The 72,089-nt window shown below is 33.5% G+C and overlaps 3 protein-coding genes across 3 annotated transcripts in view; 1 reads left to right on the top strand and 2 right to left on the bottom strand.

Annotated features, from left to right (window-relative positions):
• The window catches only part of MS3_00003419 (uncharacterized protein), a 9,119-nt gene extending 8,063 nt beyond the window's left edge, over positions 1 to 1,056 (bottom strand). Inside the window, exon 1 of the mRNA XM_051211212.1 lies at positions 987 to 1,056. The gene's annotated coding sequence lies outside the window, so the exon portion shown is untranslated. The remainder of the gene's footprint in view (positions 1 to 986) is intronic.
• Positions 1,057 to 26,849: 25,793 nt separating this feature from the next.
• Positions 26,850 to 42,536, top strand: MS3_00003418 (uncharacterized protein). The gene is made up of 10 exons (XM_051211211.1): positions 26,850 to 27,176; positions 30,681 to 30,794; positions 30,834 to 30,955; positions 32,651 to 32,979; positions 35,032 to 35,072; positions 35,113 to 35,173; positions 36,538 to 36,709; positions 37,887 to 37,967; positions 39,858 to 40,101; positions 42,274 to 42,536. The coding sequence occupies exons 1-10, from the start codon at positions 26,928 to 26,930 to the stop codon at positions 42,358 to 42,360; spliced, it is 1,500 nt and encodes a 499-aa protein (XP_051071249.1). The 5' UTR covers positions 26,850 to 26,927; the 3' UTR covers positions 42,361 to 42,536.
• Positions 42,537 to 53,758: 11,222 nt separating this feature from the next.
• Positions 53,759 to 71,442, bottom strand: MS3_00003416 (uncharacterized protein). Its single transcript, XM_051211210.1, has 2 exons — positions 71,393 to 71,442; positions 53,759 to 54,156 (listed from the first exon to the last, which is right to left on the bottom strand). Exons 1-2 carry the CDS (start codon positions 71,395 to 71,397, stop codon positions 53,856 to 53,858), a joined length of 306 nt encoding a protein of 101 aa, XP_051071248.1. The 5' UTR covers positions 71,398 to 71,442; the 3' UTR covers positions 53,759 to 53,855.
• Between the last annotated feature and the right edge of the window lie 647 nt (positions 71,443 to 72,089).

Raw genomic sequence — 72,089 nt, 5'->3', positions numbered from 1 at the left:
CGCATGTTTCATATGCTTGTTTCACAAAAAAATACTAAAATAGTGAGACTTTGTCTCATTTGAACAATATAGAACGTTACGATTTAATTGAAGCAAACATTTGTTTCATGGTCACTAGCATAAAATATTAGTAACTCATTTTAAAGCATGAGTGTTTAGGTTTTGTATCGACTGGCTCGTTTGTTTGTATCTGAACTCAAGGAAATCAGTCTTGTCAAACAAATAACTTCTGTAAAACGGTCGCAAAAAGAACCCTAGAATATCTTAGTAAATAATGTTATGCATTTAAAAAAAACAGTAACAACAGTGTGTATAGTGAGTGCGGCCTATAGTCATCATTATGAACACAACACAGAAATTAACTTATCACATAGTGGTGAACTTCAACATCACTTGTAGCTGATAACTCACTGTACAACACAAACAGATTAAAAAATACTAACTTTTTGAGACTCAAATATTTTTTCAACACTTTACTTTTAGTAGTCTTAGTCTTATGTATTGCGGTAAGTATTTCGTGTCTGGTGATAACAAGTATAACTATGATTTGTTTAAACACAAAAAGCTAACCGTGAAAACATCGAATTTTCAGTGTCATCGTAGAGTTTTTTTAAACGCAATGGCGTTTGAAGCGAATGGTACTGGGTCCGAGTCCCAGAGTGAACATCAATTCTGAGATGCAGGTACGTCCAGCTGACGAGTCCCAAATAAGAGGAAACGCGCGTCCTGGATTCCACTGCTAGTCACTATCCATCATTGCTTACAAAAAGCTTGTGAATTAAGGCAATATCGAGGCATACGCACAGTATGCATACATGCCAATAACAGACTGATCAATTGCAGTCTTAAACCTCAATGAGAAGATACAAGCTAAACAATACCAAGTGAAAAATAGTAGTTATTTGTAAACACAAAAGCATTATATGAGTACAACAAGATAAAATTACTCACACAAAGTTATCAAATACACCAATGTTATTACTAACCTTTAATAGTCTTTAAAAAGTACCAATAAAATGTCAACTAGAAATCGAATCAAATATTTTAATGACTGAAAAGACGCAAGGTTTAAGATTTTTCTAATTACATTTTTTATTATATATTATTTTAATAAGTAAACCTTAACCAATATTATATATTAAAATTGGTCAGGTGGGAAGACATATGATTTGACCAAGGTTTCGCATGATAGTGGGCAAATCACTTGATTACTGGATGAAGATTGAAATATAATCACCATTTTGAATTCATAGATCAAATGAAATCAAGTAAAACCAGTGGTTGATTGGTTGGCAATTTAAAATAACTTTAAGTCTAGCCTTATCAACTCTATTTGTATTTTTTTTTGTGAAACAGAAAGTATGTTAATTCTCAGACTAAATGAATACTTGTAGTAATAAATTTAGACGACCTAACAAAATGATATACTGAAACATGATAAGTCAGAATCTATATTCATTTAATATTAAACAGCTTGCCCCACTAATTGTTGGGTCACATCTATTGAGAGATTCGTGTGTGCTATTTCAATGTCCGGTGAACTCAGCAATGTCTTCAAACTGCTCTATCCACCTGTTATGCTGCGCATGATCCTCAGTAATTGGTTCTCTTCATTTATTCTTAACTACTTAATCTGGTCCACTATGTTTCCCTGCTAGCTTCTTGATTGTACCATATAAATCTTTGATATTTCCTTCTCTTGAAGCTTGTTCTGCTGTAGTTTCCAAGTTTTCTACAAATTCACGATATTCAACTCTAATGTATTTCTTTATTCGCATGTTTGCTCGTACGTAATGTGGCTGCAACTTGTCTTTCTTTTCCCTGATCCGACTTGTCGATTGCTCTCTCCTTGCCTTCCACTTGCTGAATCTTGACCAGATTATCTAAAGTGGTCCATTGTTTATCCTGGTGTTGGTTAGGACCTGGAACCCAGAACCTTCTAGAATCTCGAAGTTAGTGCTCCTTCAATCCCTCTCCGTTGCTCTCCATAGTGGTTTACTCTCAGCCCATATTCCTCCTTGAGGCGTCTATGTCCTATATTGTCCAACCCGACTTTGACGTTTACGTCTTCCATTAGGATGATCAGATGTTACTATATACATATGTCTGTGATGAACTTCAGCCTCTCATGTAACTGTTCCTTATCACCACTTCCATCATTAATGGGTGCGCAGGACTGTATGACATTTGTGGTAAATTTTGCTTGTTTGTTTCGGAGGATCGGTTACTGATGCTGGTTGGGTGGGTTTCTCATCCTATTAGTAGATTTTGTGGTTCTGTGGAGAGGATTAGTGGCATTGCTTGTGTCTGAAGCACCTTTTCCTTGATAATCAGAAAACAAAAACTTCTCTCGTGTGGTTAGTCTTTTCTTGTCAGATTGTGTCTAACGATTTTCACTTGTCCTAAGCATATTTTGATCAGCTTATATTTTCGCATTTGCACAGCTATTCAAATGATACTGCCACATTGCACATACAATCAATATTGCTATGAGTGTTGTTGTTGTGGTTCATGGGAGCGTCATCTGCTTTTGTAGAATCTTACATTGATGATGGGATATAGTACCTACTGCATATCATGACCGTTATCCCTCGAGTACAGAGTTTAATCAGTTTAAATGTTTGTCTCTGGTTATCTATTTCGTAGCTGTTTTCGTTTTACTAGGTGTGATACTCAGTCATATTCTAAGCCTTCTTGTTTTGCTCTGTCTTGAGACCAGAAGAGTCTTCAGAATTATGAATATAAAATCGCTCTCGGAATCAAAAGATGGTGTTGTGCAGGATAAAACAGGTTAAATGTTAGCAGTTTCGAAATAAATTGAAACAGGTCTTTAGTATAGCCGTTATTTTCTTCAATCAGAACACAGTCCGCAAAATGAAGACATTCTTAGATACCCAATTAATCTATGTAGTTCATTTTGTCTTCTTTGTTCAAGTGAGCACTAATTTTATTTGTGCACTACTGCCTATCTTCATCCAAAATACTGTGTCCAGATAAATTTTAATATGGATCTTAATTCTTAAATAACGATTAATAGACCCACAAATGTCAAGAGACTCGCTTACTAGCCAATTGGATATTTCTATTCGTAGTGACATTAATCTTGTCTGATAACTGATGGGGAACACTATGAATAGCGAAATATTTCGGTATAACATAAAAGAATCGTACAGTTGAAATACGTATCAGCATTCTTGGATCGACGTTTCCACCCTTATATCTTAATTAGTGTTACTTTCTTTAAAGATCACCTTCAATGGGTTCTTCATGTTTTATGAATGTTATCTCAGCGACTTCCAGATTATTTGCTAACATTGGAAGAGGGTGAACAAAGCGAGGTATTGCTCAGTTCAGGATGTGGGGCTATGGGAAGATAACTGTATAGGACTGGCATCTGCTAACCAATCGTGACTTACCGGTTGAACCTGTAAAGACAATGCAGCCTGGTGGCCCTAAGCTGTTGCCGTTTTTGGTTCAAGTAGAAGCTGGTGGAGAACCTATTCTATCTTGAAACTAGCAATAATCCTATAGGGGTTTCAGTATGAGTAAAGTTAAAAATGTATTAGCCGAACTAATCGGAAGCACTAATAGATTATCACAGTTTGAAGATGTTTTGCAAGTATTTAGCTATTTAATGATCAAAACGTACAATCCATGATTGATCTCCCAAATTAACAATTCATATAACAAAAGCAATGTTTGGTTTAATTGTAAACTATTCCCTTGTCAAATAACTGTAAATCATTAATTTAAAATGAAAACACGAATTTCCGCTATTCTAACATTTGTACATGTTTTAATTGTTTAAAAATTTTTAAAAGCGTAAAATGTTTAATATAACTTTTCTCATTAGAGTTTAATTAATGGAAAGCACTAATTGAAGTGTAGAATAGAAGAGGTTGGTTATAAAAACGAGTTAACTTCTCAGTCATTTGATTCTCGAAGATTTTCATTAAAACATTATGAAAAACGTTTTGCAGTTTTTGTTTCAATTAGGTTTGGTAATGACATTTTTTTCTTTTTGTTTTTTTCAGCGTACTAGACATTCAAAAAAAATATTCATAATAAAGCATGAATGTTGTAGAAAGAATGAATGTTCCCAAATTTTAATGTTAGTTACATAACAAATACAATTAGTTTAGAAATGAAATCAGACATCAAAATTGATTCGATAATTTTGATGTTTGATTATATTTCCCTGAAAAAGCTTGGACCAGATTGCCAGGCGAAACGTTGGATTTACTTGAAATTCTTTCACTGAGATTTTACTAATACATTCCTCCACTTTAATTTCTCAAATTAACTCAGCGCCCAAACACTGTGAAACTATTCGATCAAATTTGGACGAAAGTTCTTATTTATAATTCAGAAAACTTTATATGAGTAATAAAAGCTTTGAATACATACTGTTTTTCATAACCAATTTTGTACCCGATAGATGACTGAAAATTAAATGTCTTCCCATTCTTGCTCGTATTTTTTTTGGAGAGATTTATTTTACTTAAAATCTTATTAACTTCATTTGTTACCATCTGAAGTTCTTTTTAATGCATCTCAAAGTTTGCATCAAAATATTAAAATTAATTAACAACAAAAAATAATGATTGGTTTATTATTGGAAGTTAGTGTGACATGCTTAACATTTATCATGAAACGTAGGAAGCGTGAATTACACATGTATATTATGTTTACTCAATCCAATACTTATCTTTGAACATATAATATTCATAATATAACTTAATTACATCAACCCCTGACAATTTTTATTGTATATAATTAGCAATGGAATATTTGTTAGTTTTAATTTTATGTATCTGTGCATTTATTATTATTATTATTATTATTATAAATTACTAGTCATATCATATGAACTTCCTGTTCTATACTTACTTTTAATTATAATCCTTATAATGTGCTGATCAGTTATTCAACTTCATTATGCTTTCATTGCACTAATATTAACTAATGCTTGATTCAAGTTACCTTTATTCTTATTAATTACAAGCGTACTTATTTATTTCGTTGTATTACTGTGATCTAAATACTTTTTATTTTTTTCATTTAATGTGAATATATACTAGTACAAATAAGTGCTAAAATAAATATATGCCACACAAATAATGGAATGAAAGTGTAATGAGATAATGAAATGAGGAGGGATTATAGTCAAAAGTAGATGAATCAAAAGAAATAAGTGAACGAAAGTAACATACAACAGGAGGTACATTTCAGTTTAGAACACAACTAGGACGAATTCCTTCATTCAGGTGATTTCATTAAGTTTTTATGAAGAATCCAAAATAGAAATACAGCAGGATTATCATTAGCTTCTATACTGAACTATATCTAATAAGATTTCAAACCAGTGAGAGTTGCATTATACAACAGAACTCAGCCGAGAAGTCATAATGGAGCTACAGATGGATTGACATAAGCACTCTGGTTTTCACGTAACTTTGGTCTCATCACTCGGAACAGCATTACCACTCACACAACAACCCATATACACGAATTTCTTGACTACTCCTATCTCAAAGGTGTACAGTTGACTAAGAATTCTTAAGTAAATTTTGTTAATATTTCTCTTTTTCAAATTTCATCCAGTTTGTATGTCTTTCGTTGCTGCTTGTAAAGTATTTTGTTTGAGTTGCAGTGCTGCTTGATAATCAGTCACAAACGTAAAGTGCTTCTCAAATCGCTTCTGAACGTTTGCCACGTCACAACTAATTATTTTGCTGATCTTTAATTTGATATTCTTTATGTAAACTCGACTTAGATCTCTGAAAAGTAAATGGGAAATTTCCATACTTGGGATTGTATGGTGTTTAGAAGTATTCAAATTATTGTACCAATTAGCAATTCCCGAAATGGTCCAACTTACAGAAAGTAGAACTAGATGAGCACAAACGGACATATTATATTTGGAATTCGAAACCGTCGGGCAACCAAGTACAAAGGAATCATTAGTTCATAAAATACCACAGATTGTCTATTCAGATTTGTAAATTTGTGAATATTTTGAACCCTTTCAATATATATAATTTCTAAGTCAGTACGTAATTATTCGCTTTAACTACTTAGCATCTGTATTGATATTACCACTTAACATTTATACGTGTTACAATATTTGTTTAGTTATTTTTCGTTTGATCCACAACAAAGATTATCAGTTATCAAAGTTAAATACTTCTTTAATAGCTTGTTTGGTATTATGAGGCTTCCATAATTAGATTGCTACAGAAATACTATTTATAAATACCAGGGATATTAAAGTCCATGTACAGTAATTTTGAATTGGACGTTCAGTTTAGAACTGAAAGTATGTATGAGTTTGAGATCTATTTGAATGCATGAATGTATCTGTTTACGAGTGGAGTTTATGTAATCCTAGTGTTAACAATCTTCGTAACCGTGATTATTAAACACCTGAAATCGAAAGATACTGAGATTTTAAACATCGAATTGCTTTGAATAGGGGATCACTGTGATGTACGCTACACCAATAAAATGACACGAGCTGATTGACCAAGAAAATTTATTTCACCTTCAAAAATACATCGACTTTAACCAAAAATAAATACTCCTTGGGTAATTTGAAAGTACACTCTCAGGAATCACAGATGTGAGGAAGAGCTTGACAACAAACATCGTTTTCTCATCGTTTTTTTAATCCGGAATTTCGTATAAAAAAGTTTATTTGTATTCGAATACATCTATTTTCTTGGATTCGTGCCCATTCGTTACAAGAGAAAACTCGTTAGATCCCTTACAAGTAGAGCTAAAAAGATATTGCCAGCTGACACCATAAACAGGTCGCTGGAATTTATATATAAAATGTTAATTGAAATAGGCTGTCTTCAAGGTATTCTGAATATGTATTACCATACGGCGAAAATAAATGCAGGACCACTGATGGTTGGCAGGGTACTTCAATTCCTGAAGCTCCAATTCGACGGAGATTCAGCTAGTAATATACTGCATGAAACTCCGCCTGTAGCTCTCCTAGGGTCATTGGCGGTCCTAAGCCCGGGTAAGGGAGGAGGGTTGGACATTGGGTTAGAAACACTACCCCGTAGAAAACAATTTTCGTAAAAAAACTCTAACCAGAATAAACCATTTAAACTCTACCCTCCAAGTTGAAGGATCTTCTTTCAGAAGGATAATGATACTTCATAATGAAAGCCGAAATTCTTCAAAAGCCATGAGGTCGATTCCACTTTTAACAAGCAGAGCAAAAATTAATATAGAAACATGGAACATACGGATAATGTGGGAGACTAGAGGACCAATCAAATAGCTGCAGAAATGAGGAGATACAACTTGGCGGTTCTCGAAGTCAAGGAAACCCACTGGACCCAAGCTGGACAGCAAATGCTGGATACGGGATATGCTACTGTACTCCGGTCATGGAGAGGAAAATGTTTCGCACACTCAGTGAGTTGCTCTGTTGCTGTCCAAAGAAGCACGTATGGATCTAGGATCATCAAAGCATCTCTCAAAACACAGAAGGAGGGAATCACCGTGAATGTTAACCGATGTTATGCACCCACCATTGACAACGAAGATGACAAAGACCAGTTGTACGAGAGGCTGCAATCAATCATAACTAAGTGCACAGGAAAGTACCTGACAATCCTCATGGGAGATCTAAACGCCAAAGTTGGAATGAACAACAGCGGCTACGAAGGTTTCATGGGAATACAAGTACTGGAAGAAAGGAACGAGAATGGTGACAGATTCGTAAATGTATGTGCACTCAACAGATTGGTTGTAGGTGGCACAATATTTTCACACATAATATTCACACAAAAACGCATACACAATGCTGCATGAGTCTCACCGGATCACACTACACAGAACTAGATAGATTATATTTGCGTCAGTAAACAATTCAAAGGACGATGAAAAATGTAAGCAACAAAAGAGGAGCTGACATAGCTTCAGATCACCACCTGATGCTTGCCAAGATTGAACTGAAGCTAAACAAGCAATGAACAATTGGACAAACAGCATTAAAAAGGTTCCATGCAGCCTTCCTTCGAGGTAGTGACAAACTCAACGAATTCAAGATAACTCTCAACAACGGGTTCCAAGCCTTACAGGATCTAGTGAAAGAGGAAGAAACTATGGTGGAGGATAACTGGAAAGGGATCAAAAAAGTACTATCTTCGGCGTGTCAGGAGGTTCTGGGCCACAACAAGCGTCATGATAAGAAATAAATCTCTATCGGAATATTGGACAAAATTCAAGAAAGGAAGAACAGGGAGACAGGAATTAACAACAGTCGGACAAGAGCAGGAAAAGTCAAGGCACAAGATGAATATGCAGAAGGAAACAAGCAAGTGAAGAGAAGCATTAGAGCTGACGAGCAGAAATAAGCGGAAGACCTAACAAGGACATTGGATAAAGCTGCAAAATAAGGAAATATGAGATAACTATATGATATAACGAAGAAACTGATTGGGAAATATAGTAAACCAGAGAGACCGGTCAGGGACAAAAAAGGTAAGTCAATCAATAGACAGAGGAATAGATGAGTGGAACACTTCGAGGAACTCTTGAGTAAACTAGCTCCATTGAATCCACCGTACATCCAAGCAGTACCTACAGACCTTCCTGTAGATGCCACTGCATCAGTAGGTATCAACATACACAAATGAAGAAGTAAGATCCTAAAATTCAACACAGAGGACATCAACCCAATCACACGTGATCGAAAAACTCTGGAAAATATGGAAAGTCCCACGTATCTGAGCAACGTCATCGGTGAACGTGGAGGAGCTGATGCAGATGTAAAGGCTAGGATTGACAAAGCGGGAACAGCATTCCTACAGTTGAAGAACATATGGAACTCAAAACAACTGTCAAGAAATATCAAAGTGAGAATCTTCAATACGAACGTCAAGATAGTTCTATTGTATGAAGTTGAAACTTGAAGAACTATCAAAACCATTACCAAGAAGGCACAATTACTTATAAACAGTTGTTTGCTCAAGATACTCAATGCTGTTGATCGGATACCATCAGCAACAATCTACTGTAGGAGCGAACAAATTAATTTTCAGCTGAAGAGGAAATTAGGGAAAGACGTTTGAAGTGGATAGGACAAACATTGTGGAAATCATCAAACTGCATCACGAGGCAAGTACTAACTTGGAATCCTGAAGGTAAGCGGAACATAGGAAGACCCAAGAACACTACGTCGGGAATTGTAAGCAGACATGAAAAGGATGAATAGAAACTGGAAACAAATGGAAAAAATGGTCCAGGACAGAGTTGGATAGAGAATGCTGGGGGACGGACTATGCTCCTCGACGAGGGGTAACAGGCGTAAGTAAGTAGTAAGTAATACTGCATAAATAACTGAAGAATCGAAGAGGGCCTTTTATGCATTTAATCAATCTGTTATTCCTGGTCCACTTATAAATGAGTCTTATTTAAAGGATTAATTATCTGGTATAACCACATCCACGAGTATCTACGAATTCAGCTGCTCTTGTGAGATAACTTTATCGGGTGTACAGCTAGTCAATTTAGCAAACGAGATAGTAAGCACCTCTTTTCGTTATTGAGGTAGATTATGACGAAAACAATAATCAGCTTCGTCTTATCATATTTGGTCGTTAGCAGTCATATAATAGATAGAACCAAACCATGTGGTCATTCGTCGTAAACCTTCTACTTTTTCTTATAGTCTTTGATCACGTCACCTACATACTGCAGAAATTATACGGATTCAGGCTAAAAACTCAAGTCTCTGAATTTATTCTAAATTTGTAACACCCCTATTGTTTCATTGGCCGAATAAGGCCTGCCAAAAGACTCTACCTATTATTGTTTTTCATAACAATATTTCCCTTCGTCTCTTTTCCGTATAGATATATATATTTATTGTCTAATTATCTGAACACTTCTTATTTAGCGATTTCAATAGTTTTTGATGAATGTTATTTCAACATCTAATTTTCCAAGCCTTTGATCTATGTCCTATTAGGAAACAATGATTTAAGCCTTTATTATTATCACAACCAGTACAATTGTCATTACACTATCAATTAATACTTACTGCTTGTTATGTTTAGTTATTCAATCTATTTTGTCTTTAACTTGACTCAAAGTGTCTTGATTAGTTCAATCTTTTCATATGTCTATAAATATAACTATATTTTAGAGTAAAGCCTGATGAAGATCTAACTGAAAACAATCTTGTTTGCCTATATATGTTCTAAAAATACATTAATTAATTGATTTTACTCACACTTTGTGATTAATTAACACATCACGTATCAAAGAAATACTCAAAATGTCTACAAAAACCCACAGTGAATGTCATACTGCACAAAGTTCACAATAAATTAACAGAGATTGTAGTGAACGAGAAGACAAATGGGGACAATCAAATGTATTTTGATCACGTTACAGAGCATCTTAGTAAAATCTGAGAATGACAAAGTGAATTTGTCATTTGCAAAATATCAGACAACTGTTTCAAACTTGACTGTTCCTTCTGCAAAATGTCAATCAGTCGTCTCAGACTTGATTGTTCCTTTGTTTCCATACCAATTGTTCTTTGTTCTCGTTCTCTTTTCTTTGATCTTCTTAATCTTCTGCTTTCAGGTATTTCACTTTTGATTGTTTATACTTGCTACTTATATCTGTCGACATCAGTAGCATCAGTAGCGTATTTATAAATTGTTCATGTGTTTGACGGATATAATGATTCAGTTGGTTAGTGGATCATGTCTCGACGCTTGGAGTGATGAACACGAAGTTATAATCTCAAATACGTTCGGTTAATTACTCTTACACAGAACGAAGCACACAGCTGGATCCTATTGTTATTTACTACTTGGTTATAGAATAATCCATCTACAGCATTGAACACAGAGAAAATAGCTTGTATTTTCTTATGGTACAACTGGGTTTTTAATTCAGAGAAAAAAAACAGACTATCAAATGATAAATTAATATTTTAAGCAAATATTACTGAAATGATTCGATGACCATCGATTGAAAAAAATCTTAGGGATCGTTAATGATTAGACAGAAACATAAACTGAGTACGAAATTATAAATGATGAATAAAAATCAAGAATGAATTGAAAAGGATTATACATATACACGTGATTAATTTTAACACTTTCACAATAATTACCATACCAACTATTTGACAATAATTGATTTGTTCGAAAAAAATAAGGATGACTGGCAGGTCATTCAGTTTTTGTTTGGTTTTCTTCTTTTTTAATTTAACATCTGTCACTTATGTACTTTTTTCAGTTCACTTAGCAACAGTACTTTTATTTCAGGGTGTCTATTCATGCTTAGACTGATTCTTAGAAAGTTGATTTTGTTGAAAAATCTTTTACAAATATACAGTTATTTCGAATAAGTATTCACAGATAAACGAATCACAAAAGTTTAGCGTTTGATTGCACTAATCTATATATCACATGTCAATCCGAGTATATTGACTGTTTCTTAAAAAAATTTTCAATGTAAGGCATATCATTTTTAGATTTAGTTCCGATAACGTATTATTCACGTGAATTAATCAAATCGTTTATTATTTCTATAAAGAATCTAAGCTATTTTTTTCTATCAAATTTAGTAACCTTTATTGAGAAAAAAAAATTGACTGTGAAGCTTTCAGCTACCAGTTTGTAGAAAACATTTGTTTTGTATATTCATACTGAAACTAATGGAGAGGATCAATAAATGTTAAAGTTTTTTCTAGCTATGAATTTATTTTACCCTCACTGTGGTTCATAAACATCTCATTGTTAAATTCCAATATGTCAGTTATTTTTAAATAGGACAGAGCAAAATGCCATTTAAGTATTAACTAAAAGTACAATTTGGACGAATATAAAATGTCTTGAAAATAGTGTGTATTTTTTTCTTAAATGAAATATACTAACAAATTCATACATATTCTTTCATTTAAATCTTGTCACTGATAATTTGGCTAAAACATGTAATATGAATGAACTAGAAATGAAGTGTTGAGGCGATTAATAAAAACTGCAAGGTTAATTAAACGTGGTCATTTGAAGTGTACAACTTTGATTTTGTTGTACTATATTCCAAGTTTTGAGTAAGATTGCGTATTTCATTAAAAATTTAATTTAGGTTGCTAGATTTGTAATTAAATTAATTCGTTTAAAATGATTAACCAATATTATTCGTGACAAAAATTATAAACTCATCAACTTATACTATGAAGTCCGTTACATTATTCTCTGATCCCAGTTATATATAAATTGAGGATAACATTTTTTGTATATTAAAAAAATGAATATTCTTAATAAAGTAAAATAACCTGTTAGACAGATAGAAACAACCTGTAGCATGACACCATGTACAGTAGCCTACTTTCCTACACCGTGTACCTGAAACCAATAACATTCTAAAGTGTGAAAAACCGAGAAATGAATACAAGGATAGTAAGTACAGTAACAAACAAACAAGAATAATTACAAAGAGTGAGTGATCAAATGAACCTGATTCGAAGGAAGGTCAGATAATTTAGGAAATAATTAATTAATTAAGTACCTGTTTCAGTTGTCATATAGATTTTATTAAGACACGTGAACATTCATGCACAATCCAACCAATGATGAATAGATTACTGACACTCAGTTTTTTCACCATATTCCAACAAAGAATTAACAACCTCTATGATCACATAGTTGCAATGCATACACGGTTTATAAGTTCAATAAAAAGCTTTAGAACTCTTGAAATTAAACAGTTTGGACCACAGGTAAAATCACACTTCTTTTTTTATTTGGAATAGAGAATAGAGAATGTAGTTATAAACCGATATAAACCTTCCAGTGATTAAAACCGTTAATCATTTTGAATATAAAAACTTCCGTTCATCCACTCAAGTGAACAGGTAATGTTTTAAAAAAGACACCTCACATGTATTTGTTAATTACTTGTCACAAACGGGAGATTAAGTTATTTTCTGAGCTCACCGCTGAGATATACTCTGAGAAATCAGTCAAGTGAATATCTAGTTATGGCTAAGTCAGAAACATGAACGGAAAATTCTATTTTGGGTAACAGAAGTTCACTATTCTCCAGGTTTCCAAAAGTTTGTAGTGCTGAAGACGTCCTGGTAAATTCTTTAGGGAAAATGAGATTGCTAGATGAAGCACAGTGTAAACTTAAGATAAAAAAACAATCAACTCACAAATACTTCATTCTGCTTTAATATTTATTGATAATTCCATGCCAAAACAATCGTATACATATCGACTTTGACATATATTTCGTTTTTTGATGTTACTTGCAGTATCATTAAATTAAGTAACTTTATACGATGTTGCAGGTTGACCCATTTATCTAGAATACATGTTATTTTCGAACAAAATGTTTTCTCTTGTATTCCTACCAAATTAACATGCGGGTTTTTAATATATCATGACGTATTCTAAGTGATTTTGAATGTTTTTTAAAGTTTTGTCATCAAATGACTTCACAAATCATTTCTGACGCCTATCAATACCGGTTGTTCAGGGATTATTTCACAGTTATTTTGGCAATTTTTATGGTGATCTTACTTTGAAATCACCAGATAAATCTCTTTTTTGATGTCGTGTTTGTTGTAGTCTAATTTGTTACATAAATGCTAAAATGTAATCCTGATATGAAAACCGATTCCATATAAATTAAGTTAGAAAGTAATCTAGGGCTCTGTCAAACATTAGCATTAACGAAGAACCATTTAACTCGAAACACGAGAATTAATGGATACCAACAAATTTCGACATTTACGAATAAAGTTTGGGAGAAAAAAAGAAACATGGTAGTTACTGGAAAGTTGAACTTACATATCTGAATGGAAGGATAATAAGGTAAAATAAGTGGTTCTTTGTAACAAAGGTAACATTTAGCATAATGATCAGGCCTTAAATATGGTTGAGTGGCGTGAAACCAGTATTAAAATCAAGGAGGAAAATGAAACGGAAATGGAGTATTAAAGCCAGGAGCAACAGCTGGATTAATGACTAACCGAACAGTTTTAATTCCAAGAATATCGACATTCTTTGTGATGAAGTTTTCAGATTAAGATCAATCGAACGGATTTTGTGGTTCAAAACTCATTAATTTGAGATTGTCACACTATGAATGACGTTTCTGCTCTTTCAAGGTTCAGGCATTTATACAAGTTGTTGCAGGCGACAAATGTTAACATTGTATTTATGAACTGGTCCGAAGATTTGCATCGGTCATAGAAGGAACAGTTATTAAGTGGATACTATTTGTACTGGCGTTAATATTAGTCAAAAACGCAGACGAGAATGTCTGATTTTAGAAGTTGTGTACTTGTTTTCGGAAAATACGAATTAAAGTGCAGTACAAATACACAAAAATCCTTTATCCACGAGTATCTCCTAAGCCAGGTAGCTACGTACCAACTATTGAATCTGCAGTGGCAAAAAGCCAACACAGTTTGTGAACCCACACCGTAAAGCAGCCAACAGCTTAAACCGTTTCTACTGTAAAGGTTAGGATACTGGACGTGGAATAGCTGAAAAAAAGAAGGGAAGGTCAGAATGTCGGCGTGGGAACACCAGTGTGACTGAATACCTCGGTTAGGCAAGAGTGGTCACTTCAACGCTTTCATGTTTACGCCGAGCATACTATCACACTGGTAAACCTGGTTGTCTTCTTTAAAGCTTGATATGAAATGATGCTTCTGACGACCATGGTAGGTTAAGTCATTTTGTCAGTAGTGTGAATTTGACTTAGGTAGTCATATCGTGGTGAGCCAACTTTAGCGCACTAGGTACATCTGTCTAATAGCACTAGGTAGTACACTTATACCTATCTCTGACATAAACACTATGCAAACCATCCCTGAAACATTCATTTTCATCTAAAGTTCCTGATGTTATTCAATTCGAAATTTGCCGAATCAAAACGAGGGAAAATATTAAATTCTTTGTGCCCTCCTCCTAAATAAAGGTTGTTTTTATAGGGTTTCAGTAAGAGGGTTGTGACTGCTACCAAAGGTTTTTGCCTTCATAGTAGCATACAGGAATACTACTTTGCGAAATCCTTTGATGAATAAATACAATCCAGTAGGATGGATAGAGCGTTTTATGTTAATGCGGAAAAAGTACATGCGATAGCCCACCCATATAGTCTCAGTCGTGCTCCTGTGTCGATCTTTACCACCATTATCAGTTCACCGTCTGATGTGCGAAGGTAACACGTCCATGGTGGTATGTATTCAACTTGTAGAACCATATGGTCAGGGTTCAGTATTATTCTGTTGTCACTACAAGGTGACACTATAACCTGGTGCCGCTATTTAAGCGCCCTCAACACATTATCACATAGACCTAATTTGGTTTTAATACTGTACTGAGTGACCACGATAGCTGTGTCACAACGTAAAGGGTTCTGACAAAGAATTACTCGAATTATACATATTTCACGTAAGGATACATATGTTAAAGAGCCTTCACGTTTCGTTTGTTACTTTGTTAAGATATATCTCCTACTGGTACAGTTGAGATATTAAAAACTAGATTCTCTCCGTTGAACAGTAGTACTTGAGCATGTGTTGCAGGTCACTTCTGTTTTCGTGGTGCTTGTGAAAATCGCTAAAATAGGCAGTGGAGTTTAACTACATATTCAGACGTTAGTTTTGCAGCTAAAACCCATCTCGTAACATATTTTTGAATAGATCATAAGATCCAATTTTCAAGTGCTTGAATATTGTCGACTTGAAAATGTTGTTGTTTTACTAAACCAGTGTCTAAGGATGTTTGTACATGATAGCATAGTTAGTAAAGTGTGTCTATTCTGCTGGCCATTTGGGAAAAGTTGATGAGAATCTGAAAATTGCTTGGAAATGAACAAGGAATTTACATCTTTATGTTGATCTTGTCTTCGTGCTGTCCATATACGAAGTGTCCAGCGTCACTCCAGCCTCTCATATCTGGACTAACGAAGGAGAAACAGTTCTGTCTCGGCAATGAATCTCATTTTATGACGATTATTATTTCTGAAGTAAATGTTTTTCCTTAGTGGTTGATTAATATTAAAATGTTTCAGGATGTAAAGGAATACAACTACAAGTGGTTCATATTTAAATTATTTGACAGTTTATAAACCGTAGTTTCCAATCAGAACTTTGTCAAATAGCTCCTATGTTATTTTGCAAATCCTATATGTATATACATTTGGTTTCCTCTCGTAAATTGTTTTAAATGGGTTTTATCCAGTCAAGTCACGTAGCTATAGACTTTCCATCCCACTGACCCCCAAAAAGATTATGACCATCGTCGATTAAGGCTACTAACTAAGTGATATTCCTTCGTTCGTGCTATCACATATTTTTACGTCTACAAAACTACATCTAAAAGGAATCATGAATCTTTGTACTGACATTCCGAATTCTTCTAAGGGTTTACGCAACTATATTGTTTTTAGATATAATTGACTTCTCCAGGCGATAACGAATTAGTAGCCACTGAGATACGAATTTAACAAGATGGATTCCGATATAGGTGGTTGTAAACCTTTAAACAATTCTCCTTTAGCGAGTTGCGTGCTATTGTGCTGATATTCTTTGCAGCTAATTTTTGTTACAATGGATTAAAGTTTGTGACTTTCAAGATTTATTGGGCTTGTGTTCAGACTACATGTGGTTGTTTTCTAAAGAATTCGGAGGGAAGCCATAGTTACTCATATCTTGTATGGCGAAAAACGAAGGAGAAACTGTGGTGGACAAAATAGTATATGAACTCAAAAATAGTAATAAACTTGTTGCGTACAAATAGAACAGTTATAATATATCAGTTATATGTTATAAACACAATAAAAATAAGGGACGTTACTTAATTCAGCTGGCTTGTGCGTGTTCAGATTGCGTTTGGTACTAGAATCCACAATTATAGATGATTAGTTTTTACAGTCTGTACATTTACCACAAAACGACCCATAACTGAAAAAACTCAGAATTGATATCTACATATTAGTGATGGGATTTTATATCAGTAGACCACAATACGCTTACATGTACCTCAAAAAGGTATTATATTTTCAACGATTTTTAAATAAACTTATAAACTAGTGACCGCACTTTTCGAACGGGAAGTTTAGTCCTAACGTGATTTGCATTTATCAAACTTTTGCTGTGTTCTTACGCAACTAAAGTACCATTTCTGTCCAAAAGAATCTATCCTGAGCTATACGTTCGGTATATTACTTTTTTGTGTTTCACCCCATTTAATAGTTAACCGTGGTTTTGCCTCAGCTTACTATTCGGTTTTTTTCACTTTTTCACGTAAAGACTAGTTCAGTTTATCTCATCCGTTTTATCTATTTTTTTCCGTTTTCAGTGTGTTTTTTAGCGCATTTTTTACGGTCTTAGGCTTTTGCTAGCATCTACAACACAGTTTACGTCAATACAGTCATGAAAAATTCATGCAAACGACCTGGATGCCGTTTTGCTGTTACATCTGGCATGCAGTGCGACAACTGCAAGGGTTGGTTCCACGAAGCGTGCACAGATCCCACAGCAACTGCTTCCAATAGACTCAGCAAGCCGGATCATAAGTGGGAATGTGTTACGTGCACCACGGATGCTGCAGTCTTGCTGAGTAATATCATTGTCCTACTGACAGGTCTGAAGAGCGAGTTGCCGGCAAACTTGGGAAAAAACAGTCAAAAAATGGGTAGACAAACTAGAAAGCGCATTGAAAACGAGAACAGGGATGTCGACAGGTCTACCAACGACGGAGCATGCAACAGCATTAATGATGACACGCTGAAACTCAGCACCATGATTACGACGACAGTACTGTACTCCCTTAGCACACTCGGGTCTCGCAGCTCAAGGTCCTTGAACGCGACAGTGGTCCCCAAAAACTCTGTAGGTGATTGGACCCATGTCAAAAGAACTAAAAATGGCCAGGCGTCACAGTCTAAGTTGAACATCCTAGCTGTTGAACGGAAGTCAACTGGTGATCTGGTCGCACATTCTACCCCCAAGATTGTCCGTCCGGTCATGAAAAACCAAGGATTCATAAACGTTCTTCAACCCCCAAACAACAAGGTGCTAAACCTGAACGCACCAGAAAACCTGGGACGACAAAAACGGTTCGTTATGACTCTCTCATAGTCATGAACTTCAAAGACAACCCTGACCTTCCTCTCAGTTTGCAGGACAAAAATGATAGGATGCTCTGGCAAGAATTGAACAAGAAACTCGGACTTCCAAGAATAGAGCCTTTGACAGTCACATGGCTCACTCGGGGAAAGGAATCTAAGCATCTAAATCACCCGAGGCTTCTCCGAGTAACACTTAAGAATGCTACCGACGTGGAGGACGTCTTGCTAGCAAGTCACTTGCTGAAATCCGATGGTAACATAAAAATATTGCCCGACATACCGTACTCTGTTCGCAATATCATACGGAACATCCCTAAAGAATCTCGCGAAAAGTTTTTCCGCGGAAGAAACATAATTGTGCAAGGTATACCGAAAAATGCAGACCCTACTCAATCAAATTCTGACATCAGGGAATGGAAATTCATCAAACAGTCCTTGAGGCTCAAACACATACTGACTCAGCATGTGACGAGACTAGCCAAGAAGGACGGTGATCTTAGACCCCGTCTAATGAAGATAACCTTCCCATCTTCCCATATGGCGGCTGCAACTCTGGGAGCATTTCGTGCCAACAGACGTCGATTGCCACCTGGAATCCACATGCACCCGGATAGGTCATACGAAGCTAGGATGAAACACAAAGGCAAGTTGGAGCTGACCATTCCACTTGTGGACTGTCTAGACGATGAAAAAACGTGTAAAGGACAGGGCCTACCACCTCGGCAAACCTCATATAGGTGGGCTACCTGTCCATTCACGTAAGGCTCATACAGACAAACAGGACGAAGCTCACGCGTTCCAAATTGAAAGCATAAACTGCTTATATATGAACGCCGCGAGTCTACCAAACAAATTGGACGGATTACGTGAACTTAGCAACGCTAATAAGGCCCATCTGATAGGAATATCTGAAACCTGGATATCTTCTCAGTTCTCGGACCATGAGTTAGCATTACCTGGGATGTCTTTGTTCCGCAACGACAGAAAGTCAGGAATTGGGGACGTAGTAGCCGTTGACATACGTTCTTGCTTGGAGATGCATCAAGTTCATAACCTCGAGTTTAACAATCTTGAGGAATCTATACGGTGATCTGTAAGATTGTCTAGTACTTCGAGGTGTCTAGTCGGAGTCATTTACAGGAAGCCAACTGCCGACATCGAGTACGATAGTCGTATGCTGGAAGGACTATCCCGCTCTACTCGTCTCGGTTTCATACACATCCTGATTCTAGGGGACTTTAATCTCCCTAGAGTCAACTTCGCGGAACACACGTATACTGGAGGCGACAACTCGGTTCTTCAACCTCATCGATGACTTGGGATTGTTCGAAAATGTGAGGTCGGCAACTCGTTGGAGAAACAGTCAGACACCATCGCGCTTAGACTGTGTATTCACAAACGAAGAACTTCTAGTTGACAACCTCTCAATCCTGGCTCCCCTGGTAAAGAGCGATCATGCTATCATAGCCTTCAGTTTTGTCATCAAAACTAAGCTAAGATACCCCACCAATAACTTGCGTTGGAATTTTGAACGGTTAAATATGCCAGCTCTACACGACTATCTACAACAGGTGGTTTGGGATATTCACCCCCAACTCGACGTGGACGGTCATTGGGGCTTCTTACTGCACACGTTCTTACGTGCTACAAACCATTCAATTCCTCAAACGGTTCCCAAAAGCTACAAGCCATCTACAATAATCAAGAACCGTACCCTTCGCCTGCTAAGCGGCAAAAGGCACTGTTGGGCGGAATACGAACGAACTGACAACGACGGAGCGTACAGGCAATATAATTATATCAGGAACATATGCACGAAGGCTATAAGAGAAGATAGGCTTCAGTACAAGACAAAGCTAATGGACAAATTCGCCTCCAATCCTAAAAGCTTATTCCGTTATGCAGCTCCTCTTCGTCAAGCCAAAACTAGAGTTTCCCAACTGGTAGATCTTAACGCCCCGACCAACAACGAGGGCGACGCCGCTAACCTTTTGGCTGAACAATACTCTCGGACATTTCAACTGACCCACATCAACTATACTGATGAAAGCTTCATCTACAACTCCAAAAAACTTTCCGAAGTGAGCTTGAGCGCTGACTTGGTGTTCCGGAAACTGCAACACTTAAGATTAGACACTTCTGGCCCGGATATGGTCCATTCCGTCATACTGAGGGAAGCAGCCTCAATCTTGGCAACGCCGCTTAGCGTGCTGTTCTCACACTACCGGACAATTGGAGGCTTACTTACATCACACCAATTTTCAAGGGAGGTCGACTCAGCGAACCTCCAAGTTACCGACCGGTGGCTCTTCTCTCCATACCCTCAAAAATCATGGAGTCCTTGATATGCGATGGTATATATGACTATTTACTGTCCTTAAATTTCTTCTCACCTCAACGGCATGGTTTCACGAAGGGTTATTTTTGTATTACCAGCCTGCTGACTGCGGTGGACAGATGGACAAGCATCCTCGATCACAAGGGGAGGGTTGATATCATCTACCTAGATTTCTCAAAAGTTTTTGATAAGGTTAACCATACATGTCTTATCAATAAACTCAAACGATTGGGTATCAGACCACCTCTAATCGATTGGCTTACTTCATACTCGAAAATCAACATTTTAAGGTCAGGGCTAATTTCACCTTATCTCAGGCTATGGAATGTCCTAGTAGGGTCCCCCAGGACTCAGTACTAGGACCTCTTCTCTTCTTGGTTCACATAAATGATCTTACCCAACAGGTAACGTCAGCCTTATTACTTTTGCCGACGACGTGAAACTTTGAAGAGAGATACGCAACCAAGACGATAGGCAGGCACTTCAGGAGGATCTGACTCGACTTCAAAGTTAGGCAGACGATAACGGACTTACCTTTAACACTTCAAAGTGTAAAGTAGTCCATCTGCGACATGTCGCAGACTGCAGTTACAACTTAGGTACCTCCTCTCTAGTAGTATCCCAAGTCGAAAAGAATTAGGAGTCCTGGTGCCCTACGATTTAAAGTTTTACGCTGTGACAAAAATACTGTGAAATCCAAACTACGGTTTGGACGTTGAAGAATAGCCGACCGGGGACTTTAGACACGCGCCCTTTCCCGTCGAAATCAAAACAAGTAATCGGATAAATAGCGGTTCTATAATTCATCATAAATTTAAATGTAAATCGTTACCTAAACAAATATTACCACCCGGCTACTCAACCAATAATTGTTCAATCAATCAAATCTAAATTACAATAAATAAATAAGTTGATAGAAGATGAGGGAAAATTACCAGTCAAAACAAATGAACGTTATTCTATCCTGACTGGATAGAACACACACAAAAGGAGGAGCAAATCAATATGGCTACCGCCAAGAGCAAATGTCAAGTAAAACAACACAGATGCAGTTCAGGAAGAAACACAAACTTAGTGAATACGTAAGAAAAACAAAAACTATAATAAAAAATACAAGTATTAACAATTCAAATGTAATCAAAATACAACAATGTACAACTAAGGGGATCAATAGGAACAAAGTACAAGTATATACATGGAGGGATTTTCACCAACACACAAAACCTTCAAAATGGATCTTACACCGGCCCCCAAAATCCCTCCATACCACACAAGCTACCTTGATGCCTACGGTCATGGTTCATTATATAACATATTACACTATAGGAACGAGTAGGACTTACAGCAGTACGCCTACGCGACCTGACTACATAATTAACAAAAAAGACTTATCCGAAGCTTCAAGGAGACCTGCTTCACATGTTCTCTGGTGATCAACAATAACAGTCGTGGTATAGACCTAATCACTCTTCCCCAAACTCCACCCATGCTGTTGAATGAGGGTCTCGCTGGCAATTCAATATTTATCTTCTGCTGATTCGACTGTTGCACAAACCGCCTTAACTCATAAACTGCTCCCATGAAGCTTGACGCACTATCACTGTTAGTCTCTGGAGGTTTCCTTCTAATAAAACTTAATAAGGCCATTATAAATGAATCAGTAATCAAACTATACATCAGTTCAATATGTACTGCCCATGTTTGCAAACAAGTAAACTCATATCCATATCCTTTTTCTAATGACCTTCCTATGTGTCCTTGTTCTTTATGACAGTGTCTAATTATCATTTCTGTCACTAAGTGTCGACTGGGTAAAATTACTGGATGTTTAAAAGCATTTGGGAAGTCTGAGTAGCTTAGCCGACCTGTAACACAGAGTAACCCATCAAGCATTATCGGTGATAAACCTTTCAGATCATCATGACTTACTACTTTACTGCTGTTTTTAAATTCACTAAGTAATTCTCCATACACTTCTCTCTGAACCATCAATAAAATCTTACGCTTGGCAACCTCAAGCTCTTTGACCTTTAAACATCCTAGATGAACGGATCCTTCACAACTCGGTAAACAAAGTACCATCAGGAATTCGATGAACCTTCTAAACCAGGTTAAAGCTCTGACTAATTTCAACCACTCTGAACAATAAGAGAGAACAGGTGTCATGTTGTACTTTATACTACTCAAATTAACCACAGCAGTTTTTCTAATCTCAATATCGTCAGGAGTAGGTTCCGGACAGTCAGTGATTGTTATATAAAATTCGTCATGCAATAAAGTGGGACATTTGAACCAAGATTCAAGATCGGTCATTTTTTGTATACTTCCTCTACATAATAATTCACTTATATGCTTAACGAAACTCTTTGCTTGATCACAAGTGGGAATGGATATCAAGCAATCATCAACATAGAACTTATTCTTGACATCATCTACAACATAACCGTCAGAGAACATTTGGGCCGTCTTATTCAAGGCAAAGTTCGCGCAAAATGGCGATGATGTGGCATCAAATGGATGGGATGTCATTTGAAACTCGGATGGTTCCCTCGACATGTCTCCCTCCTGCCACTACAGAAATCTTGAAGCTCCTCGATCAGACTCAGGGACCTTCACTTGCATGAACATTTCTTCAACATCTGCAGGGATTGCAGCTGCCTCCTTGCGAAAACTTATTAATATACACCTTAACCCAGCGGTGGTATCGGGTTCTTGATAAATCATATCATTTGGGGAAACCCCTGCAAACTGGGCGGCACAATCAAGGACCACTCTAAGTTCTGGTTTTTTCATGTTTAATACTGCATGATGAGGTAAATACCATCGAGGGCGATAATAAGACTGCAGATATATTTCAAAGGCCCTCTCCGCATAAGTCTTAGTAAAATCACTTTCAGTACTTTTGATATACCTGATGTGCAGACTGACATCCTTCGACAACATACCCTTCAAACTTTGTAATCTACGGTTTGTTACTTCATAATTATCCACTTTCATATCTGGATTCTTTCTCCACGGTAAAGAAACTACAAAATGACCGTTGTCAAAGCACGTGCCACCTTTCACAATCTTTATAGCCGCCTTGTCGTCTACTGATAATGATTTATCACTTGAATAAGCATCCGAAAACTCTACGTCATAAGCCTTACGTATTTCGTTCTCTAATGTCTGTATCTTACTGGTATGATTAACAACTCTTTTCCTATATTCCGAATACGACGCAGGTCCGAAAACCGTCCACCCCAGCAACGTTTTCACAGCGTACGGGTTCTTCCTTCCACCCAACCGTTGGTCTAACACCCAATGTGCTTCTGGTACGTCGCAACCAATCAACAGTAAGACTTCTTCAGAATCTAGGCTATCTATTGGCACATCACTTAAATGCGGCCACTTAACTAGGTTGTTCATTGCTGACTTTGTTGGCTTATGACCTGGTATACCTGCCACAATCAGAGCTCCTTCAATCGTAACATGTTCAGATCGATCTAAAGAATATACCTCAAAAGGCGCACTCGTGACCTTCATTGTTCTATTACCGCCCACAGTCTCAACTACCACTGATGCTTCGTCTTCGCTCAGCCCGAGAGACCTCAAACAGTTTGATTTTATCAGTGTCACATCAGAACCGTTGTCCAACAGAGCATAACCCACAATCTCGGCCTTTCGCGATTTCAACCGTACGGGAATCATGCCTAAACACACTTGACTGATTAGTGATTTAGTATATCCGCAACAACTCAAGATACCAGGTTTCTCACTCTCGCTGTGCAACAAAGAATGGTGTTTCTTTTCACAATCCTCAACGTTACAACGCTTCGTCAGCTTACATTCCTTAACTCTATGTCCTTGTCTAAGACAGACAAAACAGATACCCTTGCTTTTAGCGTGAGACCATCGGTCTTGAACTGTAAGCGCTAAGAACTGTGGACATTTATCAATGGCATGGTCGTAGGAACACATACTGCATTTAATTTTCGTTGTCGAACTATTCCCTTGCTCTGATTGCACGTGACAGTTCGTCTTTACGTTATGCCCTTTTCTTGAACGGTTTGCTAACCGTCCAAATCTACTACAAGCCACTCTCGCACGCGATGCGATAAACTGAGTGAGCTCGTCGAAGGTCGGTTCCCTGTTATCTTCAGTCAATTTATCCACCCAGTCCGCCCACTGGGCTTGCATAGGTTGAGGCAAGAGTCTCACTATTCTTTCCAAAGTAACTAAGGAATTTAGATCAGAAGTATAATTCATCTGTCCCAAGACCATAGCACAGTTTTCCATTTTAATAGCCAAGTTTGATAGTTGGTCCCCGTCAATATACTCAAAATTCACAGCACTGAATAAGTCCTCTAGTGTTTCTCGAGCAATTACGTGAGACTGTCTGAAAAAACGTTTTAAAATCTCCCTTGCTCTTTTATAGCCAGAGGATGCCTCCATCATGACGCAACCTTCAATAGCTGTTTTAGCCTTGCCCTTACAATAGTGTATCAAATAGAGCAAGCGCTGGCTATCATCCGTGACTCTTGATGCTACATACGTCTCAAATTGCCTTATAAACTTCCAGTATCCTCTTGGCTCTCCATCGAAATAAGTCAGTTCAACCTTTGGTAGTTCTGGGCCAACAACATGAACTATAGGCAACATGCTCTTTCCTGGTAATTCAGGCCTTTGCTTCCCCTTTAAACTAAGATTTTTTACGTCATCTGACATCGAATTAAGACTAGAATCACTACCATGATAATCAACCCTATTTGAGTCTGAACCATGACCCTTAAGGACGTCAAAAGGCACTTGCTTGACAATAGGGGATTCTTCATTAACATCGACGAACTTTGAGCTTGATTTCCTTCGACGATTAACTGGCATTATAAGCGAAACGACCAATTATTTCCAGAAAATCCGCAAACAATTACCAAAGGATTTCGGCCAAGTAATAATTGTTTAGAACTGTAAAATCCAAACTACGGTTTGGACGTTGAAGAATAGCCGACCGGGGACTTTAGACACGCGCCCTTTCCCGTCGAAATCAAAACAAGTAATCGGATAAATAGCGGTTCTATAATTCATCATAAATTTAAATGTAAATCGTTACCTAAACAAATATTACCACCCGGCTACTCAACCAATAATTGTTCAATCAATCAAATCTAAATTACAATAAATAAATAAGTTGATAGAAGATGAGGGAAAATTACCAGTCAAAACAAATGAACGTTATTCTATCCTGACTGGATAGAACACACACAAAAGGAGGAGCAAATCAATATGGCTACCGCCAAGAGCAAATGTCAAGTAAAACAACACAGATGCAGTTCAGGAAGAAACACAAACTTAGTGAATACGTAAGAAAAACAAAAACTATAATAAAAAATACAAGTATTAACAATTCAAATGTAATCAAAATACAACAATGTACAACTAAGGGGATCAATAGGAACAAAGTACAAGTATATACATGGAGGGATTTTCACCAACACACAAAACCTTCAAAATGGATCTTACAAATACCTTCCGAGCAAACCTTGCACTGGTAACGTTGAAGCGCATTTTTGGCCAGTTTGACGGAAGAACTTTCCATATAATCTTCAATAGTTTTATCCGTCCCCATTTAGAGTACGGAAACATAGTATTTCCTCCCTCATTCCAAAAGGATAAGGACACCCTGGAGCGTATCCAACGGCGAGCCACGAAATCAGTTCGAGGACTCAAATTTGAACCTTATGAAGAGCGCCTCCATTCACTTAACCCTTACCCATTAGAGTATAGACGTCTTCGAAGTGACCTTCTCATGGCTTACAGTATCCTTAACACTTCTGGACATCCTCTTAAACACCTACTTAAGCTGAGCCTCAAGACAAATCTAGGGGGTAACTCGCAGAAAGTTGAGACACAACATAGGAGAACAGACTGTAGACACAACCCCCACTCCTGAAGGGTTGTTAGATGCTGGAATTCGCTGCCGGTTGAGCTAGTTCAAGCGACTTCCCAGGAGTCCTTTGAGATGCGACTTGATCTATTCTTTAGGACTAAGGATAGTATCATACTATGATTTACCAATTTCTTTTTCCTCTTTTATTGTTAACATACCTAGGCTCCTGCATCGAGGTTTTGGTGATCCCCTGCTACTAGACACGGAAGCCTGTTAAGTGAAAGCTTCTTCCATTCCGTCCACAACCGTTTGAACCATTTGAACTTATTTTTTGTGAGTAGCTTTGTGTGTCCTTATTATTTCCAAATACTTCCGCAGACTTTCGCTTCATTACATCATTTTGCGGCGATAGAGTTAAAGTTGACTTACATTAAGTGGTTAAAATAAATTATCGAATATATTGAAGGAAAATGGATTGGATGTTGAATACAGTACTTTGATGTCCTTGACTTCACTATGTACCAGGAAAACACCGCGTACCACAAATACTTGAATATGTGTTGATGAAACAAATCTCTGGAATAGATGGACAGAAATGTTTTACGCCGATCATCTGCTTACAATTTGTCGAAATCAGTCAATGAAGAGGGAAACAGCGAACTTTCAAATAAAATCTCCGAAAGTTTTTTGAGAAAACAGATAAATTCACCTGATAAGCGTTACATAAGAAATTCAGCTATGCGTAACACAAATGGAGTTTTTGCTAAATGTACAAATTGTCAGATATCCAAATGTAACGATGATTGTTTGGATGAGATTCTTATCCTCAGAAAAGTAAGAGAAAACTTTAATAACTATGAGTCTTGATAAAATACTTTTATTGAAACAACCAAAATGTATCATACAATTTAGTTCCCCATATTTTCAAAGTCTTTACACATGTAAAAAGTCGCACAGCAAATGTGAAAATATTTTATTTTGGACGAAGCTAAACTAATTTACTTGATCACCTTAAGCTATTTTCTATCCTACTTTCAACTGAGTTCAGTTAACTAAAATCGTCAGCTCACAGTAAGATTTCCGAAGCACAAAACAAAGTTATCCCCATGCTTTAAATAATATTCAGCACTGAAAATTCGTCGGCTTAGCAGATAAATAAAGCTTCTTAATTACAAGAATCGTAAAACCAGTAGCCGAAAAATCCTTATCACCTGATTTACGTTCAGAAACTGAAAACATCTGTCAGATGTGAGTCACATAAATCAATTTAAATTGTCTTCCTGATCGTTTCTTCAGATTACTCAGAATTTGAGGGACAATTAACAGGATCACTTAGTCTCTTGACATGTTTAATTTTTAATTTACATAGAAGAGAGTTCATTATATTATTGATGGTGATGATAGTAAATTCTATGTTATGCTTCTTGTTCTACTTATGGTGCGCGTGCTGAATGTATTTTTTTCTGATTTTTATAGTCATATCTTTCACCTGGAATAGGTTTATCCTTTTTTGGTGGAGGAATGAGAAGACGAAGTTAGTCCAAAATGTGTGATGAATTTGCGCTATGTTGTGTCAACATTCCTTATTCCTTGTACATTTTGTTAATTTTTCTAATTCATTTACAACCAAGCGAAATGCATCCAGTGAGACATAACAGTAGAAAAATTTGTTCAGCCTGAAGTTCTCTTTGCGGAGATTTCGATCTCAAAATGAAATCTCAAACACATAATTATTTTCTAAATGGTTATAATAACAATAATAGTGATGGTGGACATTTTCCTAAACATGTTGACAGTGAGATAAAATAAATAACGGAATAAAATTGTCATTTTCATTAAGGGAACTTATAATAATTTTGTTATTGAGAGTTTGATTATTCATCATGAGGATAGATAAAGAGTTATAACTTGAAAAGAGATACTCAGCGTTATGAGATAAGATGTTTAAATTGAAATGAACTGTAATCAGGAAGATCATACAAACAAAAACAAACTATTCGGGGGGCTTAAAGGTTCATAAAGAAGGAAATAGAAGGAAAGCAAGTGGCTGTGAATGAAGGAAAGAAAGACCTACGAGAGATTAGAACAATGGTCAGTGCAGAGGCTATAAAACCTTATTTTGTGCACATTATTCTGATTTTTCTAAATGAATAAAAATGCTTCGGCAGTGTTCAAAAGACAGAGGACAACCTCTTTTGAAAACTTTCTACTCAACTTGTAGATGTCTTTGAGCTTTGAGTCATTTTTGATCGAATGACACGTGTTTCAAGGTGTTTGATTATAGCACTTCTGGTTGAGCCATTTTTGTCTTTCTTTAGTCCAGCGGGGTTATGTTCTTTAATTCTTATGGGTAAAATATGCATCACAAAACCTGTATACCTTGCTCCACATAAACATTTAAATTATTATATGGGCATGGGATGAGTTAAACTAAAGGGTTTTTCTTTTAAATCTTTAGTGAACATGGTCAGCTGGAGAACATTAGTGTTAAAATTTATCGAACAAGCTAGCTATTTTAAAGAAGACATTAATATTGGCTAAGTTTCTCATAAAAACTTTGTATAATTTTAAGCTAATAGCGTTTTATTGAAGGATATAAGTGTTTGTAGAGTAAGGTAAGTAGAAGACAAACGTCAAATACTATTTGGATGGTAAAATAGTCTCATTATTGACAAAATGTAGAATTAAAAATTACAGATAGGTCATTCAAGGTGAAATTAGGGCCTGGAATATCTTTATGTTGACTGAAGTTGTCATACCACATTTGCAAGAGCAGACGGGGTCTCTGAATATGTACCAAAATAGCTACAGAAGTGAGTAAAATCAAATGGCGTGTTGAGACAAGATGACAAATATTACCTTTCTTATTTGATAAGTACATAGAACAGCTAATAATATTGATCTTAAATCAGCCTCTTATTTTGTACAAAAGTTATTTAGTGTGTACACTAGTGGCATACAAAAATTTCAACTTTCTTCATGCATTTGAAAACAGTTTCTTGTTACCTTAAACGTTCCTTGTTATCAGGCAAGTATTATTCAGCATGGTATCCTCACATTTTTTCCTTATTATTCTTGTTTCCACTTACCTTCTAGTCGTCTAGTTGATCTCTTATTTTTAGATCGGAATGTTGTTAAGATGTATATGTATAATCAGATTGTTCAAAAGGTATTGGACTAATATATCGTATAGTTCGAATGACTTTCATCTTATTATTACAGTATCCGAGCGATTACAACTATTTAAAAGGCTGAATAGTGGATTAATCGAAATAACTTAGCAGTAACGATTTTGAGGAAAACCGAACATTAAGAATATTGCTGGGAAGGACAAACCGGAGAGGGATTTGCGAAAGAATAAAGGAACTCGAATTCTGGTGGAAGACAATAAACAGTGAGTGTATCCACGTTAGTGACCGATTCTGAGTCATATCACCCAACGCCTTCAATCTCCGGTCTCAGTTGTCGCGCGGACCCCAACAGAACTGACTATAATTTATGGCCACGCTGAAGTGACCTTGAGAGTGTCCACCTAATAACCAGGACCAAATGACGGTTATAAACTGACATGAGGAAATAGAATTATGATTTGCATTTGGTCGTTAAGGTTAGGAAATAGATTCAGAGTTTTGCTCACGAACTGATATCAGCTATAATGCCAAAACTCTATTTCGCCAACTGGATGCATGAATTTCGCGCCAAAATCCGAAACCTGTTGTCTTATCACTAATTGGTTCGTCCATAAATTATAGTCTTGCCAATGCTATTTAGTTATCTGGAAAGTTAAATAGAAAGATCATGTTGTTGGTTGATGGATGAATATGAATTTTGGTAATGAACTTTTTCAGTTTTACTGGAGAGAATATTTTTGCCAAAATGTATATTCATCAACTATTCAAAAAAATAGTTGTTTTTGTCCCCAACACCGAAGGCCATGGGTTCGAGCTCCGCATGCGGGGTCATCGATGCACACAACTGGGGAGTCCCATACCAGAACGAAACATCCATCCAGTGCTTCCAGGTTTTCCATAGTGGTTTAGCTTTCATCGACGCATGAATTCAACTATCAAAATTTATAAATCATCTGAAGAACCATAAATTTTCTTGTTAACTTGAATTTTTGAACTGCGTTGTATTCTACTCTGATTACTGAAAGGAAATCATTTGAATAAATTACTGAACTTGGCATCTTACAATCACCATTAGTTTATAGTGGTCCACCATTTATTTTTATTGTCGTTGGTTAAACAGAATCACACTAAAACATCTAGTAATATTTTTTTGAATAAGGTGTCAATTTATTAACATTTTAGGAGAAAACTTTGTTTTTCATTACAGAAAGTAGCCTTACTTACTAAACAAAATAAAGATCTAAACGCACAATGCCGTATTTTAAAAGAAAATCTGGTTAAAACAGAGAATGAACTTACAATTCTGGTCAATCCTATTGAAGTAAAGAAATGTTATACCTTAAAATTTCGATGTCATTAGAGCTCAAAAATAAACCAGAATGCAGGCTGCTACGAACAGAAATCACTTAAAAATATTCGTTTGCTTCATCAAAAGTTTTTCAACCTGCAGACCCAACTTCAAGATAAAGATTCTCAGTACAAGTAAGATGACACTATGCAAACATGAAGTGAATCTTGTTTAATTTTGAATGTTCGTAATTTTCTAACTCAAGTGGGTGCCAAAACTATGAAAGGGAGGAGTTACATTTCGAAATATACTTAATGCCCGTTCAATTCATTCAGATATGGAAAAGTGATGTGCCTGAAAATGGCCACAACTAACTCCTTTTAAGAGTGATGAAAAATAAGGAACATGGGATACTTGTTTTTTCCTAGTTTAAAATTTCACAACGACAGAAAGTTCCAGCATTACCTACTGGTCATTTTGTTGGGCGATTTACCCTTTCGAGGTTCAGTGGTTGATGCTTCCACACTTGAGGATTTGATCTGCTGATGTTTAGGACGGTATAATAAATAAACTGTCCGATGTAACTTCGGCTTCTGTGTATCTTTGGCTAATATAGTCTGTATTGGCTAAATTAATAAATATTACTCGCAGAGTAAAATAAGTAGTATGCTGAAAAAAGACGTTTAATTTTAGAAACGTAACTTAATTAATTTAGCTTAGAATTTATAACAGCCTTTAACAGTCATATTTACTGACATTGATTCAAATTCTAAAACTCGTAAACGAAATAGATAATGACTGATAACCGAAGACGTATTTTAGTCCATGAAGTTGACATAATCTTCCACCTCAAATTAATTGACATAATCAACTGGAATTTGGGAACACTAAAAAATTGGTTTGTATGACTGATCTTGTTTTAGTGAAATATGTCTACAAAAGCTACTAAGTGATGTGCATATAAGAGGCTTGAATATTTCCATTCTATGAAAGAGTAATTATATCTGTATTAGTAGTTGGTAATAGAACTAGAGCATAAGTTTCGTGTTATTTGATGGTTGTCATTTAGGTTTACTTGCATCACAATATTCACGCAAGATAATACAAGTATTGTTTTTATCAGTAATTACTTCAAGATATTAATTGCTAGTAAGTTATAAGTCGGATTCATTTGTAACTTTATGCAACTTATTTTTATAAAGCGCTTGTTATAAGTGATAAGTCTTTCCAATTGAATGCTATATTCGGTTCCCAAACTTTTCTAGTAACCCTCAAGCTAGAACTACACAGAGACTTGAACACGAGAGAAAGGGCGCAAAATATGTAAGAAACACTTTACTCCGAAGGTTCATTTATGTACAGAAAATGTAGGGTTTTTATAGTATTTTAGATGTCCTTGGATTTTCCCGAAAATTCTAGAATGCTACTAAACATAGTAGCAGTGTGTTAATCATCCAATCACAAACTCGAAATGTAACTTTCCAACTTCTAGATATTTCCGGCAAAACTTCTAGTGAACGCTGATTGGATAAGATGCCTCTCAGTGTTTTCAGAGCCTTTCTTGGCTTTTTTTCGAGGGGTTTTCTGGATCTCCCCAACAATAAGTAAGACGTTTAACACAAAATGGGATGCTTATTAATTATGGTAACTTTGTTGAAACAATGAGCCACGAAGAGACTTAGCCATTGGACGTAAGATGATGAGTAATTTCATTAATGTATGAGATCAAAACTCGCTAAGCTTATCTGTTAACTGTAATTACGTTATGATCAGAGTTTTAAAATGGTTGGTTAAGATTAACTTCCAAGTTGTTAATTAGAATTCTTTTTACTGACATTTATGGACTTAGTTATTATTCATGCTCTAATCCTCACTTTAATTTTTTAAAGCCGCTTAATAACAGACATGAAATTTACTCGGGTTGAAGAGTTGCGAGTACAGTTGGAGACTGCATTTGCAGAAATTAAGCGACTAAAAGAACAAAATCATATATTATCCGATCAGTGTTCAGAGAAAAAAAGACAATCGATTATTAAACCGAAAAGGAGTTTTTCCAGTGAAAACAATCAATCTAATTTTCAAATTAAAACACTGGGCAGAGTGATTAAAGATTTAGATCAGCAGAAACAGGAGTTGATAGCGAAGAACCATTGTTTAGTAAACAAAATTCAAAAGCTGTACAGGCATTTGTCATCGAACGATGTAAAAGAGGATATCAGTAAGTCTTTTCAGTGAGTTCGGAATTTCATTTTTGATGTCAGTTGATTTCAGGGGGCCATAGAAACACTGAAAAAATTATTTTTGGCTGTTAAAAAGCAAGTATCTGTAAGCTCCGAGAAGCTACTATAGTTATTTAAACCTGAAAAATTAAGCACAGAAGTTAAAGGCTACCATTCTTAGTGGCAGCTATTGGCAGGTATGAGACCTGGACTCAAGATTAATATTAATAATGCTTAGTGTATTGATGCTCCTAGTTACATGGTTTAGTGAAAACACCTAAGACTTATTCCGAGTACCAGTAGTAAAGCAATTAATATAGATTGCTTAATTCTCTTGATATTTACCTTTTATATCCTTGCTGACTGAGATAAACTTTTATCCGTAATTATCTGGATCCTATTTTATGGGTTGTTTCGTTAACCAACAATGATAAGCATGTAAAGCAAAGTTCATATTTACTGCACGAATGTAAATTTTAAAAGGCCCTAAATTTTCGGAAAGACTAACTACATTTTTATTTTCCAACAACTAGAAATTACTCTACGACTTTAGACAATCAGTGAAAACCATTAAGCACTGGACAGCTGTTTCGCTCTATTATGGAAATCATCAGTGCTCATCTGTGGCCCCGCTTTTAACCCAGGACCTTCAATCTCTCGTGTGAGCGCCTAACCTCTAAACAGTTGGGCAATTATGCCATGATTTACATGCCTGACTTCAATCAGTTTGTGACATTGAGTAGCCATCTTTCATTGTCAACGGTGAACAATTGTCTAACATCTAACATGGTCAGTCTCCACTGGCCAGTTGTTCAGTGGTTCTTGGTTTTCACTGGTTGTCTAGTTAGGATCAGTAAAGGGCGAGACCTATGGAAACTCAACCTTCACTAAAATTATTACCAATAAATAGAGGTTAAATGGAAATTCGTAAAATGAGTTTCTTAAAAACAAGAATAGCCTATATAACCTGTTACAACTATAATGTAATAAGAAAACGAAGATTATCATAACTGTGTGATATACTAGCACAATACATTTCGAACAATCCGATCACCCATATATTTGTTGGGAACATTTATATATAAAAATAAAAGGTCAACTAGACTAGAAACACCTAATTGAAGCAGGTCATAAGATTGATCTTAACTCAGCTTTTGTGGTGTTGTATAAAACTGTAATAGGTTTATTGAAGCCTTAGCCATACGAAAATTCAAACCCCCTCCGTGTATTCAAAAACAGTTTGTTCTCACCTTAAACTTACCCTGGTAATATCAGCTTATTATCCAGAGTGATGAGGTTTCAAAATGTTATCACATCATTTATTATCCTTGTCTCTTCTCGCCCTCCATTTCTAGTCTAGTTGACATTTTGAGACTAGATGGTGGTTGGAGGTAGTCGACAGGAAACCCTGGACCCAGGTTTCGTGCTACTTGGCACTCGTCAGCAAGGTATATCTGTAATCTTGGGGGAACTGGTGCTCCCTGGCGGATTCAATCCCGTGTCACCCAGCTTCACTTGACACACATGACACTGATCACCACCCAGTGATCAATCAATTGTGACTAGTTGACCTTTTATTTTTATATATAAATGATCTTAACAACTGTATGGGTGATCAGATTGTTCGGAATGTATTGCGCTAATATATCACATAGTTCTGATAATCTTCATCTTCTTATTATTGCACTATAGAAATTTATCAAAGGGACTAATTGCTTTAAACTATAATGTAACCAATTTCACTACATATTAGTTTCACTACAATATATATATCCACAGAATAGCTATGGAAGTCATTTCTAAGTCTTGAATGTTGATCAAGATACACCAGTCAAGGAATCCTATATGATCATTAGGTTTAAGGACACAACATCGTGATGTGCTTAGTTTAGGCATTGAACATAATATGTTGAAATCAGACAAATGATCTATCAATGGATCTCAAATAAGTGCAGACTATCTGGCATGTCCACTTAATGATCAGATGAATTTATTGAAAGATATGATCAGTAATATTTGATTTTTGATTTTCTTTAAATTCCTTCTTTTAGCTCCTTATCGTGCTTGTCAGGATGATGAGTGTAATGTGCAGGTGTGTCAGGCTTTTACTAACCTTAATTTTTTATTGAAAGACTGGAAAGTTTAGAACGTCCTCAGAGGATCTTTTGGTGGCCACGATTGTTGAAAGTACTGGTAAGCTTATTTTCCTTGAATCTTTTTAGTTTTCTTTGTAATAGTTTGATTGTTAGCTTAAGGAGTTTCCTTAACACCTGTTTATAAAATAAAGTTTAGGAACCACACTATGTGAGGATCCTGAAATTGTTTAAAACTTTGGAGAGATTGTGAATGATAGCTTCTTAGTTAGTATAGTGTCAAGTTGCATTATTCTGAGGTTAAATGGCATGCATTAATTAGAGTAACTTTCGAGAATCTAACGAAGTGTAGTTATAGAATGCACTAATTTTTGAAATCAAAATTTTAGAGATGTTCTCGTAGTTTTTAAATGTGTATTTGACTGTTTATATTTAACAAAGTGCATGTTTTTGATAGAATATAGTACTTTAGGGATACTCTTCAATATCCACTAACTGTGGATGAGATTTAACAAGTCTAAAATTTTTCGTTGATAAATCATAAGTTTGGAATGAGCAGTGGTTTTTATATCGGATTGGCATTACGGTTAAGGACAAAATACTTTTATCTACCATGCTGACGCAATAGGAAAAACGTTTTAGAGATTGTCAGTATTGCCTAAAGATTTGTGGATAGTTTATTTGTTGAAAGCTTCGTCGTTATTGATTTCCATCTATCGGATACTTAGAGAATAAACTGGGATCATTTAAATGACATTAGTTCCACATAGTTTAGAAGAGGGATAGTTCGATTGTCTGTTAGATAAATAATGTTCGTTGTTTAACAGGTCGACATATGATGAAACTGATCACAAACCATTGTAACCATCTTAGTAACACACAGGCTTCACTTCTACTTGTTAACCACTTTCCCTCCTAGTTGTACACTTTGGTATAAATAAAACGGAGATAAATGAAAGGTCCATGTAATGGATATTAGGATTCATCGTATGTATTTCCGTGTTTTAGTGAAAATTGCAGTTGAAGATAAGCACAAAGGCAGGATTAGACATTATTAAACCCCCAATAATTTCTTTCACTTTATGATCTATTGTAAACAATAATATAATTCAGTATATGTAGACAGAGAATGAAATTGAAACCAGAGATCATTTCAAAATAAACAAGTGAGACCTTTTTGTTTTAAGTAGTTCGATTCACGTAACTTCTCTAGTATGAAGGAGTCATTACCATCTCTTTATAAAATTGTACTGAGTATTGATGCTCTAGATGGTTGTAGAATAGTAGTGAAGAAAATTCTCTATTTCTGACTAATATTTCAAGTCTATCATTATTAAATTTAATCTACAAGCTTTTAGTGGATTAATTTTAAAGTCTCAGCTTTAGGTATGGTAAAAAAATCGTAATAAGGTGAACAAACGTATTTTGGGCTATTTTAAACTGTCCAATTATTTATTATTTTAGTATCTCACAATGTTACTAATCATGCTCCAAAAGTATCAACAATTGTTCAAAGAGATGAGAACATGGTAAGTGAATTAGGGTCGGCTAAGGCACAAATTGCTAATTTACAACATTTAAACAAAACATTATCAGAATCATGTGAAAAAATGAAGAAAGATTATGAAATAATGGAGTGAGTTGTCCACTATTTTATATTTTGTGTGTATAAGAACTGATGTTAGATAGTTTAAGGAAATTAATGAAAAGCCACTGATCTAAATTTAGTGCTAGTTAGGATTTATCATTATGGCGCAAACACATCGCTTGAGGTTTGAACTAATATTTTAAGGTAACATTATTTATGATTTATTTGATCTTAAAATGACTGCCTATAGGATCGAGATATTTATGATAATCGGTCACTGAATAGTAACCAATATTATACTGTTTATCCTAAATGATTATTGAATTATAATCATTGATATGTAAGAACTACAATAATTCTATTTTGTGAAACCGCTATAAAAAGCTAATCATGCAAAATGGTTAAAATCCTATATAATGGGTCATTACGGCTCACTGCTAAAGAGATTGAGAATATAAATGAACATGATTTTCAATAGCTGCTTTATTTTACTATTTATGTTTAGTAAATGAAAAATAATCTTCTGTTGAAGCAATTAGTCTCTTTTATAAATTTCGATAGAACAATGAGAAGACGGAGTTGATCTGAAAAACGTGATGTATTTGCGCTATACATTTAGATCAATCTGGTCACTCAGATACTTGTTAATTATTGTAAATAAAGTAGTTTACTAATTAAAAGGAAAAAAATCATAATCGGAACGTTTTATTTGATGACTTAAATAAAATTCTACAGTTTTTCATAAGATCAGAATACTTTTATACTAAACTCTCAGCTCATCAATTGATAACTTCCTATTTAATCAAATTAATCTCTTTGTAAGTTTACACTCTGCATAACAGATGGTAGTGGTGTATACAATAGATTCGTCTAATTTATCATATAACAACACAGTTAATATGTTGTGTCAAGTTGAGGATGTGTGCCGCTTAAAAAGACGTTGGTTACAGACTTTATAAACTGATATCTTAAAACTGTGTGAACTAAATAAGTAAATTGAACCAAAAATTTGATGTATCAGATGTAGTAAATTAAGTTACGATATAACAACCTGTTCAAAAATGTTAAACAGATTACAGATAAATTAAATGTATGATTTTTAGTACAACTTATAGACAGAAATTAATCTTATCTACTCTTTAACTGTAAGTAGCTTTTTAATTGGTAGATATTTGACAAGGAGCCTAATAAGAATCATGCTGTAATCTTTCTTAAATCTAATCAGAAAGAAAATAATAGAACAGGAAGCTGAAATTCAAAAATATCAAAGAAAAGCCGTGCGGGAAAATGAGTGTCAAACAGAAATGTATGATTATTTCCGGTTTTTGAAATGATTCAAAATGTTTGAATTTTACATTTTACCTTAATTTATAGGAGAAGCTTATACATGACTCCTTGATTTTAGATTAAGAGAGTTTGAAGCTACTTACTAATTCTTTTCAGTAGTCAAGTTGTGTAAATAAATATCAGATACTTCAATTTACTACTACACTGAAAGTGCTTGATAGAAGATCTCTGTTATATCAACATAGTTGATTAATGCCACTGGTTAGATTAAATCTTCATTTACTTAACTAAAGCCTTCTAACGATATTAAAACATCACAATCAAAAAGCTGGGTGATCTATTGAATTATTAGGCATACTATCACAGCGTTCAGGCACTGTTTTTAGACATACTACATATATTGGTATGTGCATTATTGTGTATATGTTGTTATGACGTGGTATATGGTAAGTGTGTAGCACTGAAAAGAAAATATGCTATATTTCAGTGAATTATGACATTCGAAATAATCGTTAACTGAACCGGAATAATACTAAGTGTAGATGAAAAACTATAGTAACTTTGAGTATTAAACTGAATTCATTTGAGTTTTCTAGTTTTTGATATTCTCTTTTGTCAAAACGTATAATTTAACCTTTTTATGTGAGAATACAGTTAGTATTCTAGTATGTTTTGGAAAAACATCCACTAGTTTGATTGAAATGTATTATGTACGTTAAAGAGAAAATTGTATTTGTAAAAATCTCGACGACTGAACTTAAAATAAATCTAACAGTTTGCTCGGCATTTTGGTTTAAGCTTTTTCAAAGAAAGTAATCAACCATTAAAATTATCAAATGTAAGTAGATCGTTCAGAGTTTAACTGTATACTGAAGAAATCTTCAAATCATGATAACAATACTGATTGTGAGATTTGTTTTAGTGAGTATGAGTAATTTGGTGTAAAAAAGTGGAGAAATTGAGGTAACATAACAGGTATATATAGATTTGATATGAGGTACTCAATAACCACATACCACCTCTGGTTAGGATTTCTGATGAAACTACACAATTTGATAGATGTTATTAACCAAACATGTAACAGCGTGCATAAAATGAGGATAAATAAACAAAATAATGTGAGTTGGGGTTGTGTTAAAGAAGATAGTTGTTCATGGTATATATATACAAATAAATTGATGAGAACAAACGAAAGCATTTCTTTGTTGTCTGCCTAATATGAAATGAATTAAAAGGATAAACATGAAATTCAGATTTACCTATCAATTACTAGTTGCCATGACACTGCTAATTGTATATCTTTTGAGTTTACCGATATGTATAGGGCTTTAACTGTCAATCTCTCTTTGTAGAAAACAAAACACTTTTGTAGGATTCTTGGGTCACGTGAGTCAGTTGTATATGTAGACTCTATTAAATGCAGTGATATAGCCAATTTTTTTCCAGCTTTTGGAGTTTTTTATGAACTATATTGTACATCATTAATTGCAACATTTATGAAGAAGTAAGGGTGGTTATAATAAACACGAAGAACTTTTATGAGTTTTGGTTAAAAGTGTTCATTATCGCAACACATGGATACTTTGTTTACCATTCATCAGTCGATGGAGCTTCAAATACTCACTAGCTAATTTCCTAAATTTTAGACAAACATTCTTATTCTTTTATACGCCATTTTCGTTTAGTTAGGTTTTTTTGACTTGGAGGCTCTAACCGGTTCTTTGCGATTTTAGACTAACGTGTTAGTAAGTCAGTCAGTGAGGATTTTTACTAAAAGCAACTAAAATAGGTTTCATCACCTTGAGTTGACATCTTTCACTCAGTGAGTGGTAAAAACAACCTATTTAGGTGATATTAGATGTCTTTCTGGATGTCATTTTTCTCTCTATTATTTTTTCTTTTATGGAAGAAAAATAAGGAATGAGAATACAAATGATGAAAAGTTAGAAAATAGTGGAGTGGTTGTTAAAATGAAAATCTCAGAAAAGGATATTGTAAAACAAGTAAAGAACGTTTTATCTACGAAAGACCTTCATTATGAAGATGATGAGAATGCTTTTAATCACAGAAATGAAGAGAACCAGTCTGAAATGAAACGCATTCAAGAACGATATAGGTTCAATGGTCAAAGCAACTTTGATAACCCACTTCTTGTAAGTATCAGCTGTCCCAATTCGTATTAAAAAATTCCAATCTTGGTATATTTCTATAGTTAGTTAGGCGTTCAAATACATACTGTACAAATATGTAGAAACGTTATACTTGGTGTTCTAAAGCATAAAGTGCTACAGAGTCTGGGGTGTAAATTTTGAAAAAAAGCATCTGAAAAAAAGAAATACACTTTTGTGGAATGATAGCAAAAATGACACAATCATTTCAGGTTAACGTTTAACCAATGAGTTTTGATTTTGATTTTACATGAATTGTATGACACAAATATCTTAAGGAGTCTATGGGTTTTTGCTCTTCAATAACTTCGCGGTTAATATCGATTAACGAAAAAATCCTAATTTAAGCGTAATCACACATTACATTTTTACAGCTATAGAGATATACTAGGTTTTTAGAGTCAAATAATCTAAATGGAATAAATTCAGTTGCAAAGATGTACTTCAGACTCTTGGAAGTTTATTGGTGAAATTGACGTTTTTACTGGATATTTGTTTTCTTATTAAGAATCTCAAGCGTCGGACAAATAGAGATTGTTTTCACCATAGAACAATACTTGTTGGACAATCATTTCATATCCTTACGAAATAATTAAGCTTAACGATCAAATCTTAATTGGTTTCAGGGAATGTGACCTACAAATTAACTTTCTTTCAATCACCTAGGACATTTGATCATATTTAGTTTGTATATAAGCACGCCATTTTTTATACAAGAAACCTATTAATCTAGCCTGTGGTCTTGTCTTTGGTTTCTAATCATTTAGAGATTTGATTTGATAATACTGTCTAGTGAGCAACTACCATTCGAAAACATATCATTGAGTTCATGTATCGATCAGCACTTTACTCATGACTTTCGACATTCGGAAATGTTGTTACATTAAATTCTTAAAGACCTCCTCCATAATACAGAGTTTCACAGTTATTTCACAGTAAATGTTTACAGTTATTTTTGTCATGGAATCTGGAAGATTCTAGCCTCTTAAAGATTAGCAACCTTAAGTCCCTTGAGCATGTTGATTTAAGTGAAGTATTATGCCATCAATTTGGTAACAAAGTGCATTTAATAGACGATTGGTTGTTAATTTCCTTTCAATTTGCAAGGTTAAGGCTCATATTAATGAGGAAAATAGTTTTAAAAACATTGTACAGTGCATCGGTTAACTTCAAATATAAAGTAAACAAAATTCATACATATATTCGTCAATATTAGGACGAATAGTTTGATAAAAGTTGGACACCGAATATGGAGAAGTCATTATAGGTGAAAATTATATTTTAAATAATTTCAGCGATTGGAATTTAAAATAATTCCAACGTTTCGTCAAGTAAATTTGTCTGGACTTCTTCAACTTGCACTTTTATTTCTTCTTCATATCAAAACAAATTTAACACCTAATATCAACTATTAATAATTCAATCTTACACATACACACTCATAATTCATTCAGTCAGCTATCTTCACACTGTAAACTTTTCACATGATTCACATTTAACTAACTCATGTTATTCTATTTACTAAAGTCAGCATCCAAATACTATCAGATTAACAAAGTATAGATTTAATTGTTGAAATGCTATATATTTCTTTGATGATTTTGATTTCGATTATTACCCTGAAGAAGTCAAGACAAGTTTGCTGGACGAAACGTTGGAATTAGTTAAATTTCAATCGCTGATATTATTTCAAATATAATTTTCACATATAAACAAAATTCACTTTATCCAAGCTTTGAAATCATCCTTAACGAAAAATGGGTGATATAAATTCATGTGATTTTACTCAATTGGCCAAAATCGTAGTATTTTTGTGATTTGAAGTTATAGGAACGATATTGAACAGTTCCATTGACGAATGTTATTTTCGCTAAATTGTTACTTGAATATCTTAAAGTTATGATGAGTGTGGATACGAAAGGATCAAAAAGGATTACTCTTCAGATGGAATATTAAGTGTCGAAGTTCACTGTCAACTCAAAATGTTCAAAGTGAACTCCATGGTTTGTAGTCTCAACATATGAATATATTTGCCAGTTAAATCCATTGAAATTGAATCACCATAGATTGTGCTCGACATAAACGCTTTCAGCCTAGTAACGTATTTGTAAATTTATAATTGCTTATTTACAACATATGTTCATATTGTATTTTTAGACAAAACAACAGACCAATGATATTGAGAATAGAGTTCGATTGCAAAAGAATCAAAAGGCAAATGATGATGTAATAGACTTTTTATGATTTTACCTGAATTCTCATTATCCTCTCAGGACTTTCGTCCATTTTTATTTGCTCTGTGATAATGAAGTTCCTTTTTTTTAAAAAGCAAAACAAAACTTGCTCAAAAATCCTAATAGTAATCTTGTAGAGAGTTCAATAACATGACATAATAATTACAAATGATCTTTAATACTCTATTTTAGTCTTGTTATAACGCTCGGTTTTACTTCGTCTAACGTTATAATGGTTGGGTTTACACGTTTACACGTATGGGACGTTAATTTATCTTAGACGAATATCTACACTAGATTCCCTCCTAGTGTCTATTCTACAGGACTTCAACACTACTCAGATCAAGAACACGTGATTATCCTGACCACAACGTAAATATATTTCCACACCAAAAACCGGCACAATTCCACAACAATGAACAGTCAGTAATGAGTGAGTCATAGTAATAACAATAAGGGAATATATAACTCATCTGACACTTGTCAGACTATCTACATATCTGACTAAACAGACAGCCAATCATTCTCGCCCACACATCAAATCTTCATTGAATACTTTGTTAGTTTTCTCTGAAAATAAAAAAATTGGAGTGTATGAAATCTGTTTATAAATGAAATAAGTGTCCGTAGAAATGCCACTTAATGTATTCTCAACTCATAAAGATTCTTTTCACTTAGGTAACATAACAGTACTTCACGATATAAGTGGTAATGTTTGCTTGAATAAGCATCTTATGTTAAGCATTAGAAAGAAACTTGCTAACTTTAATTAACAGTTTAAGAATATTGATAATGAATTGATCTTTAATTACCTGACAAATGATTAGTGGGACGTTTGTTTTTAGTTTCTGACACAGACGCTACATTTAAATTGTTCTTTATACAACATAGAATGTATCACGAAACATTATACTTTCTATTAATTACATTACAGAATGAATTTCAAGTTGTATACGTTAATGTCACTACTACTTATAATAATTAAAACACAATATTTGCAGACACTTTCTAACAGCTGAACAGTGAGGAAGATGTAGTGAAATATATTAATTGGATGTTTGTTTTTTTCAAAAGTCTCGAACAGCATTAAACCTCTATGTTAATGACTAGTGAATATTCAGGATTGTTGAGAAAATCTGCTGAATAAACATACGAATTTACCAAGTTGATATTTTAATAGCACTTAATATCGAAAATTATCACGTACTTCTACTCTTAACATGCTTTTCAGCAGTTAAATTGGTAGGTTGCATGCATAAATAAGCCTGATGTTACCTACTGTGCTATTTTATAACATTTTTAAAATCTGGATTTGTTCAACCTTCTTATATCGTTTTCTACTTCTGAAAGACTAGGCCAAATTAGAACAATAAAAGGGTGGAAATCTATTTTTAAATTTATTTTGATACCTATACGGTAATAATTAATCCTAACTTCACATTTCATTGAAGACTACCTAATAAAACTTTCATTAAATCTAAATATCTTAATTGATAAATAATGTCAATAGTTGCGATTCTGAGTCAATTGAAGCTAGACCACTGTGGTAAACCTGGAAGCACTGCGCGGCCGTTTCTTCCCACTGTCGGACTAATCAGCAGTGCCCAGCCACGATGCCGCCTCGCGAGACTCGAACTTAAGCCCCATTAGTCTCGCGCGCGAGCGCTTAACCACTAGGCCACTGAGCCGACATCCAACGGTGTTAATGTATAACTTCAACCAATCCACGAAATTAAGCAACACGACCATCATTGTCATCAATGAGTTACTATCTGACAACAGACCCGCAATAAGACGAAACGGCCGTCCAGTGCTTCCAGGTTTTCCATGGTGGTCTAGCTTCAATTGACTCATGATCTCAACTATTGAAATTACTATAATATCCACAAAATCCCCTTCTGATATTAATAGATAATTGTTTAATAAGTGAAATGAAGTAATTTGCTATTGGATAATTTTTGTTGATGTTTTAACGATATTGCTTATTTTCGTCAGTGGATCACAACAAAATTATAAGTGATAGTCTTTAGAAATTCCTGATTCTTTATTTCGTCTTCTATTTTTAAAAAAAACGTGAGTGAATGAAATCAAGTAGATGTGCCTCGTCACTATAGAAAACAATTACATATGTTACTTTTGCGTGACGAAAATAAATTTCTCATCCTTATGTTCAATCTAATCAAAATACATTCAGTTCAATTTGCCGACTAATCACTTAACAGATAGGAGAATTAAATGAGAAATTGAAATTTGTGAAAATAAAAAAAATACTGTTCAACAGAAGCATTAAAACGTAACTGTCGCATTGATACAACTATGTACACGTAGATAGGAGTTAAAGAGAAATTTCTCTTTATTATTATTACTAAAAAAGAAGTGAATTTTCACAAAAGTGAAACTAATTAAAACAAGAGAACAGCCAATAAATATTGTTTTTTCAAGGACAAAGTATTTCCTTAATACTTTCTTATAAAATGCAATTATTCATGTATTTTACTTACTAACTACATAGGCTATTTAAGATATTTAAGTAACCAAATGTCCTTACATTTAAATCGCCGAACAAAAATAACTGAAGTCCTTATGTTAAGGAAAATGTAATTAGTAATATATTTGGATTTGCTGGTTATTCAACTGGCGAAATTAAAAGTCTAAGCACAGCATTTGAACAGAGAGTATACCTTTTAAAATGTACATATTGGTATTTGGTTACAGTCTATCTCAATCAGCGCCTTATGACGCACATCATGATTGAGATCCAATTAAAACCACTAAATATTTAAATAGTACATTGCTATGAGATCAACGTTGGTTCCATTTCTATTTGATATGTTTTATGTATTTATCATCAGTATTTACTTAAAGTCAATGACTAATCAATTAGCTAAAGGAAAGAGATCATATATAACAAGTTTTGATTTGAGAAAATGAGTGTTTCTTTCTTAAAAGTTTTCATCTTGATCAAATTAATCAGTGTAATGACTTCATAAAATCACTTTTGATAACCGAATTGTGAGATGTATTTCAAAGTGATTGACATATCGTTTACTTCATTTATCAAATGAGCAGAACATTTAAGAAACTCGTCAACAAACTGGAATATTCACTATTATTTAATAGAGTTTTAGATCTCTAAAAGTAGAGGATTGTATGATGTATAAAGAATTACTTATTGTCAATCGTAATCTATTGAAAATAGAAGGTTTTTGTTTAAGTGATTTACTCAAATGTTTTTCATAAGCTGTTTGCCACTTTGCCTTAAATTCTTGATTATACAATAAGTACTGATAACAATAGATTTGTTATGGGTATTGGTTGATTTTGGTAGTTATTCAATGAAGTACAAGCAATAAGTTTCGCAACATTAACTGAATGATGTTATACAAGCATTGAAAATTTACCAGTAACACTCATATATGAAGAGAATACTTTTGCGTGTTTGAACACTTTGAATGAGAACGACTTGTGGAAACGTAAGGTCTACTGTAATACGTGTTAACTTTTTCACCAATTTTCGTGGTGATCTTATAATATTTATTGGATTTTCAAATTTAATAGTTGATTATTTACTGTGAATATATTTCAGATTTTGCAACATTTATTGTTTTTCGGGTTGTCAATCTAAGCTCACTGTTGATTTTTCACAACTAACCATTTTATTATCACTATTGAATGTTTAATTTCACCATTTGATCAGTTACAAACTTCCATTTAAGTTATTTGTTACTGTATTTTACCTTTCATTATTTGACTGAGCTGTGACTATCTATTTCCGTTCTACGTAGTAACGGTAATAGTTGTTTGAAATCTTGATGGACGAATAATAATCAATACCCATTAGTTTGAATTATAATCAGTGTATTATTGTTTCTTAGTAATAAGGGTAAATGTCTAACACGATGTTTTGATTAAAATGATGCATTCACAATACACTGTAATGAAGTGGTTTTTAGACAGTAGGAAGTAAGAGATAATTGGTAGGAAACCCAAAAGAAAAACCGAAAAACTGTACAACTTTTAAAATTAAGGACATGTTAAGAATGCAAGTTATTGACTAGGTTAACTCTAACAACCTGTTCGTCACAGAGTATATTTGCTAGGTAAGGTATTATAGAAATTTTATACTTTTGCTTGCGTGCATGGATTTTAATGTAATTACGTCTCGTTCTAGTAGAAGATATACAAGGAGAAAGATAAGAGTGAAGGGGATGGCTAGTATCTGATAAAATAACACCTGCCAGGAGTTTGCATGATTTTAAATGTCTATCCACAACCATATTATTTATGACCTCGAAAGATTCACCACACATCTTGCCAACTGCCTTCAGCACTCTCCGCAATACAGGAAAGTCTTTCCTCAAAAGCCCGGGAAAGAATAATGGAGAACAGTAAAGAATGATAGGTAATATGCAAGAGTTGACAAATTGTAAGAGTAAATGACGAGTAATCCCAAGAGCATGCAATCTCTTTATGTAGTAGGTCAGACGGAAAACCTTCTTTGATAACAATAAAACGTGGGAAGACCAAGACAGATCAGAGGAAAAGGTGACACCAAGATAATTGACCTTCGACACTGTGTTTATCAAAGAGTCTCCGATGGTACAAGCATTATGGGATCTCAAAATGGTGTTTAGATTCCGTTCATGTTTCATGCTAAAGTTAACAGCTTGACATTTAGACGGATTAAGTATGACACCATGACCAACAGACCAACAATCAATACGAGACAAAAACTCATTCATTTCTATGGGATGTAAAGTGGAAGAGATAGGCATACATACAGTGAGATCATCCGCATATTTCACAAAAGTGTTTTCTGTGGAAGATGGCAGATCGTGCAGAAACAAAGAGAAAAGAAGAGGTGAAAGAACAGCTCCTTGTGGTACAGTTCATGAGGCAGCAGAGACTCTGAACACTTTCCTCTAAACACAGTGTACTGTTCCCTTCCACAGAGGTAGGAACATAGCCAGTTGGTTATCCAGCTGTCAGTGTTGACGCTGATTAACTTGTTAATTAAATGTCTTGGTATAGAATCAAAAGCTGAAGTATAGTTCAGAAAAGCACATCGAACATACTTCTGACCCTTTTCTAAGTTGAACACTATATTGTGATGCAGAACAGTAACAGCATATAAAGTGCTTCTTTTGCGTCTGTAAGCAAACTGATATGGATCAATATGCTCTTTTATCCCAGGCTGAAGTGGAAGTATTAATAATTTTTCCATTGTTTTGAGGAAGGGTGAAGTTATTGCAATAGGTCTAAATTTTACATTCTTATCACCAGATGCTTTCTTGGGTACAGGAATTATCTTCATCTTTCTCCACATTTTCGGTATGAGATTAGATGAGAAGGATCTGTTAAAGATAGCTGTGAACGGATAACATAGGACGTCAGCACACTTTTTAAAAAGGATGTTTGGGATACTATCAGGTCCCAAACATCGAAATGAATTAAGCGACTGGAGACATCTTCGTACATCAGTCTCAGTGAAAGTAGGAACACAGCTATTATTTAAACCCGTGGATAGAGGGAGCATCACATCAGATGACTGACGTACAAAAGACTTATTTAAGTCACGAACATTCAGCTGGTTATCGCTTCTAAACTGTCTGTCACCTGTAAGTTCTTTAAAGAGTTTCCACATACTCGGAGAGTTTTTGCAAGACAAGAGTTTTTGAGTAAACATACAGTTGAGACGTCTAATCTCTAGGTTTATCAGACCATTTAGCTTACGAACTTCATTAGAGTTCTTCTCCTTGTACATTCTTTCTTTCATTCTCCGTAGTCGTTTTAGTTGTGTAGATGTAAGCCTATCAAAACTTACAAAAATGGTTTCAGTGGGACAACAAATATCAGAACAGAATTTAAGGTAACAAGTGATAACATCAGTAGTGTTTTCTAGTGAGTCATCTGTAAATAATTCTCAGTTAGTCGTATGAAACATGTTTCTCAGATTTCGGATATTTTCTTCTGAGTAATTCCTATATTTGACTTTCTTGGTTTGATGTAAGAGTGTACTCTTCCCGTACTTTCCATATACTTTATGTAGAACACGAATTATACAGTGATCCGAGCTAGACAATGGGGCACGTTTACGAGTCGCATATATACCCACATCATTAATGAAAACGAAGTCTAAATGAGCATCCAAACGAGTAGGAAAATCTACTACGTTTTGGTGACCTAGTGACGTAAGGAAGCTACAGTCACATGAATTGAAATCACCACATACAACTGCAAGTGAATCACTGAAGGCAGTAACAGCGAACTCAGTGATTTCATCAGCGAAAATGAATAGCGCAGATGATGTGCAGTCTGGAGTCACGTAGATATTGGTAACATAAACGTACTTGTATTAATTCAGATGTTTTGGACGACATCTTAGAGTTAGACAGTCGATAAAATCATTTGAAAACTTAAAACACACAAACGAAGATCGGCACCAGTTTATGTTTACAAACGTAGCTACATCGCCACCACACCTCTTTTTATTGTTTGATCGATCCTGACGACAAATAATGAAATCACGTAGGCAGTCATCCTGTAAATCATTTAACCAAGATTCTTGAATTGTGATGACACCAATTACGATACATATTTTGACTTAGTAGGAATTGCAGATAGTCGACTGTGTTGATTAGTGATCGACAGTTAGAATTTAGCAGCTCGGGAATCGACATACGATTAATAATCATTCTCTTTAACGCATATTGCCAACCACCACGATGTCTTTTATAGTACTTTTTTGTAATCTGTGGAGCAAAAGGCCGTAAACGTTTCATAAAAGCGCCTGAATAGGTTATGCGATTAATGGACATAATTATAAGTTTAAACAAACAAAAAAACCAGATAACTTGTTGAAATAATCAGATGGCAGAAACAGGTTGCCCAGATATTCAAGCAGGCCGCCCAGTTAAATGTTAACAGTTCAGGAATCGATATCTGAAGAATGTATATTCTTTTCGATTCATACTGCCAGCAACCACGATGTCTCTGATTAAGCTCTTTTGTATATATATATATCAAGTCAGTAATAAGGAATTCAAAGGCAAGATATATCACATCGTTAGAAACAAGAATGAACAGAAAAGCTGTTCAGTTTAATTTTGCGACACTCCGACTGAGGACCATACACATGACTTTATAATCAGTCAATGAAAATGACGAATGATTGGATGCTATTGAGTTCGGAGAATTTGTAGTTCATGTATTTCAGTATTCAATCTAATTCATTAATGATTGCGAAGTCTACAAAATATGTGTTTAATTAAATGTCTGAAAATCAAACACAGCCTTTAGAAAACGTTGGAATACTTTCCATTTTCTAAACTCACTATGATAACTATTAAAATAATATACACATAAACAACTCTAGTAGTTTCATCCAAGAATAAATTTAAGAAAAGTTCGGTAAGTTAATGTGTAAAAGAAGATCTTTAGGTTTCGCAGGTGATGTGTACTTGACGAAATAAATCTTTTTATGCCTGTTTTTCTACCTCCAAAGAATAAAATCAGGTATTTCAGGAAACTAAAGACGGTTGTATACATTATTTAACCCAAGTATTAATTATTTACTTAAGCTTTTGGCTAAAAAACCTACAAGTGAGTTACACTATCACGAATAAAAGTCTAGTATGCTTCATAAATATAATTTGTAGCTATATAATGCTTGGAATTACATATGGGAATTCCAAGTTATTCATCGATGACATAAGACCTAAGAACTACTTTCTGAATTATGTATTTGTTGACACACAAGTTATCGGTTACAATCACCGGATATGTGACTTATGGTTTGTAAAGTAAAGAATGAATTTAAAATCAAAGTTCCCGATGTAAAATATATTAGTCATTCAACCGTTTTATCTAAGCCAAGAAGAGAGTTTCTGTATTGAGTTCTAGTAGATAACAGTTTCTTTAAAATATTAGTGAATAAAACTACCCACCAGTTAAAGTTGAATATGATAAATAATGAGCAGTTGAGTACTTGGATTTATTTATTCTTTTTAGGTAGAACATTTCACACCTAAAAGTGTCTACTAATAACTAAGTACTACACTTATCTGTGTCCACTCAAATAATCTATGGAAATGTAAATGGATAAATACTTAGAAAGCTGATGACCTGGAAAAACTTTTCAAGCTCTATATTCTCTTAGTATATATTTTATCATGGTTAAGTTGTTTTAACAATATTGATGTCTTTTTTTTCTAGTTAAGTGTGTTCATCAGAATACTGAAAGTGTTTTGTAGTATGCGATTATCTGATTTCGTAAGATTTCACTTTTTATTGCTGACTGGAACTAATTTTATACAGTTTGAAAAATTACTGCTTTCTAGTTAATAATTACTACACAAATGAGTCTTTATTAATACCACGTCACTCTACTGTCAAGTTCATTAAACGTTCTTTTCAGTGTTTTCTTAGTAATCTTGTCTGACTTTAACTTGATAAACAAATTTCTTACAAACAAATATGAAAATATTTAAATGACTTTCATTACTTTGAATTCTTAGCATGGAGTTATTGGATTTTAACTATTGCTGCCAAAGAAAAACATCTGAAGTACAGAATAAGTCAAAATCAAAAAAATAATCACGTAAATAGCCCAAAACATATCTCTCCTTACCAACCATTAATAAGCCTAGACACGGTATGTCAGTAAGAAGCTATTGTATTCTGAAATTATTTTCAGAAATACGTTATATAATTTATTAGGATTTACTGTGACTAACATATCATGTTTTGAATTTAATCGAGTATGAATTCGATTAGTGGAAAATAGCACAATCACTTAAGTGATTACATTACTTCATACATCATAATTAAACGGCTCAATAACTAATCTAATAAAAAACTAACAAAAACCACGTTTTGCAACTTTTGTTAGTAAATAAGCAGAAGAAACAAATAGCTTAATAAGAGAAGATTCGGAAATTAAGCATATTTTGTGTTTTGAACATTTCACTCAATTAACATTAGAGAACACTGAACAGTAGTTAAGTTTTATTCTGATTAATTTATCGGACCAAAGACTTTCGGATATGAAGTTTAGTGAACTTAGCAGTAAAGTGAATCACAGTTACATAGCAAGTAAGATGCGAATTAGTGTAAACAAGAGTACTATTCATCATATAATAACCAAACTGTCTTTCTTTACATAATATTTAAGCGAATGTACATTCATGATTGGATCGGGATTTCGATCCAGCATAATAACCAATTTTTAAAAAAAGAATACCTCTGGGAGTATAAGCTGTTCTTGCCTATATCTTTTTTCATCATTTCCCGAAAGTTCCCTCGGTGAAAGATAAGAATTACAACACTTAGGTCGAAACTTCATTATGTATCATGAATACCGAACGTGATGGTCCAAGATACTGAAACCTTATAAGTGAATGGCTGGTGATAAACTAACAGGCAGCTTTTGAAGGAATTCATTTATGTGGTCATGTTTGTTCCATCTAGTGTATTGAAGTTCCAAAAAATCTCAAAATGTCTGTTTCAGAAAATCAAAATATAATTCGGTCCCTTTGTCTAAACACACTATTCCGCCATATTCGCTTTAAAGATATTTACTTTCTATTTATATTTTCTATCAGTGTAGGTTACTGGGTCCTGCAGTATCTTATTTCGGTAAAGTAATTCTTTGTAAATATAAGATACTTATTTTTGATTTCTACTTATTATTTTTATTTCCCCACCAAATGATATCGAGTGTTCAAGAGAAAAAGTATACTTAGTTATTGTCAATCTTTTTTAGCGTTTATATCAACTTCCTTTTTTAGTTTATACTAATTAATGGACAGAAAAAGCGAATGTCATAAGAGATTTGCCAATTCCCAACTTATCATATGTGTCAAATGTTTACGGTTATACAGATGAAGAGTTTATATCTATATATAGTTTCAGCTATTGATATTCAACGGAAGTCATGATTTCCTCATTAACAGATTTGTTAGGGACGATAGATCCCCAAAACTCAGATTTTGTAATTTCATCTTATCGATTAACTTATAGATTAAATGTTTAAATATTTGAATGGCTGTCGATTGATGAACTTATCGATTAAATATTTGAATGGCTGTCGATTGATGAACTTATTGAGTAATGTTTAAAAAAATTTACCATGACAATATCAATTATAAATATTTGTATAAATACGCTTGACTTGTGTGCCTGATTGACCTGACCTGGTATCTGCTGGTTGCCTGTGGAATACACTTTCTACTCCTTACCAAGACTTCTTGATCGCGTTAGCTGAGTCGGAGACAACGGACCAGAATAGTCTATCGAGATTCTGAATCCCTTGATCCGATCGATAAGTCACTGCCCTCCAATCGGCGGCCCTTTGAGTTATAACAAGATTACATAATTGAATGTATTAGTCGCCTATAATTCAGTTTATGAAATCAGTCTATTTACTTCAGTTAATGATTACTAATAAAATATTGTACGAAGTAAAAACCGGAACTAATTCAAATCTAGTCTTATTACATTACTTTTTCATAAACATTGGGTAAAAATAGCTTGATACAAAGGTGTCTACTGTTTTTTTTTCTATCAAAGAGGTACATGAACAAGAATAGAATGTCAGATGGAGAGGATATACAAAATACCAAAGTGGTTTTAATTAAGATACTGATATGGACTATTGTTCTAAAAGTTTGACGTTCACTTATCCAATCCTCAATGATAAAAAATCTTCCCTTTATCACTTTGGAATTTCCACTTTATAATAAAGCAGTAATACTGAACCTATCTGTACAGTCAGTTAGAATAAAATCAAATCACCACACAACATATTTCTCAAGATGGTTTCTATGGTTTCAATGTACGGTACCAAAGGTTCCTAGGAATTTTTTCATCTTATCTTTCTTCTAGCCTGTTTCACCTACAATTCTAAATGATTTTATAGCTTGCAGTCTTCCCAACTCTGGGGTAATTATTGTTAAGTAATTAGTTTAACTTGTATTTCTGTGGAAAATCTAAACGAAACAGTGATCAGTTTGTGTGCATTATTAAGTACTACTGCATACTTGCACTTAGGATATAAAGTCATGAATAAGCAATTGTGCTTTCAAGTAAATAACATATCTTATACCATCGTTACGTATTCTTGGATATAACTGATAAAATACTTTTATAGTTCAAACTATAGATATTTGCCTATCAAAATCAGTGCTCCATTAACTACAATTAAAATAGATGATCTAGAGAAAAGAAGGTCCAATCTCTTTTTTGTAATCACAGACTTCCTAGAATTGTCAAGCAAAATTAAGTGGTAGTAATGAAATGTCCACAAACTAACTGAATTATTTTTTGAAAACCTTCTAAGTTCAGTGAATAAATACTGACGTGCCAAGAAAATTATCTTATTGAACAACTGAGTGATCACCTTACAGCAATTTTAAATTTTTTAAAATTTTTATTTGTTTAAATCAGTCATATATCTCTGAATAATTATATATTTCACTTCTTGGAGATTATAAACTTGACTAAATGCTAGCCAACATTGTTTTTACATGAAAACGTTCCGTACTTAGCAAAGCGCCAACATATTCGACTACAGATTTCTTGATCCTTTTCTTGGGAGGCGCATAAATTATTACATTCTTCTTTATAATTTTGAACGCAAAATAAACAGTAGCTTAGGTTTGCACCTAGTGATGTTGTCATTGTTGAACACTGAGCAATTTGAAAGCGGAAAATTTCCAAGTCTTTTTGTGAATAAGCAATTTGTATAACTCCCAAGTTGATTATTACAAAGAAGAGATGATTTTTTGAGAAAAAGTAGTATTCAGGTCTGAAAAAAATTAAGAAATATATATTCGAACAGTTGTTTATCTTTGTGTAAGCATCAAAAATTGTATTGAAGGGCTTGCGTCACAACTTACCATTTTGCTAGATACAAGAAAGTTACATTTTGTAAAAACAGGGGAAACGAAACCACTATCAGCAATATGTAAGAAAACTTTCGTACACATGTTGTTACATCTGTTATTGTTGTTTTCCATCCACACATATTACTTATTAAAGATTAGCCTGACGCTTATAGTGTAAATCAGGGTGTCTGATTTAATCTTTGTTATGTAATTACAGTACGGGATTTTAGGTGAGGCCGCTTAGTGAACAAGATTAACTTATTGAATACTTTTCAAAACTACAATAGGATGGCTGAGAAATAACTTAGAATGGATTGTTTACCAGTCAACAAAAACAAATCCTATCCAGGAACTGGAGAAACAAATCAACAAAACTCTTTAATCGAAACAAGAAATCTACACAAAATAAGAATAATAGGGAATAATATGATATAAATCATTCAAAGTTTCATTCAAACTTAATAACATCGTAGTAATTGAGTATGATAGCATTCAAATCATGAATACTTTATATTGATTAACTGCTAGATGTAGCGAGTTGAATTTGGAATTCTTTCTATACTGTGTACGGGATGGTCATAACGGAAAAGTGATAATTTATTTGAAGTATTTCATAAAAGTTAGCAGTCGTACTTTGAATAGTCACCCTGATGATTTTCTGTAAGTGGAAATTTCACTAATACAATGTAGTAATAAGTATTTGTCCGAAATACAGTTTGCTACTTAGGAAAGGTATATAATTATCGAGTTACTTAAATCACTATTGGAAAATTATCTATAAGTTCATTGTATGTAGGAAGTTAGACCTATGTGTGATTAATACGATTAAGTAACAATAAAGTAACAATAAATATAAACTTGTGCCTTGAGTGACTTAAGGTAATATCGAAGTAATCCACATAGGATGTACATATGCCAATAAGAGATCAGTCAATTGCAGTCCTAAACATCAATGAGAAGATTCAATCAACCAATACAAAAATGACATAAACGTCACCACATTGCACAAGTTGGTTTCTATCCGGACTCAGTAGCTAAGGGAATAACGTGATGGCATTTGAAGCAACCGGTACTGGGTTCGAGTTCAGGAGTGTACATCAACTCTGGGATGCAGGTACATCCAGCTGACGAGCCCCGAATAGGATGAAAAGTGTGTACTGGATCCCACTTCTAAACATCCATCTCTGCTTATAAACGTTTAAGCTGGTATCATTTATTGTAAGAATAATCTCCGTTATGGCTGTACAGTTTAAATGGATATGCCAATGTGTTGTAGCGTCGGTTGCTATGCTAAGCTCACATAGCTTATTCTAGCTTCCGGACAGGCCAATTTATTCATTCTTCTTAAGTCATTTTTTGACCTTGTCAATTATTCGCTTACCAACCTTGACTGTTTTTTGTAAGCATATATGTGTATTTCTTATCCTATTGATCAAATGTCTGTAACTTATTTCCATCCAACTATAAACACTGATTAACGCTTGATTAGTTTGAGTTGGCTCACATATCTTCTCCACTGCGCATTATTTAGCTTCGCTTCGTTTCTCTGATTGTCTGTCTGAATAAATGGTTGTGTGAAATATACGTATACGAAATTCACTCTCGTATTTGATTTATTTAATTCCGTTATTCACCTATGCGAGTTAAGTCGATAATAATATACGAGGATTAACGACATGCATATTTCAAATAACAATCAGAAACGATCGGATTGGAGTCAGATCTCGAGCCACAAAAGTGTAAAGGGGATAAATCAATAATATTTTTCAAAACTCAGTTGTGATAGCGAATGAAGTGGAACGTGTAGTATTTCAATTTATGATGAAATATGTTGAGTTTATTACTATTATTCACTTATGTTTCCAAAAGTCACGGGTAAATTTTTGTTGGTAAATATTTTCAGTTAAAAATTTAAGGGTAATATATTCAGTCATCTGATTACTGATCGTTTGGGAATTTTATAGAAACTAGCGAGAACATGGATACATGGGTTTTAAGAAATCCATCAATAAGTATTCACCATATATAGGCTTTGTTTATCAAATAATTTAACATATGTGAATTTTTCCAGATGCTTATATTCATCTTACAACATTTTCGTGTTGTTATCAAAGTTGTGGGAAATATTAAATGTCACTAAATTTTACTAGAAAACACCAAAACAAGAAAAATATATGGTGAACAGTGATTCCTGTTGTTTAGTCAGAGTGCTGCAGATTTTCAGCTGATTTTATTGCTCAGTAATCCAGCTTGTTTTTAAAGTTAAACTTTTATAAAAGATTGTTCCATTACGTTGAACTCGTTGAAGTGATTGAGTTTATGCAGTTGAGGGTTTAGTACCTTGAATGACTCAGTTAGCTTCTCAGTTATCTAGTAAACTTCAGTGATAAACCTTTCTAATATTAGTGCTTAACCCATTATATGTGAATGTATGAGTTTCAAGATAGGTCCCATATAGAAAACCATGTTATTTGGATATGTGCTTTAGCATTTATTAAAGTGATCTACACGTAGTAATTTAAAGAAGAATTATTTTCTTGGAGTTACAATTTATAAACATAAAGCCTTCAAGTTTACTTAAACAATAGGTAACTGTATGTAAAATGGTAAGACATGTAGCGAAAAATATTGTTCTACCTGTTACCACTCACCGTTGGCGTTAAGACATAAATAGAACATCTCGAGGTTAAAGTTTGAGGATTTGGATCGTTAAGATATCATGCAGTAGTGTCTGTCCCAATTTTCACTGGCCTCAATAATTTTAAACTTCTACCACATATGATAAAGTATATTGCGCAAAGCGCTTTTCGACTCCATGTATTTTGCATATTCAAAATGTCGAAATTCTAAAGGACGGTATACGTGATTTTAAGTCTAATTGTAGGTTTCACAAACATGCATCGAATATCTCATTTAAAAGTGAGTTTTTTATATGTTCTTTGATGTGAAGATTTAGGTCAGCGTGAATAGCTGCATCCTTGATCAATAGAATTGTTTCTGCTTTTATGGACCTTAAGAACATGTTCCGAAGATAAAATTTATGTTTTAAATCTACGAATTAAAAATGAATTGAAGTATTTTTATAACGTTAAGGTAATGCACGTCGTGATCTGAATCTTTATTCCAAAACTCTTTTTCCCCTTTATAATTCTGAACTGACTACAATGATCAAGCCAATCATACGATAAATTTTATCCCTAACTTTCAGCCTACCATAATTCACTCTGTTTAATGTAAAAAAAGTCAAATATCGCAGTTGAAGTTCAGGAGTTTTATGAATTTGTTTGCATAAGGTTTCGTTAATTTGATTATTCAAGATTTTATCAACTGGAGAATCAAAAGGTTCGAATCTATCTCTCCTTTCCTAATGCTGTCTATAGATATCGTTTCCACGAAAGGTAACTATTCCGTGATTGATATGCACAGATGGTTCTTAATAAATGATATTTTTCATGATAACGGTGAGTATATATACATAATTGATTATTCACTAGTGAACGGCTTATGTATGTTGATCCACATGTTAAGCCTATCAACGTGTCCCATATAGGTCATCATACTATCACTTATTCTCAGCTCATTTGATTTCGTCAAAGTCTATAACTTTAATCTTCAATCATAGGCAGAGTCGTTTTAAACATAGTTCACTGATTTGTTAGGCCGGATAAAATATTTTACTTCAACTGTTATGCTATTCGAGTGTCATCTAACAAGCTTAAATGCAGAACAGTAGTTACTGTTATAACAGAATTTTAATTAAATACTTCTGAATGTTAGCGACTGAGTTATCGAGATTAATAATTTTGAGCCAAAATTGATAAATAGTATACGTATAGACCCGTTAGAAGTTAGAACATGGAGAACAATACAATGAAAAGTGTTTCAGTTATGATTTATGTTTCCTTATTGAAAATGAGTGAAAAAACGTTCCTCCATAACATCAAAAATTTGTTTACGAGTTAAAATCTAATTATAGTGTTATTATTTATTACATTCACCTTGAGTTAATAATTTTCCATTGAATCCGTAAATCCATGAGTGTCGTTTGAAAAGTTAATGGAAACGTTAATCATACAGTACTAATTTAACTATTTTTATCGTCTCAAAGTGAAACCGTTCAGCTCTGTTTTTCAAGCCGGACATAAAATGAATTAACATATGTATCTTATTAGGAAATTTTTAGACTATGAATTGTTGTACAAAAAAGTGAATTGACTCTAGTATATTTTGTTATAAAATCCAATGGATATTAATCATCATTATGGATTTAAAATGTAAAGTTTTTGTATTTTGAGAATCATGCTTTCTCTTATGTAAACTGGTTCATGATAAATACCTGAGAGCTTCATACTGTAATAACACATAAATATTGAATAAAATGGTTATTATTATTGCTTTTATAAATGGATTTAGTTGGAATCACTTAAACTTCGAAAAATATCAACCATTTAATTCCCATTTGAACATAAATCAAACAACATGGATATTCTGAAAATTATAGGGTCACTGAAAATAAATACGAGTTAAAACCAATAAATATATAATGGTAAGTAGTTTTAAGCCTTCGTTTAATATAAACGTCCTAGTAACAATACCGAAATGCCCTATAACGTTACATGGTTTAGTTTATTTATTTATTTGAGTTCCAAGTTTAAATTTTAAATTCATTGGTCATTAAAGCATAAAGATTTCACAGACATACAAACAGTTCTTTGGTCATTTCTTCGTATTCTCAAATAGTTATTATACTGTAAAATGTTCTATTGAGATGTTCGGAATGTTCTATTGAGATTTCTACTGATAGGTTGGTATTGCGTTTGTACAAACAAAATCCTACTAATACATAATTAACTTTAGTTCAGTCTTCAAATAAAACAAACGAAGCAATCAAAACTATATGCGATGTTTACAGGCTGACTTCTTCATTTTAGTAAAAAATTAACGATGAATTAATAAACAGGATTGAAAGCAAACTGACTTTCATACTGTGTCATAAATGGACTATATAATGATTGAATGTTTTGTTGAATGAATCCACACTTTTGCAAATTGTGAAACAAATAAATCTATCGTATGAATGACGTTTTGAAAACTGAATATAAAATTTTCCACTTATTATTGACAATTTTTTTAAAATCCAGACCTACTATTTTCCAAGATGTTTGGATAATGCTCTTTTGTTAAAAAAAACACGCAGTATCTAAGTCAAGCCTCAAAATCTATGTGGTAATTTATACCAGATTACTAAAGTCAATTATGAGAACTATTTGTCACATAGAGAAATGAAACATTAGAATAAATAAAAATAGAGAATGGATGAAAATCACAAACACTATATTGTTAAATTTCAAATGAGTATTATCACGCCAAGTACAGATGGACGACGCCTTAATTTCAAAAACAGAGGACAGAGATTTAACCATAAGGTGTTTCTACGGATTATGTTTAAATTAAGAAAACATTTATAAGCGATTAATATGGCTATAACAAAGCAGGAACAGGCTATCTTTTTTCGGCATATTTCAGTCATCTCGCATCATTTACTTAACAATATTATTAGATTTCAAGTAGTGTTACACAATCAAGTATTATGTTTCTATTGGTGTAAAAGTGTACATTCTTTATTTCTGATATGTATACAATCGAAATGAAGTGGAAAAAGTGAAGACTCTAGAGTGTTCACATGAGGATAATTTACAGAGATCAGAGGGCTATAAGTTATCTTGACTGAAAAAACTTGAACAATATCAAAACACCACTACTGATCGTACTAGGTTCATGAAAACCAGTATGTAAGGGAATCGGAAGCCGATATCAAGTTCAAACACTAATAAGCTAAAATTTGATTATCATAAGATTCCTACCAAAAAGTAAGTTATGAGGCTAAAAATTTAACCAAGTCAGAAAATAAGATGCTTTATATTTTATTAAAAATCATAGATTATAACTTAAACTTAAGATAACACGTTCTGTAGTGGCCTAGCTTTAAATTGTTCATGAAATATGAAACCTGATTTTCACTTTTATCAATCCATAGTTGATATAAGGTCAACCAATTCTAAAAGCATTACAACAGTAAATTGGAAAAAAAACAAGGAACGAGAATTTCAATTTGATAAAACGGACAATAGATATACATATTAGTTAAGGAATCAACTTCAATTATAGAATAATAACAATTTTCATACTGATCAGAGAAACTATTTGAGTGATTTTCATTGGTCTTTTATCTTTTTATAATATTAGTTATTCAGTTAACTGTACAATTACATGAGTACTCGTTGAAGTAAATAGTGTCTTTTGAAATCATAATCACGTGAACGAGAAATATATAAAGTAATCGACTACGATTCAACTTTACTGAGCTTCAGAGCGTTGACTTTTGTTCACATCATATTCTACAGTAATAGATTCCCGCAACCATTGTTTTTTTTACAGGAATTTAATATATAGAATCACTACATAGGTGGAGAGGCAATTCGAAGCTGTAAAGACAAATTAATTAATTTCTAAATCTATGGAACCCATTTGATTTTTCATATTATAATTGAAAACACCTTTGTTTAAAAATAATATTTCACTTATGACTGTTTTTTACTGATCTCTATAACAATTAGTATACTTGAGAGATCACCTAAACTTCTGTATTACACGTTGGCTTTTCTTCTATCCGGCTGAATGTAAAAAAAAGGTTAATTACATCTAACTTCACGAAATAAAGACCTAGAAATCTCTGCCGCAGAAGTTATATTGAAAGATTTTTTAACCATATGATATGCAGAAGCAGAGGGTCATTGATTTATCATCTCTTAACTGACATATCACACAGAACATGAAAAAAGGTTATGGTTACCTAATAATTGATTCATGACCAAGTGATAATTGATTTTATTTTTAAAAGTTTATTCAAATGTGAGCTTTTTGGTACACCTTTTTCTGTCTTCAAACCGATTGATACGTAAATTTGTGTATATTAAAATGAACAGAAATAAATAGTTTTTATTTATTAACCAATGTATTCGAGAATGTCACTTGACTTAATACACTTGTCAAGTGCATAGATAACCCGTATACCATTAACTGTTTTATCTTAATATCCTAATTTAGGTCTTTGTTTATACTCAGGTAACCTGAGTACACATCAATCAAAGGTTTGTAATGCATAAAATAATAATATGATTCTGGAGAGTCTTTCAGTTTTTTTTAATGAATCTAAACAGTCAGTTCTCTGTATTTGATTTGCAATAAAATTCATCTATTGAGAACTATTTGAAAAGTTAATACTCGCTAATTCCCGAAAACTGTTCTTAAACGCTTTTATGTAAAAAGATCTATGTTCAACAACAAAATCAAATAAATTTGTCTCCAGCATGAGACTGGATACTACCACAACTGTTTCTTACAACTCAATATTCATGAATATTTGGGAATAAATGTAAGGTTTTAGAGCACAATTTCCAATGAATAATTATGCCTTTTTTGAGCAAGCATGAATTTTCTTGTACCATATTGAACAGACAAAAACATTTATTTATGTTTGACTACTGTTAAACAACAGAGAACATTGAATGACATTTTCTTATTTAAAGTAAAAACTATGATTCTATCTGTCTGTTGTGTATATTCGTAGGGATTTACGTTGTTAGTTTTTAAAACTGAGACTTATATTTAACATTCAACGGACTTCATCACTAGTTTATGATGTCTTTTATTTAGGATCAAAACAATTTACAATAAATATATTCAACAAATCTTATTTCTTTACATTGTATAAGATATTTCCATCAAAACTTTGTTAGTTATTCAGAAGTAGAAACAGGGCCTAATCGTGCATGAGTAATTTTATATTTAAACATTGTTGAACAACTTCAAGTAACATATCATAATCATTTTGAGACAAAAGAAAAACCTCTTAGTGTAATGAATATAGGTAGATACTTATTATCGTACACGATTCCAAACAGCCAATTATTTCTAAAGCAATCATTTATCTTATATAATGAAGGCCAAAGTTATTTCATTTATTAAGTGAAAGACAAGGTTACATTGAAATCAATGCACAATAATCAAGACATGAACAATTCGAATTTTCCTGATCCATGTCATAGTACATAAAATAACGTTAATGCAGTTAAATAGTGATTGGTTGTTTTTAAGCGAAAACAATTGTGTTTTTTTTTAAATAAACTGGAAATCATAAAATCATTCTATGATCTTTAATTAGAATATGGTGTCATATGCCAACAGGAGACTGATCAATTGCAGTCTTAAATAACAATGGAAAGATACAAGTAAACAAGATCAAGTGAATGTAGTGTCTTATAATATCTTCAGTATCACAGAATAATGAATTATTCTCATGCTACAACATTTTGTGTGTTTATATTTTTTGGTATTCTCTATGGAAACTGTTAACTCATAAAGAAGCACTAACTTCTTTTCCATATTTGAGATTAAATTTTATCTTTCATTCATAATTCGTTTTCCTTCAAGTTATGACAGGCTATGATTGAAGTTTTTAATCTTTTAACCATGAAAAATAAGGGAACAAAATATTAACCTACAATTCTTTATATTTACCTATTTTGATGAGTAGAAAAATAAAACTCCATGTACATAATGACAAATTAATTGTCAATTAGTTGGGCAGGGCAGACGCTTATCACAACTAGTTGACATGTATATGTTATCAATAATTTTGGTAACTTTGTATCTTCATGATTTAAGTTTGCATTATTCGACTTCAGTCAACCTAATAATAGTGCTGAATAATAATAGTTTCACTCAATATTGGAAACTTTTTATAGTCAATAATTCTCGATACCAACTATGCGGAATTGCAACCCATATCTCTAAAACATGTAGTTAAATTGTAATTTTATTTATAAAGAAATGTATTCTATAAACGTTTTTAACAATCACTACCTGTCACCGATATGCAGTTTCCTTTCCAAGCGATTCCGCTACTAGAAACAGTTCTTCTATTTTGAGGTAATCCTGACAGGGTGCACATAACCGAACTAAAACTAATCGATTTTCACTTGATGTATTAACAAAGAGCTAATCCAAACCATTTCAAATTTGTAAGTTGAAATGACTAAAAAAAGACTTCTTAATTGATTATTAAAAGAACATGTTTTGATAAATTGAAAAAAATAAGATAAAACCATTAATGGAATATTTTAAAATATCAGTTATAAACTGGTTTACCATGAAATCACTAAACATCCAGTTTTTCTTTTTCATTTAAATGATAATTCTAGTGGTTATCAAATATCCAGCTAAATAGAGTAGCCTATATGCAAATAAATTATAATTATTTAAGTTTATTTATAACCTATGAATAATTTCTACAATGTCAATGCAAATAACTGTATAAATGATTACTTGTACACTTACAGCATGTTTTAGAAACGTATTTATTATAATACTACCAACTGTTCAACTCAAACTGTACTCATTAATAAAAATAACAGATTTAAAAGATATTCTTTGATGACTTCAAACATTCGGCGTATAGCCTTTTATTCTTGTCGTAACGAAGATGTTTAAAACTTTGGCGAAATTCTAATTTATGAACGAGGCAATCAGAAGTGTTTCAGGGATTTCAAGGTAACGGCACCAACTTCAGTGCTTAATGCTAACGTACGATCGGTTCAAAGGGAATTTTGTACAAAACGTGATAATTGAGCGGCTATAACAAATAAAACGGCGAGACTATAATTTGTGGACGAATAAATCAGGTATAAGATAACGGATCTCGGATTTTGGCGCAAAAGCACTTCATCCATTTGGCTAAATAGATTTCTGTCATTATAGCTTATATCAGTTCGTGATGAAAACCTCAAATATAATTCATAACTAAGGCACGTTATGACAATTATTGCGAACTGGATTACATAACCAAAAGGTGAGAAACTGCATAATTTTCCACTTTACCTAAGGGTATGAAAATATTCATTTAAAGAAATTCGATCCTAAATATTTTTTATTCTTCAACAGTTCATTAAATTTACTTAACTTTTCAACAACAACAAATATTTAAATTTCTATACATACGTGTAATTCATTATCCATTGGGCACCTTCATAAATACAAATAAAACACAATCATATGTTAGCGAGTACAAAATATCCAAGTTATCAAGATATCAGATGCGTTTTGTGGATATTATAGTAATTTCAGTGGTTAAAATCATTAGTCAGTTGAAGCTAGACGGTCGTCCAGTGCTTCCAGGTTTTCCATGGTGGTCTAGCTTCAACTGACTCATGATCTTAACCATTGAAATTATCAAGATATATTAATGCATGGATGTCGTAATATCGTCTTACTTATAATCTTGCTTAAATGATTATTGATATATAGTTTTTTTTGTCAATACTAAGTAATTTGGGAGGGGAAATAACAAAGTTTATTTAACAAATAAATAATGTCTAACCACAGATATAAATTAAATTATATGTGAGATAAAATTATATTTATTGATTATTGATATAGGATGTAATTAGTTTACAGCATAATAGAATAAACCTAACTTTCGACGAAACATTGTTGTGAATGAATGATCCAATAGAAATAATTTTTAAAGTAGGTTAACTCATTTTTGCCTACTTATAAAGGTTGAATAAAAAAGAACAGTTGAGAAGAACTAGACATAATAAAACTGTTGCCAAAATTTCGATAAAGCAATGATAAAGAGGAATTGATCTGAAAAAATGTAATGTATTTGCACTGTACATTTCGAACAATCTGGTCACACATATACTAGTCAGATAAAGATCAGTTAAATTATTAATCTTCATAGAAAATCCCATAAAAAGTATATGTGTGACCAGATTGTTCTAAATGTACAGCGCAAATACATTGCATCTTTCACATCAACTCCGTCCCCTCGTAGATCTATAAAAATTTAGGAAAGGGATTGATTGCTTTAAAGTTGCAAAACTGTTTAACTATAACCTGAAAATTAATATTACGGCTGTCGGACGAACATCTAGATTCCACTTATAATCTAATGTAACGAGATCATATTTTATTCATGCACAAATTTGTATGTTCTCAATAGTTGGAATACTTTTTCATGATGAGTTATCTAATGTCGTGCCAGATTCTGTACGATTTTTGTTTAAAAATCAAACAATTTACCTGTAAATCATCAACGACATGCATTTATTTGATAGGATAGATGTTTATATTAATTTGGGATCTAAGATGTAGCATAAGTTCCTTACATTCAGCCTTTATATATTAGATCTCAAAACTGATATCAACCGTTGCTAAGTTTTCAACCAATACTAATTTGATTAACGACCGTAAATGTAGAATTATTTGGAAGTCTACCGAATGCTGTCATCCGTCAAATACTTTCTCGTCACTTCATTTGTTTCCATCTAATACTCCAAATGCGGTTAAGATTTTTAGTTTTATGCTTTATTAGGTGATGGTGAAAACGGACCCGACAATACGCAAGTCAATCTGTGAATAGTATCATGTTCATTATAACGTTCAGTGACTGTTTTGAGATTTAGAGGTACACAAAGTTTAAGAAAACTTACTTTATCTGCATAATGCAGTTACACTATTATTTCTTCTTATGATCGCTGGGTGAACTTAGGATCGGGCGACATCAATCTATAGAATATCTATGAGGTAAGATTCTGGGAAAGTTTCTCGTGTTACTTTTAAACAGAATAGTCTTTTGAGAAAGGCATTATTTAGTTATGATCATCATGCACAGCATAACGTAAAAGTGTCTCCAGCTGCTTTACTCCTTGTAAGTGAAAATTTAAAAAATCATAGGGATCAAATATATTTAATTTTGTCGTGGTTTGAGAATCGAACATGTAGAACAGACAGTCATAAAAACTTCATTTTGCTGACAAGATTTGAACAGTCATTTAAAAATCTGGGATAGAATCTAATGAGTTATCCCACTGTTTACTTTCTAAAACGTGGAAGCTGGTTACATCATGTTGACGCTTAGCATGGAATCCAAGTTGCAAAACAAAACTTGTGATAATAGTTTCTATGTTTTATCGTATTGTTTATTTAATTCCATTAGTGAATTTGCTTAATGAGAATTATGAGTAACCTTCCATTTATTCATCAATTTAATACATGTGATGAAACTGAATCAAATTTCTTGCCTTTTCACTTTTACAACATTCTAGTAAACTTAATTATTTCCCTGTGGTTAATCCAAAACCTTCAGAGGTATTGTAAAATAAATACATTGTCCCCATTTAAAACGATTATAAATGGCCATAAATGCTCAGAATAATTAGTGGGAAAACTGAAATGGCACAATTATAGGTTAATCTTCATTAAAACATTTTCCACTACGTTCTAACAATATAAAACATAAAAATATTGGACTGGAGAAAACAATAAAAACTTTTATGTCAAAGAATTTAAACGAAGCTATTCCTATGCAATACTTGTCCTTTGGATTATCCCATCATTTTGAGGATTACAATAAAAGTTCAAAATTCTGTAATGTACGTCCATTATTGATTATCGTACAACATTTTTATTTTCCTACTTAGATTTCGAAAAATTAGCTTCCATTAGTAACTTTATAAATATACATGGCCTATTTTAGTAGGCACTGAACTCAATAAAAAATATGGAAGCCACGATCGATGAAATGAATCCAGGGTTGTTTTCTCATGTGCTATGGATTTGGCTGGATTTTTATTTAAGTTTACTGAGCTATCCAAAATGTATGTTATACTACTATCATTTTATACTAAATCATGTAATAAGTAGGTTTAGTTATTTCAGAACTATGGCAATCGCCAACGAGTATTAAAAAATTACTCATAAATATATCTTACGGCAAAATAGTTATACACGGAACAGAATAGATTATTGGTATATAAATATTAACACGTCTCAAAAATAAAAATGTTCTCCCAAAAGAAACTTTTTAGCTTACCCATCTGTATCTTAGTGACTGTTGTTTTCACAAACAGACTGATACTTGTTAAGACCAATCTTAGCAAACATTTGTGAGCGTAAATCAAGTGAATAAGGTCTGATATTTGAGATAAAATAGAAATGTTTTCACTTAAATTTACCAAAATATCTATTAACAGCTAATAATCACTGTATAAAAAAATCATCCAAACAGTTTACAAAAATTTCCAACCATAGCAGTGTCAAATGTAATCCGTTAAACAAATTTACTAAGGCTGCATTCTTATAGCAACAAGTTATTCAATAGTGATTTTTCTCAAGCTTCAGCCTGAATGTGCTGTCAATAATCTTGATGCATGACATTAATCTACAATGTATTATACCGTGAACTGGATTGTGAAACTAGAATATTTTAATAATGTGATTCATGGGTCGATACAAGCTAGACCATCATTGAAAACCTGGAAGCAGTGTGCTGCCGTTTCGTCCAAGCATGAGACTCCTCAGCAGTGCCCATCCACGATCCCTGCGCTCGAACCCCTCACGCAGGATCGTGGGGTCGCACTGCTGAAGAGTCCCATGCTAGGACGAAACGGCCGTCCAGTGCTTCCAGGCTTTCAATGGTGGTCTAGCTTACATCGACTCATGAATCCAACTATTAAAATCACTACAATCTCCACAAACCTCCACTCTAAAAATGAAATATCACTGAAACTCAGATAGAAATTGCTCATTTTTAATCTGAAGTGTTATAGATTGTCAACATAACATCAAACAACCTTGTTCGTCAGTTCTACAATCTGCTTAATTGTTTAAACTACTTCCGAAATGTAAGATTGTCTTAGCATTCGCAATGGCATTAACTACCTTCCTAACAAGCTATCCACGAATCTTAATTATCTATAGCGTGGATCAGTTAGTGCTTTTCAAAAGCCAAAAATCACGTTTGGGAAGGCTTTCTTTTAATATACTATACTATAATTTAGCTTATTGAAAAGAGTTAATTTATTTTAACCTTTATATCAATGATTTTCTATTATATTCATGACATGACAAATTGTACTGTCATTATAAAATACATTTACTATATCATCTGTCTTGTCATATTCATGTAAACCTAGATGGTTTAGAAAGTCCAATAAAAAACTTTTGTTAGTTGTTTGAAAAGAAAAGTTTTCTTAAAAGTCCATTTCATTATTATTCTGAAGCGTCTTCACGTTTTAATAGGTTCCGTCAGTTCTGACGTCATATTAAAAATTTATGTTTTGGTCTTGTGTTTATTTTTACTAATTAATTTGTACTTTTTCAACGGTAATTAGTTATTATTGTCCACCGACAATGTTCAACAGTTAATATTCAACTATTAGTATGACCTTCACGTTTGTTAAGTGAACAGTCGTCTATCATACTGAACCGTAAATTATTTTCAGTCTCCTATCCTTCTCTAACATCCTGATCATTGCACAACCTTCTTTTGATATTTGAAACCTCGGATCACTCTATGATGTAATCTCTCCTATTTATATACTCATATATTCATAAAAAACTGCTGTCTTCGATTTCACAGTAAGTTTTGTTTTCACTTCTTCCTACAACGTTTTTCGTGACTCAGCTAATTTAGTTTAAGAATCCATTTCATACTATAGTACAGATACACCAATTATAATGATGGTAACTCAATGGTTCATACAGTACACATTCGAATGAAAAGTTAGTAAAATAGGACAGTGTTTTTTACTTTATGACATAAAGAATTTTACAGAAAAAGTGGCAGAGCGATTAATGTACATTAGAAAGGTCTATTTATTAGTTGTGTGATTACATCACGTTGCATCATAAAAAACAATTTGGCTTCACAATATTTGATCGACTTATTGTAAATTCACAGTTCTGGTAAAGTTTGGTTATTCAAGTTGAAAAGTATTTAAAAACCCAATCACTTTCCGATCATGGAAACGGTGATGAATAATACGATAGTATCTTTTAAAAGCTCCAAATGGAGGTTACACACTAAAAGTATAGATATGAAGAAAATTCCTATCGAGGCAATGAAATCTATTATGGAACTGCTACAGAATTATGAAGTAAAAGTGTTTGTTACGTGGTCGTAAACAGAATAAATTCCTTTACAGAAAAAGAATTCTGACTCCTCACACAAAATGATGCATACGTAGTCCTTTAGTTTTAAAGTCATTTTACCAATTTAGGTGTTTAATGAACACTGATTATTCTTTTCAGTATTTATTGTAGTTGATAATCCACTGAAAAGTTTGAGTTCAGACTACATTGTTAATTGCAAGACGTATATTGAATGCGGTGCTATGTCTTCATACTTGTCAGTGAGATAAAACCACTGATATTTTACAGATTAGTCCCATTTTTTCTCAAGTTGGTTATTAACGTGTGTTAGTTGCATGTGTTAGTGTATTTTCGTAACAGTTCTTTTATTAACCAGAGATATGAAATCTTAATTAATAGATTTACTAATCGGTAAGGTTTTTTCTATAGAATGTAATCGAATAGTTTACCGAAATCTGTGCTAATTGATTTAAACTGTCATGTTAAATATACCTGATTACAAAGTAGGAAGTGGAAATCTGACCTAGTGATTAGTTAACCCATATAAATGCTGCAGTATTCAAAAACCAGAAAGTTAGCAGGAAGAAATCATTGATTTTTGTTACTTGTAGCCGTTAGTTCTCAGTTTATTCCTTCAAGGAAATAATTTTTATATATTTTTAAAAATGTCATAAGGTTAATACAAAATTGAGACGTCTGACAGTCCGTAGTAAATTACTGAAACCAGTTAATATGAACTCTTCAAATGGTAAGTATTGGCATAAATACCAATGTCAGTTTAAGAAAGAATGTAGATTTAGCTTATTTATGCTGGTTTTAGTTGACGGATGTTAGTTAGAAAGACACCCAAAACCAAGGCTTGTGCACCAGTGTTTAGAATCTCTTAACGTATGCATAAATTTTTCAGTCTTAAAACCCTATACATCCCATTCGCACTACATTCTTTGTACGTGTCTTAGTCAAGTACTTATTCAATCGTGGTCAGTGCTTTCGATTACAAAATGAATATGATGAATACCAGGATTGAACAAATTAAGATTATTGCTTTTTCCACTAATTAATTTGATACGTTGGATACGTTTTTTTCACAGAACAACGTTCAATACAATGTACAGTCATCAAATCAAACATAAATCTGATCAAAATAATGTTAATATAAGCAAAAGCACCATTAAAATCTCTGTGAGTTAATGCGTCAATAATTCACAGTTATGATAGTGGGATATCCAGATTACTATGAACTTCATATGTAACATTAATTTTTGTTAAAAATGAATGGCGTATTGACAGTTTGTTTGGCAAATTTACTGTCCAACATAAACTTAGGATTTAGGAGCATCTTGATGTGCTTCAAAGAAAACTATTACATTGAAATTTATGAAGTGAATCAGGTGTCTTATAACTAAGTTTCGGTTGAACGGCTGGCTATTTACTCATACATTTTGACTGAAAGTATGTTTCATTAGTAAACATATACTTTATAAAATCATGCATTTAAAATCTTGAGACTAATGTTTTATATTTTGAAATTCTAGAGCTGTTGAAGATAAATTGAGTGTCTCCTTGAAAATCAGAAGGAGCTTTCGATCTTGTTAGGAAAACATTTGTTGTACAACTGAGATTTTTACGAACTCAATTACAAAATGGCTTATTGATAATTCTAGGAAAATTGTAAATTATTCAACTTCATATTGTTTTAAACGGTAAACCAGTCTCTTTAGCACTTCATCTCTGTTTATTGTCACAAATGATCTCACTATTCTATTAACTTTAAATATAATACGATCAGTACATATTAGAAAGTCTCATTGTTCTGATAGGAAAGATTACAGCCAATCGTTGAAAAACACCGACGAAACCAATCTAATCAGCTATCTTTTTGAAACAACAATGTTTTATATATAAATAATGCCTACAAACCATGTTTTAGTAAATTAGAAACAAAATCGTATCACCAAGCTTATAATTTATGCATCTAAATATATCTGTTTTTCGGAGGTATAGCTACGTATAACTGTTATTGTTGCGTTAAATATTGTACAAAATAATTAGCAATCCGGTTGATTGAAGCTCCTAGATTTTGCATAAGATAATATATTAATCGTCATAGTAACTAATACTTTTTAAATATTCTATGAAAGGAAAATAAACTTGACCTACCTCATGATTGATTCGGGAAATATTCAAAAAATATATATTTACAGAAAATCACTTTAAAATTAAAATTTAGAGGTTTTACATTGGAATTCCCCTTTAAAAAAATCTGGTAATGTTGTAACGAATTAGGTAGCTTGTTTACTTGAATAGTTTTAGACCAATAGTAGTTTTCCTTTCATTATGTTTTTTTCGTGGTTTATTCTGAAAGAATACATAGCATTCCGTGATTAAAAGTTAGAACAAAGATTTGTGTGATTGGACTATGTGAATAATGTCATAACGAATGAGCTGAATAGAGTCATTTTATTTTTCGTTTGAAAATTGACTTCAGTGTTAACAAATACCTTACACTGTTTTGAAAAAGACATTCAGTGATTTGTACTTTCCAAGCAATAGGGCTTATTTTTCCTTCTAATTCATATAAATATGATACAACATGAAATTTTGCTTTGTTTCAAGTTGCACTTTTCAACCCAATAAGTTAAGAGTTTGCGTGCGAGACTGAAGGCGCTAGGTTTGAATTCCGCGAGCGGGATCGTAGATGCGCACTGCTGAGGAGTCCCACAATAGGACGAAACGGCCGTTCAGTGCTTCCAGGTGTCCAACAGTGGTCTAAAATCAATCGGTTCATGATCTCAATCAAAAACTTAGTAATCTCCACAACCTCTATACTGATAAAGTTCAATATCTCTTTGAATTA

The sequence above is a fragment of the Schistosoma haematobium genome, chromosome ZW (assembly GCF_000699445.3).
Source record: "Schistosoma haematobium chromosome ZW, whole genome shotgun sequence".
Classification (NCBI taxonomy): Eukaryota; Metazoa; Platyhelminthes; class Trematoda; order Strigeidida; family Schistosomatidae; genus Schistosoma; species Schistosoma haematobium.
Note: the sequence above shows the minus strand (reverse complement) of the source record. Positions and strands in the feature narration are given on the sequence as shown.

Bases quoted from the DNA above. Each gene is read 5' to 3' on its own strand.
- MS3_00003418 (XM_051211211.1), top strand. From the start codon at position 26,928: ATGGACAGAAATGTTTTACGCCGATCATCTGCTTACAATTTGTCGAAA. The intron at 30,795-30,833 runs GTAAAGAAATGT...CGATGTCATTAG, and splicing joins TTCTGGTCAATCCTATTGAA to AGCTCAAAAATAAACCAGAA. The intron at 30,956-32,650 runs GTAAGATGACAC...AATTTTTTAAAG, and splicing joins GATAAAGATTCTCAGTACAA to CCGCTTAATAACAGACATGA.